General features: G+C 35.4%; 1 protein-coding gene across 3 annotated transcripts; it reads right to left on the bottom strand.

The window, feature by feature from the left end:
- Positions 1-16,109: 16,109 nt before the first annotated feature.
- On the bottom strand, positions 16,110-48,716 carry LOC122577150 (4-coumarate--CoA ligase 1-like). Of its 3 annotated transcripts, XM_043748301.1 has the most exons (8): positions 48,591-48,716; positions 39,573-39,871; positions 25,290-25,423; positions 20,246-20,453; positions 19,145-19,478; positions 18,602-18,896; positions 17,247-17,787; positions 16,110-16,334 (listed from the first exon to the last, which is right to left on the bottom strand). In XM_043748301.1, exons 3-8 carry the CDS (start codon positions 25,401-25,403, stop codon positions 16,216-16,218), a joined length of 1,611 nt encoding a protein of 536 aa, XP_043604236.1. In that variant the 5' UTR covers positions 25,404-25,423; positions 39,573-39,871; positions 48,591-48,716; the 3' UTR covers positions 16,110-16,215. The 3 variants fall into 3 exon arrangements, with proteins under 3 accessions (XP_043604236.1, XP_043604235.1, XP_043604237.1); XM_043748300.1 differs by lacking the exon at positions 39,573-39,871; XM_043748302.1 differs by lacking the exons at positions 25,290-25,423; positions 39,573-39,871; positions 48,591-48,716 and adding an exon at positions 20,656-20,946.
- Positions 48,717-72,089: the final 23,373 nt, after the last annotated feature.

The raw sequence follows: 72,089 nt of genomic DNA, 5'->3' as shown, positions 1-72,089 counted from the left end.
CATTTGAAATCGTTGTCAAACATTGATAACGTCGATACGACTGATAAAGAATCATCGAGGATAATGACTTTGTTTGAATAAGAATGATGAAATTGCTGTCGCTGAAGCTTTACGTGACAGTTAAGCTTAATTATAAGCTTAAAACGCAGAGATTGAAAGCGAAACCAAATTGGAAGAGGGCCAATTCGGGTTCAAAAAAGGAAGAGGAGTAATCGACCCAGTGTTTGTGATAAATCACATCATTGACAAACAGCTGACTAGAGAAAGAGGGAAGCTGTTTGCCTGCTTTGCGGACTTAAAAGCGGCGTTCGACAGGCTAAACAGAGAGAAACTGGAGGAGAGAATGAAAAAGATGGGGATTAGCGAAAATCTAACCAGAAGGATTAAAGAACTATACACAGAAACGAAGAATGTGGTGAGGATCAAGAACCACAATACAAAAGAATTTTGGACTGTGAGGGGAGTTAGACAAGGGTGCCCGCTGATCCCGACGTTATTTAACATCTACGTGGCAGAGCTGGAAGAAGATCTAAGGAAAGGACAAGCCGGGGGCATAGCGATAGGAGGAAAAAAGCTATGGTCACTGACGTACGCAGATGATATTGTGTTGATGGCGGATAGAGAAGAGGAGCTAAAGGAGATGCTAGGGAGGCTCGAGAAATTTTTAAAAGAAGCCGAATTGGAACTGAGCACGGAAAAGACAAAAATAGTAGTGTTCGAAAAAAGAAGGAATAAAAGGAGACAAAGAAGATGAAAATGGGGAGAGCAAGAATTAGAAGAAGTGGACGAGATAAGATATTTAGGGTACATACTACAGAAAAACGGCAGCGATGAGAAGCACATAGAAGACAGGAAAAGGAGAGCAACGATAGCAATGAAGAAAACATGGAGCGTGGGAGAAAGAATATTCAAACAGGACTACAAGAGGAGAATGAAGATGTTTGGAGCATTGGTGGAGAGCTGTTCGGAGCAGAGGTATGGGGCTGGAACATGGAAGAAAGGCTAGATAGGATAAAAAGATGATACGTGAAATGGATCTTAGGTTTAGATAGGACAACACCAAACTACATACTGATAGAAGAGTGCAAGCTAGAAGAAATCAAGGAAAAAGCATTAAAAAGAGCAGCAAGGTACGAGGAGAGAACCCTAGAATCGAAAAAGGAGCTGGTAAAAGAGTGCATAAAGGAAAGAGAGAGAAACTGGCGAAATGGCCAGGAAGGGAAAAGAGCAATAAAGAGAAAGAAGGGACTAGAAGAGGTGAAGAATGGAGGGACACAGAGGGAAGCAGGAGAAGAGCAAGAAAGGTTGACAGTAGATCAAATTATAGAAGAAAGAAGGAAGAGAAAAAGGAGAGAAGAGAGGAGGAAAAGGATCCAAATATAACAGATACTACAGAAATATAACCAAAGATGAGATTCCAAAGTACTTGGAAGGGAAGATGAAGTGGAAGGACAGGAAAGTTATAGCCAGATTCAGGTGTGGAAACGAGACCAAAGCGAGGGAATGAATACTGGAAAGAAGAGGACCTGAGACATGTAATAGAAGAATGTGAGATAACGGGAGGACCAAAAGACATGGAAGAAACACTGAATGAGACTGGAGAAGGACTAATGAAATTAAAAGCAATAATAGAGAAGAGAAGGGCAAGGGCGACAGCAAGGAGGCAAAAGACCAAAGTGACAATAACGTGTAGTCATAAGTTGCAATAGTTTGTAGTCATTAGTTTTACAGGCTAGAGATAAGAATGTGTTAAAAAGTTCGTCCAAAGCCGAAAGGCACGGACTAAAAACAAATAATAATAAATAATATAAGCTTAAAACGAAAAGTATTCAAACGGATGAAATTAAACTTGTAAATTTAACTAATTATATTCATTTAGTTGTAAGATTTGTTTTGTCTCTTTGTGGTTTCGTTGCATACTTGTAATTCTCGTCAATTATATTTGTATTTCTGCTATAAATATATTACATCCTTTGTATGACGCTGTTCACTAAACGTAATATTCACCAATCGTAATTGCCCGGTCATTTAACGGCTTGAGGTTGCCGCTTATTTAACAGCAGAGCATAAGCTCAACCAAGCTCAGTTACCCACGATGCTATTTGTCGCATACCTAACATATCGACGACCATAACATAACATCGGCACTACATTAGCAATATACCGGCACACTCTACGAAGAGAATAGGAGAGCAGAATCAGAATTTGATATTGAAGAAACGAGTGTACGTTTGTATATATTTAGGAAAATGAAGATGATCGTAAAACCAAATTATTTGGTGGAATAAAAGAGATATTGAATATACATAAAAATCTGCAATGGAGAGCGATTGAATATGAATTTCACATATACAGTCAATCATATCACGATGAACAAATGTTTTATCGATATCATTATATAAAAATAAATATTGACGGATAAACTCCATTAATTTTTTCATTATTTATCATGCGGCAGACAAACATCGATTATTATCGATTATCTGTGAATAACCATCCGTTTGCCGTCGTACGAGTAACATACAACCGACATGTGATCGTCACCTGATTGGCAAAATATTCAAGACGAAAATTTCGCATCTGTCGAGGGGACGCGGTATAAGACTAGGCGGAAATTGTGTCATAGTTTTAAGCATAAGATTCGAGCCATCGAGATATGTCAGTGACACGAAAGAGAACTTTTTAAACGGCTGATGTCGAATTATATGTTAAATTGCAGTTCTTGCGCAAAAGAATCCAGAGGATCGAAGAAAATCGCAGTTTTCGCAAGAGTACGTGTAAAATATCAGTGAACAGAGCAAACAAGTGTGCAAAGTTCATTGAAATTGTGAGTTTCTTCGCAAGAAACGCGAAATACGAAAGTTTCTTAATCAATTCGGATATTGTTTCCAAAACATGTATACATACATGCAATTATTTCCTCTCCTCTTTTGTTGTAATCTGTACCTTTACAACTCTGTATTTCATGATTCCTCAGAGCAGTGAAAAATACAGATACTTATATTTACGAATTAATAAAATCTATTATGTATTTCAATTAAATTTAGAATGGCTTCTTTCGATATACGAAAGTAGGATGTAGATAGTATGATAGTATAGCAGCATCGATATTTACTACGTAAAATCACAGGTGATGGCCAAAATCCACAGCTATTTCTTGCGATGACTATCTATACCTATTGCTATTCCAAATAATTATTAAGCAGTGATTGTGACAAAATGCTGGCGCTAATAACTAAAGGGGGTAAAAGGGTGAACCCGAAAACCGGCCAATAATTATTACACGACTCTACGAAGCGGTTATTGTCCTAAATTGGGGGTCGCTTTGCGGATAATGGCTGTGCTCGAGAGGTCATGTGAGCCTGACATTCCAGCATGTCAACAGCAACTATGCATCATCGGATGTCTGGCGCACGTAAACGCCTGTTCCCTTCCTACCTTGTTTCTCTCTCCTTCCTTTTCTCCAGCTTCTCTCTCGCCAACGGTTATGCTTTATCTTCCGTCATCTATCTATTTCCCTCACTAGCTTTGCATCCCATTTTATTTCATCTTCGATCTTCCAGCCCCATTGCGGAAATCCTAAACCGAATCTCCTCTTTCCCTAGTATTATTTTTCTTGCTTTCTCTCGTTCCTAACAACTAACTCCTTCTCCGTTACTCGTCCTTCTTTATCTCTCACTGCTTTACCTCTCTATTTTCCATTTTTCCTTTTGGTCCTTCTTTCCGCGTTATCTGTGCAATTCTATTTTTTTTTTTTTTTTTTTTTAATACAAGTAGTAAATCTTACGGATCCTGATAATGGCTTGTGGTGACATTTTATAGTACTTTGTATTCATCTCCGCTACTTTCTGGTCCATGCACGATTTGACACCTTTTCAATGCCAAAGAAAAAGTTTTGAGTGGATAATAAATTCACGAAGAAAGAGGTTTGTTTTGAGTTGCGCAATTAGTTTTAAATTACCTAATAATAAATAAATAATACCGGACAATAATAAATTGTATATCGTAGATCGCAGATGTATGTTTATTAGCTTTTTGTAATGCAAATACAACGCGGAATTTGCAAATCTGTTGAGTACTTTTCGATCTAATTTTGTATGCAAATATTCTTCATACGTTATAAGGACAAGTATAATATCGTAGCTAAAGGATATTCTATAGTAAACGGTATCGAGGATTTCAATTTAGAATGTAACTCTATGCAGTTAGTTATGGTGCAAAAATTATGTGACCTGGCAAAAAAATATGAGACTCATAAATATTTCAAGAATCTGTCCGCCTGCACGTTTATAATTTTACACCTCTAAATCGTTTTCTGCGAAGAAAATAGAAAAATATTAAAGAACTCGTTAGAATCGCATCTATTGATATTGGTCAATAAATTATAAACAGGGCTACAATATTGTTCTACAATGTAATGTAATTAAATTAATTACAATTAAATTTTATCATTTGCTCATTCTATTAAAAAAAATGGTAAGTATCGCCTTTAACGATTTATGCGTGTGTATGCGTGACTTTCTCTAGTACAATCTTGTAAGAAAAAGTTTTGACACTTATCCTTTCTATTTTAATGATAGCTGATATCAATAATCACGAAATAATATCAAAAATGCAACTGTATATAACGTAATTATGAATATAAACCTTAGGGCACAAAACTTTAATTTTAAAAAATTATAACGGAAAGTTTAATATCAGATTGTTTAATATTGTACTCATATTAATGCTGTATATAAATGTTACGAATGTTATTAACCAGAAAATTTACTATCATTTTTATGAATATAGCATCACTTAATCCAAGAAATTTTAGGATACCGTGCACAGTATACAGTTTAGTCACGTGCTGACACGGAAGGAAATCACGTCATGAATGAAAATGCATTAGTATTCAGCGACAACGTAATATCTGTCTAAAGTAAATATCTATACAGACAAGTCTCACAATCCTGTATTTTAAATACATCGAGTAAACAACAACTAGTCTGAACCGCGATGACATCCAACAGAATTTAGTAATCCTTTGCAACACGATGTTTACGAAATCGGTTATTCTATTAAATTTAATATGTAACAGATAACGTAAGAGCGAATGAAGATAGAGAATTGATTAAACTTTGATTTTGTTTGGAAATGATATAAGATTTGTTTTAGTACTAGAATTTTATCGATTATTCACTTATGGGCTTATGGGGTCCCAAGGTTTCCGATTACCTTTCTTACAAACGACGCCAAACGATAACTTGTAGCAACCTATGCTCACTTAAACTAACTTGAACCGAAATTTATTTTAGTAACGTTTTACATTTCTTTACCCTCGTAAAATGTATTCAAACGCTCGTACGTACTAGATTTTTAATTACCGATTTCTTTATTTTTTCATCTTGCGTTAGAAAAATATATAGCGCTCCATCATAATCTCAACTGCTATTTTTAACATGTTCACCAATGTGAGATATTAACGATTACTTGCAAATAGATACTATTGTAGATAGATAGATGGACGATATTCATCGTTCCTTTTCAATCAGGTGATCATTTATATGGTCACCCTTGTCTTCAATACACATGTATCATACAAAATCCCTTTTAATTTTCAGCGGATGGTACGTTCATAGATATAATCACGTGCAAATCTGATCGAAAACCAAATATCGATAACGTCATAGCATTTTAACATATGCCGAAAACTACTTTCTTAATTATTATATATTTGCACTCGCGGAAAAAATATTATCGTGAATATGTAGTTTACTTGGCATTATTCATCCTTTTCCTTCTTCACTTTTTTCTGATACTTGTCGTTTGCGAGAAGAACGCTGGAAACTAATAGCTGATGACTAATAATAATCACCCTGGATGTATTTCATTTACTTTCGCTACTTCCGTTCCTGCAAAATGTTAACATTTGCTATTGAATTCAAACGTATAATATGCACGCATGCTCTATGTATCTTTGAAACAGATATGTACGTGCATAAGCAATTTAGGACAAAGTAGATAGACATTTCTTCTTTGAAGCCAAATCGCAAGAGGAGTAACGAAAAGGTAATTACCATTTTATTTTTTATTAATTAAATAACGGAAATGAAATATATCCTCAAGTAATATTGCCAAATGTTTTTATTAATTTTACTGGGTTTATAGATTCTTTGGAAATCCTGAAATAAGCAGTCTGCATCTAAATATTATGCGATAGGTGTGTAATTGTTTGGAACAGGATACATAAGATATCGTCACAACGCAGAATATAAACGTGTAAATGTTTGTTTGTAAATTAAATTTTAAAGTTCTAAAAGTTCTGTAATTTTCTGGTTCTGTTATAGATTAAACGCGTATTTGTAGGAGCCTGATATCGTATGTAAAGATTGCGTAAGAAAGATATTTAATTTTTTTTAATCTATCTTTAATCTAAGAGTAGTACTCTATTGAATGAAAAAAATGTAAGTAAAACATTGCATAACATAAACCAACATGTATAACTCGATATATTTATATCGGCGGTTTTACAAATTATGTCAAAGACACGAATTAGCATGCCGGCAAACGGCAAATAGTTTCTTTATTTTCTATTGATACAACGTACAACCGCTGATTTTACAACCATTAATTTTACAACCACCAAATGCGTACAGGATGTGCATAAACGTTGGAGGGAAACTTTGGGAACGTATAGTAAACATCGAAACAAGCAAAGATCTTGATAAACATGGATTAAAAATCATTAGTTTCTGAGTTACGAGAGTCAGTGCGCAATATGTCCTCCGTTCATTTAATCACACGCTTTGGCTCATTTTCTCATAGAAGCACGCGCATGTTGAAAGATTCCCGGCGTTTCTGTTATCTCTTGGCAACAATTTTCGATTCTTTGTATCTTTATACAGTATTATGCACTAAACGTCTCGTAACTCCGAAAGTGGCTTTTTAATGGTGTTTGGACGCTTGATATTATGAAGACATTTTTGCTTGATTCGACGATATTTTTATTACATTCTGTCAAAGTTCGGCTATATCCAGGGTTGCCGGAGCAATTCCTCAATCTATCAACTGCGGAGTTTGGCTTCAAAAATCCCTTACGGGGTGCGTAGTTGAAATCAAGCAATGACGAGTATACACGTCGGACGCAGGGCAATTTATTATAAATTTTACGAAAAAGGTAAAGCAAAACGAGGAAGGATTACATTTTGTTCGATAAAAAATTAACAATTCACTGTTGAAAAAGGTATGGCTATTAAAAACTCAAAAATTGCCAAGAAACAATAAGGTAAAATGCATGAAACAATTCGTAAAATAGCCGATATACGCGGGAAAGTTCAGAAATAGGGAGATACACGAGGAAAAATAATCAAGTCAGTTTATAAAAAGCAATAAATTGTACGAAGCATAACCGATAGATCAAAGAGAATAATCAAATGATCATACTATTTTTTATAGAATGCATTATAAGTTTACTGGAAGTATAAGGGAGTTTATATTACTTTTTACTAAAATTTTGGGTTTTTATAGTAAATGGTAATTTTTTACCTCGCACGACGAGTATGCGCGTCAAACGCACCGAAATATAGTTTTGGATTGACGTGTTGGATACAGATCGAACGCAGTTAACTGGTTAAGCGAGGAGAGGTTACTCCTATTGCCAGTGTCACTCACGATACAATCATAAAGATAAGCTGGCGTATTGGCCGAAAAATCACATATGCAAATAAGACGATATTCTATATATATATATATATATATATATATATATATATATATATGATATGATGTGATATGACCCTAGTTATACTCATACAGTTGGATATATATTCGCATATATTGCCTGTACCTATTCCTTTTCGTACTACTGTCATACTAGTTATAGGTATAGTCATCTACTTATCAGTACACTACAGATTGGTAGTTTTAGCTTTAAGGAAGCTATTTCTGTGCAGTCGATGAATTCGAATTATAAAACGTGTCATTTGCCAGGCTACAATGTCAAATAATCTCTTCATTCGTTGCACTTTGAACTCGTTCGTATCCTTGCGGAAGTCGTACTATAGACACACTGGTAGGTATGTGTAACGTTCCAATAGATGTATGCAGCGTGCGCAGCAAGTGCAGGATCGAGCTAGCTGCATATCTCCAGCCTAGGAATTGGAGTGGATGGCGAACGTGGGTACAATAGTTCGCATTGTATTGGATCTCTCCGAGTGATAGGCACTGCCCCTCTGTGTTCCCCGGCGTCTATCTATTTCTGTCTGTCCCGTTCACTCTGTTTCGCTCTTCCACGTGGTTCCCTGCCGTCTCCTTCCCACGCCTCGTTGCCTACTGTCGTATCTCATTTTACGAAGGCCTCGAGCGCGCGTTATTATGCGCGTTATGCCAGAGCCTCACTATTCTATCGCCATTGCGGCCAACTGCATCGCATCTGCCCGTTTTGTGCTCTTCCGGTTTCAGCTACGGCATCTGGCCCGCGCACTCTACGACCCACCAACTTTCGAAACCGTACAGACTCGTCGAACGAATCGATCCTTCCTATCCATTTCGATTATTATACGATGCAACTTTATCGTAAAACTTTCTTTGTTTCGTTCGTCGATAACTGCCTGTGAAACAACTAAACATATTTCTCTGTCTATACATCTCGCGACAGAGAGGTTTGCGATCAGTATGAAATCTCCGATTCTCCAACAAATGCTATCTTTCCTATTACACAAGCGTGTAAACATTTTTGAAACATAAATGTGTCGATATTTCTGAAGCAGTTGATGAATTTCAAGTAACCTTATACTTTTGAAAATATTGAAATTATTATTACTTTGATCTTCATAGTTTACTTCACCCATGAAATTATTTCCCAAAGTATTCGTTACTCGAGAAAACGTGTTCGGCGGAGACGTGTTATGATAAGCACAAATTTTATCCAATTTTATCCAAATTTATCCAGTTGAACTATATGTTTTCGTTTAGCCAGATATATAGCCCAAAATGTTCTTGAAATTGTCCCTCATCTCCTGTATTTCGTACGTAATGAGGGGATGAGCTTGCGCATCGATACAGTGATTTATTCTATCTGTAAACGATAGTGCCAATCTTTCCTTGACCAAGATTAACCAGACTCGACATCTTTACGCTTTTTCTCGTGGGACATTATAAAAGAGACGGTTTATCGGGAAAAATCCGCCACTGCTGACATTTGACGAGTACTATTCGCGGGAAACAGATGTTTAGGAATACGATAATTGTGTATTTTTAATTAGTTCATTTCAATTCTTGTTTGTAGGCGAGTATAATTTATGTAGACAAAGTATGTACGTACCTTAAAAATCTGCAAATTAAGAAAGACAGAAAATATACATAGTTGTAGGATTCGTTAGTAATCCTAGAGGCACATTGACGCATCGTGGTTTAAATTCAGGGTAGCACGCTTCGCATTACAAAATACAGTTGGTGTGTTTCAGTTTCTCGTAGTTTTCAGTCTCGCAAGGTATATAAAGTAGATGGTTCTGCTCCAGTAACGACGCTTCTCAATGTTTAACGAAATACCGTGTCATAATAGATATTTTGATTAGGAAAGAAAATTAAAATTAAGGTGTGAAACTGAATCGGCTGTATTAAGAACAATTTGACTAATTGTAAGTGGTATTAGCTGGAAACTAGATGGTATTCTATTTCATCTGTTGCTATTCACCATGTACAACTTGGCAATCTGTGTGCAGCGCGGGAGTGCTTAGTCTGGAAGTTTAATGCATTCCTAGGACATATTATACTTTAGTGCGTGGTATACGTAACACGCTCTAATTTAATAAAAGATTTTAATGGGAGGCCTGCAATGTGTAATCGTTGCGCGTGTAAAACTCGCGTCACCGATATCCGAAACCAGATACCGAATTATACGTAAGGAAGGTGAGCTTGAATTCTTTTTCCAAATATTGCTACGGTTGATATTGTTTTGTTCTGGATTAAATCATTGTCCCAAAAAATTTCAAAAGTACTTCATTTTTTTCTTAGTTCTTAATAATGATAAATAGAAAATACGTACTATTTTATAATATAAGACGGAAACGTGTGATCAGAAACATACAAGTTAGATAATTGTGAACATTATAAATATTAGATATCGTGTAATTATGATGCTTGACTTTTAATTCCACCTGCGATAATGTAAGGACGGTTCAAGGAAGGATTTGTTCGATGACGTTTATCCTGGCTCCGTATCTGCCAGAAACATCTTCAGACGCATCTCTTGGCATTTATTGCTCCCTTCTCAGGGAGATGTCTGTTGGTCGCGTGCCTTGTTGCTATAATAATAGCCGTAACGATATGTACACGAGTCAAAGACCAATTGGTAGAAACCAAACCTATAGGTTCTGGTGGTCTCGAGTAAACGGTTTCGAGAGCGAACGGCACATCGCTCGGGTTTTGTTTCGACGATTGAACGACTACTGTAAACCTAGATGAACTTTATGAGCACACATAAACACATATACGAGATATGTAGGTACAAATACACATATACAGGGTGTTCCATGTAACGCTTACCGCGAATTTTCAAACACTTCCGGTGATTTAACGAAAAAGTGCTTCGAGCAAAAGTTGATCGATACTTAGTTGGCTATAACTTGCAATAGAAAGGTTTTCAAAAATTGTTTTCCCGTAAATAGTTTGTCTTCTTTTTTTTCCAGTAGCATTACATATTTCTGATTTTATAGCTCGTCTCGAGAAGAGTTCGATTACTTGGTGGACTGTGGGAAAATTTAAACGTGTAACAATCTTATTTAGAATATATCGAAATAGCTCATACATATACGCGCAAACGAAGAGCAGCCGTTTTCCGAGTCAGCCGAGACCAATAAAATAGACAGAACGAATGACAAAGAGCAAGAGAACAAAGCTATCGCCACCGTCACTCGAAGCTGAGTCATCTAAACATTCGAAAACGATGAGTCGTGCAACTAGCAGAAATTGGAATCTTTATATTTTAAAAAATGTTACGACACTGTTATTATGACAAATGGAAGGGCTCATTTACCAATGGAGAAATTAGTGATTATGTTGAGTAAATTTCAACTTAAATACTCTTCGTCAGTCTTAGGAATAACGAGATGAAATTCCTCGGCTGATGTGCTGCGACAGTTATTATTTAACATAAAGTAGACCGATGGAGTTCGCGGTTGAATCCATCCATTAATCAAAAAGATTTCAGCGCTGTGTCGCGTTTCTCCTTATTAGAAAAAGGTAAACGGGATGTAATTTAATTTCTTGTCAACCAATCGTTCATCGGCTCCCAGAAATGGCTTTAGTTTCATGCTCATTCGTACTCGTTACTTATTTTACCAATTCGAGTTGAATTCGGGAAAATTCAATTAGAACTTGTCACGAATTCGTTAATATCGATTTCACGGACTTGAAAGGTTCGATATTAACGGGGCTTTACCGTACTAACTTTCTGATTTAAACATAAATTTCATTTTCTATTAAAGCGTTTACTATTACGTATTTTATACAAACTGCGATAGCATGCGTTAAATTAACGTTGCATGACCGATACTGGTTTTTAGTCTTTCTACGTGAAATCATGTCAACGGAAATACCGAATATTTTATTTGACTTGTACCACGGTGAGAGTTGGACGACGATTCAAGTGGCTCGTACGACTTATACGGTGGCTTTAGATGGATTCTTCCGCCTACCTATTAGTTGTAAAGGAAAGTTAATTAGTAATTGTGAAAAATATATGGTCCCTTTGTAGAGAGAAAAATCTTCCAAGGTATGAGAACTTTTATCATAGTTATCATTGGTTGCACATTGAATGTAATTTCCTCATTAATTACTTTTTTAATCTAGGAGGAGTTAGTACAGAGAGAAGATGGAGAAAAGTTTGTCAATACTTTCTTAATTCTCTCGCGAAGCTTTACTAAAGATGTTTACAATTTACTGTAAATTTTCTATTATTATTATTATTCGAAAAGATGTTCTTAGGTAATACGATATCCAAGATTGAAAAAGAGAAAAAATGCCCGACAAATGTTGTCAGTTAAATAAATGGAACTAAGGAAACTTTAATAGAAATAGATTCTAGCTGCAAGAGAATTCGGAAATATGTAACGCTATATTGTTTTATAGGCAGCTTTTTACGTTCAGAGTATAAAATTTGGCTTCAAATTAGATGTAGCATTATTAATTTGAATGCGTAATTCGACAATAAATTGACGTAAAATTTCTGTTAAAAAACACGTACATCGTGTCAGTATAATTAAAGAGGACATATTTTTTCGAAACATTTTTTTATATATCATAAATGTAATTGGAACGGGAGAATCAATTAATTCTTGCTCTTTCATGACTTTTAAAGTATGGTAACTTATCTGATTTTTGTTCTCGTAAAGCTAGTACATGCCTTGAATATATTAAGATAGTTTAATTAAAATTATTAAAACAGTAAGAATTTATAAAAATTAATGACAGAAAATTGTCCTTACTTTATCGTAATAACTTCCTTTGCATGATACTTTTTATGAAGTAATCGAAGAAACTATTTCTAGATACTTTTACATAAAAATAAAGATTTTGAACGACAATGATCACGAATAGTATATATTTTACAAATTTTCTACTCTTCTAAATATACTTTCTGACAAACGCTGCAGGTTTTATTGCAATATCTGTTTTCGAACTTACGTATTTTTACGTCCGCGATAAATTCGAAATTAAGAATAAAATGCAAGATAAAATTTGAATTCTAAAGAGAGTTATTATACTAGAAAATGATAAAAACTACAAAATGTGTAATTACTGGACATGTTCGTTGTAGAAATTTGTATTTGAAGATATTAATATCGATAAGTGTAGTTTTTACTGGTGGCCTCGTGCGAACTATCAGTTCACTAGGGAATTAGAAAGCATGACCGACATAACTCCATGATAGTGAAATTCTATCGGTAGAAGGTATCGTGAAAAATGGAATTATCCGGAAACCATGCTAGCTGGCAAATGGAAAGGGAGTTAAGCGGCCTTCGTCCAGCAAATAATTGATGCACGTCAATTAGATTTGTCAGGGTGATCGTTGCAATGAAATTAACAGGAACACCAGCCATAGACACGTACATGTACAATGTACATAGTGGCGATAGATATATACATGCAGACTGTTTTACGTACAAGGTGTATTTCGAATCAGTTGATACTGAATTCGATATGTTTGTTAGACAAGCTTCTAATAAGCTTTTAGGATATACAATATACTTATTTCCATGTGGAGTAATACCTCTTCCATTCTTTTCATATATCTTCAATATATTGGAAAGGGCTACTTAAATAAGCAAACTATCGGAAAAAGTGTCGCAAATAATTCCAAGTACTTTCAATTCTACCCTAAAACCACCAAAACCTAACGTTAATCTAGCATGAAATTATTAGAGATTAATAGAAATTAAACTAGAAATAAATCTAACTCTGAACCAAACATCATGATGAATTCTTTTTTTTTCTTTGCTATTTGACTATTTTATTAATAAACGTTAAATTAAATTTCTCTTTTTACTTGTTACTACGTACCTTCTACTTAATTTACGTCTATATAATTATTTTTAGGCTTGGTTTAGGTTTAATAATAGTATTAATAATATGGAAATTGAATTAAATAGTCCTTATCTATACTTTTATACCAACTTGTAAATCTTGCACTAAATTTGAAGTTTTGGCACGGTTGACTATTAGAGGTAAGTGAATAAAATTTCATCAAACGAGTCACATGTTTCAATTGTGGAGTTAAGAGAAAAGAACTAGTCGGTTGTCTTGATATTTATGGGGAAAAATTGTAAATATTATACGATAACAGTAAATGTAAAATATAACTATAATAATATAACGATTAAAATACAAATATAGATTATACGTTTTTGTTATTGGAAACATAGTTGTATATTTCTTAAAAAACAATTTCACTTTTTCGTTTTATAAACCAACAAATAATAGCGATCTTTTACGAGTTCGTATTCAGTGCAGAAATTTTACATATTTTTCTGTTTCGGCAATATTTCCTATTCATTCCTGCTTCAATACTCTTACACGCAATTAGTAATCAAAACCTGCATCGTGTTTCCTACTATGTATATATTTAACATTGGAAATTGAAACGGCTAGATATATGTTTGTTTTCCTATTAATAATAAAATTTCGAAATTCGTTTGGGCATAGAATCGACGACATAGAATCCATCTCAATTACAAATAAATAAATTAGGGTAGTAGTATTATAGAACCGAATACGCAGTAACAAAATGCGTAATAATACAAAGATAAATATGCGTCTATTACAGAGCTATATAGGGTGTCATCAGATAAAATGGAACAAAGACATTGAAATTCATACGTTTAGCGAGAGAACTTCTAAAAATTGTTGAGATATTTAAATAGGTCAACGAAAATTTATGGAACACCCTGTGTAGACGTACACACATAGCCATGTAGATAGGTAGTCTCGCTGTAGAGTCGGTGGCGTGAAATTTAAATTTTTCCAATACCGGATACCACTAATTCCGTTGATCCGGTAAAACTGCTAGAAATTCCTATCGCACTTTCTCGTTAACGAAGATAACGCGATCGTTCTGACTGCTCCGCTAAGAGAACGGCCAATTATCGGTCTACTTATCGATGATAGCCTTCACATCGCGTTAATCCTCTTCTTCTTTTTAGTTCTCAATCCCTTTCATTCATCAAAGAATCGAAAGACTTTGTTCTGTTACTGTTCGTTGAAACTATAGCGCAAAGAAACTAAAAGTACTCTTGTGAAGTTGAACTCGCGTGAAATATCACTGAAGCAGATTATTTTTTTTACTTTACTTTAAAACGCAAAGATTCGTTAAATGATAGACGAATGGGCTACAGGAGTCTGAATAATCAAGAGTTACGTTACAAAATATCATGTATATACATGCTGTTAGAACAATTTCATCGGTTAAACAGTCTTTGATTTAGCAGTAGGAATTAGTAAAGTAACTTGATTCGTTGCTTGGTGACAAAATGAAAAAGCATGTCATGTTCTATCCTTCTCTGTACAACAATATTAATGTTTCGCTTTATTTCGGTTTGTGTTTCTGTAATTTGGAAGCAACGCTTTAATACCCAAATTAGGATAAGAGTGGCTAATAGCGTGTTACAGATAGGAAATATCTTTCTCCACTTCCGTTTCTTGAAACTTCTCCAGAAAACACTGAGGAAGCAAAAGAGTCTCTTAGTTTAAACACCCCTCATCAAAAGCGATGTAGGAGACGCAGCTGCGATTGAGTCGACCGATGAGGACCGTTCGCCAGAAATTTTCAAGGAATTCACTTTCTTCTATAGGTAAACGCACGTGGTAAAAGATAAACTGATCTAGGCCGTCATAAAATTTTCGGACCTTCACGGTGTATAGGCAACCGAGGAATCGCGACTATGTAACTTGGTCGCGTTCGTTAAGAAACGGTATAGTGAGATCGGGTTGAAGTTTCCCTCCTAGTCAATAATTAACTTTACGGGATAATCCGCGGTCGGCTTCAATTCTGTTCGGCATTGCTTCCACACTGGTCTTAGCCCCGGCCCACTGACAGAACATCAAAATCGACCTTTTCATTACAATATATTGCTTTATATAAATTCGAGTTGAATTATTTAAACGCTAACATTCAAGCCTATCGTGCTCGTTCCGCGTCTCAGTATCCGAAAGAAATCTTCGCAACCAAGTGGCTGTTCGATTCTGTATCGGGTTCGTCCATGGAAACCAAACCCCTTCTGCGGGTCTCTGATTTCGCGTCAGCTTCGTTTCTTTCTGCTTCAAACTCCTGACAGCTTGCCGACTTCGCTTCGGGTCCGTTCATGAAGTTTTAACCTCCTGCGGCTTCCTGACCTAACGCCAGGTTCACCCGCATGACTATCTATCCTAGAGGTTATCTGACTTCGTATCAGATCCGTTCTCGTAAACAATAATCTCCGCCGTCCTCTCACGCTGCTCGAACGCTGTTGCCGTTACAACATTACTAAAGTGCACACGTATGTCTGATGCATCCGGATTGGTAAGCAAAATGGTCTATAATTTATTCACGGATTATGTGGGACAGGTATATTTTATATATTCAAACAGGCGAATAAATAAAACACTTTCACAAAGTATATTTATAGATAGTTGAATGTGCGTGCGTATACAGAAGTTGTGTATCTAGTACGTATATTTCCAGTCATTAGAAAAATTGATTCATAGTTTAGCTGTCATATTAACCAATTCTTTTCGTATAATTTTTCCCGATGGTGTTTTGGGTATATGCTCGACAAATTTTACACCGCCTCTCAGCCATTTTTGCGGTGACAGATTTTCTGCAAGGTTCATAACAAAAAAAAAATTAATTTAAATACATAATTAATCGATAAATGAAAGAAACTACAACTAATATATACATAATTAATTTGACAGTTTCGGCAGTTTGTCATATATTTATAAAACGTATGTACACTGAATTTCTCTCCTTTGAATTTTATCTGTTCTACATTATTCTATTTAAAGCTCATAGTAGTTATTTCACAAAAAGGGAGAGAACAATCTGCAAAGGTGTGTTCTATTATTTGGATCATGTCACTGCCACTGTTTACAAATAGCAAGTTGGATAGAAACCACCCTCGGCAATTATCGTCGGCAAACGTAACGTTAATACGATCAAGTCGTACTCGAAGCTTAGTGTCTTTTACGTATGTGACTAATTTCGAAATTGATCCCCTCGAAACGGCAGTCTCGGACGAAAAAATTGTATCGCAACATTTATCTTACTCTTCCACATAGAATCAGCTTAAGCGTCTAATTCAAATTGTCATCTATTAACTTATTTCATTTTATTATTTGTTAGTTAATTCATTTAATTGTTACATATATAAGCACGACGATAAAACTTTAATGTAAATGTGTGAATACCTTATGAAAGTTGAAAATTTCGTTATACAAAAATTATTACGTGCAGAATAATTGTTTCCGGTTAATTAGTTGACCGATTTTTGATCGTTATATCTTTTAAGTAATATCATTACGTATGGATCGTAATACAACGTTTTGAAAATGCTATGATAAAATGCGAGATTCTATTGACAAAACTATTTATCTCGTTAAAATTTCTCTTAAATTACATGTAGAACCGTAAAATCGGTAAAATTAACGGTTGTTGTTTACGGCATGTGCTTTGTGCGCTTAATGATAACGACGAGTCTATACATAAACAATAAGAAGAAAAACAATCTCACCGTTAGCGAAATCCACGATTTCTTTCGCCGATACAGTTTTATCTGGTTGTCTGACTACCAGAGCCATGGGTATCTCTCCGCTGAGTTTATCCGGTTTACCCACGACTGCTACATCCAAAACGCTTGGATGCGACAATATTACTGCTTCGATCTCAGATGGTGAAACTTGGAAACCTTTATATTTAATAACTTCTTTTATACGTCCTGTAATGTATAGCGATCCTTCTTCGTCAAAATATCCTAGATCGCCAGTGTGTAGCCAATGCTCCTTATCGATTGTTTCTGCAGTGGTTTTAGGGTTTTTAAAATATCCCAACATTACTTGATCACCTGTGAGACAAACTTCGCCAATTTCTCTCGCAACCAGCGTCTCGCCCGTTTCTACATTTACCACTTTGCACTTAAAGCCAGGCAATATTGGACCTATGGAGTTATCATTGCTCGTCCTATCGCTCATGTTTGATACTATTGATAATTCCGTCATACCATAACCATTTCGAATAGCTTTCAGTTTTGTACGTCGCTTCACTTCGTCTGCTACCTGAAAGAGATACGTATCGAATATATTTTCCTCTATGAAGGGTGCTTTTATCGAAACTTGTTGACACATTTGTCGTTAACTATCACGTTAGATTAAATTAATATATTGTCGCGACGAATCCAATATCCTTTCAAATTTTGTTAGTAACCGATATCTCATCCACCTCGCGCGACCGACTTTCATGATTTTTGAATATGCTGTGGAAATTAACGTTTCAAGTCGCTTTTTCCTACACGTGTAACCGCCGCTCGTTCTTACTTTTCGAGATATTAGCAAAGAGCTATCGACGAGACACGCATATATGTCGAATTGTGCGTCTAGGTTGATCGCTGAAACCAACCCTAATTCTTAGACTTTTCTAATATATAATTTACATGCAGAGAAGAATTTGATCTGGGTTTGGCTTCGTTTAAATCCGATCGCCGCGCTGTAGCTCGACCGGTAAACAAAACTGACGAATATTCTGCCACGGACGCACAACTGACATAGACGAAATTCAATGGGTCGGTAGATTTTCGCGAATATCTCGCGAACAAGGCGAGACAGGCAGTTATACGTAGAGGAAAAATTTGTAATTTCTACAAGGTATCTAAAAATCATTGAAATCGGCGATGAGGTAACACATCGATTGTTTCGTCAATTATAAATAGGAACGTCGATCTGTATCGTTAATGTTTTTGATTAATTCTGCGCATAGAGAGACGGAAGACGTACAAAGAGGAATTTACTCTTGTACTTTAATATCGAGCGCACAGGCTTCTGCATGTTGCGAGTAAGCTTCTCAATTTGAATAAGTTTGGACGAAAAAACTTACGTCCAGTGGAAGCGGTGCCGCACCGGAAATGATCTCTCTCACGCTGCTGAAATCGCAATTTGGCACCATTGGATGTTTCGCAAGACCTACTAAAACTGGAGGGACCAACGGTATATGCGTAATTCTGTATTTTTCTACGGAACTGAGTAACGTTTCTAACTTGAAATTTTGCATTATATAGACAGCTGCACCGCAACTTATTGTCACATTCATCATTCCGAACGCATAACCGTGAAATAATGGCAAGAAAACTAGTATTCGGTCTCCACGTCGAACGTCCATTAATCCTGGGATACTTTGATTAAGAACAAAATGCGATTGAATCGAATATTTATAATTTCAAATAGAATGATAAAAGTTAAGAAGCACAACAATAGAAAAAATATTTGAATCGATTGTCGATTTGAATGAAGAATGGCTTGTTAATCATATCAAACGAATAATATATATTTAAATTTAGCATAAATAAAAAATAAATCACGAAATATATGTGCTGTTCGAGATCAACCGGATACACTGTCTATATTAATTTAATATCTTTACCTTATAGTTTGGATGAAAAGTAACAAATTTCGATGAGACAACGTTACTCCTTTTGGAAAGCCTGTTGTACCGCTAGAACATAAAATAGCTGCCATTCTTTTCCTGTTATTATCTATCTGCACCGGTGAAAACGTACAGGGATCCGTGATACTTTGATATTTTTCCAAAATCTTGTCTAAGGTTATTATATTTCCATCAAGAGGCTTATCATCCAATTCGATTAATTTCATATTCCAGCTTACAGTAGATGCAATTTTCGCCAAAATGTTTTCAGTGCGTCGCGATACAAACAACAGCCGTGGCTGATAAATTTCCAGCATGTGCCTAAATTCTCCTACGTTAAAAATTGCATTAGATATGATTAAATGACGTATATGCTGCATCGCGTTACTTAACTACTCCGAGTAACAGAGTAACAGGGTAACAGTTTTACAAAAGATTTAGAAATATTCGAAAAGCCTTACAAAAGCTTTTTCCGATATCCGTCTCCGCAAGGAGAGGCTGAAACAACTTTCTTTGAAATAACATATTTTTCGTAGAATGTTTACTCTCAGAAGATATTCGGAGTAGTTAAATACAATTTAATCGTATACGATTAAAAATTAGTATTGTTTATATTTCTAAAAGGTGACGGAGTAACGAATATTGAGAATATGAGTAATTATTAATTTCCGCGCCTATATACACAATATTAAACAATTTAATATTAACAATTATCGTTTACACTACGTTATAAAAATTAGCGTTAGAGTAAGTAGTAGAACTTTATTGTTAATTCTGCAAACGTAACGTAAATAAATTTAGTCTTTAGTTAAAGTATCTAATTTGCGATCTCTGTTTCTGGTAGTTGTAAAATTTTATAATAAACTCGAGGTAAACAATAAAGTCGAGGCTCGATTTCATTACTTATATATGGCATAATCAGCGGAGTTATCAGAAACGTGCAACTTTCCAAAAAAGAAGAGCAATTTTTTCTTTCTACCTTTTACGTTTTGCCTTCGTTAAACTTTTATAATATTAAACGCGCACATACTTTTAATTAAATTAATTTCTTTGCTGTCACAAAATAATTCGTAAAACCTGCTTGGGAAAATATCTTACTTTCTGTATATGCTGGATTCAACGGTGCAAATGTAGCTCCGATAAATAACGTGCCACATATCGATACCATGTAATGTGGATGGTTTTCAGCTGCAACGGAGATTCTGTCTTCCACGTTGATTCCATAATTTCTCAAAGCAACAGATAATATCGTGCTCTTTTCAAGAATATCTTTGCATGTGTAGTGTTTACCAGTTTGAATATCAACCTGATATAGTAACGTTCAAGTATTACAATATAAAACATATAGTAATCAAAATGAATCATTGGTAGTGTCGTTTCTTGCTCTGTTTATATAAAAAAAATCTGTCTTGTTTAAATTGAGACTGTTGATTATTCTGACAATGTACATGCTAATACAGCCATCTGTAATCGCAATATGCGGGTCGCTTATCTAGAACGAAACGTACCAGGTCGTTAATTGTTCGTTAATTGTTGTTGCAACGTCAGTGTCAAATATTCCATCCTTGAGAAAAGCTTATTTTCTGACAAAAATTACACGGGCTGTGTCTAATTCAAAGTCAGTATAATCACGGGTCTACCTCAGCTTTAATTTTTGAATAAAATCTCTAATATAGACGTCAGGAAATGATAGAACGAATGACCTGCGACTGATTTGCCTCACTGCATCTTATATCTATTTATATTTTGTCTCTTTTATATTATGCGGCAATTGTTCTTGTTTCTCGCAGCTCAGCCATTCTGTAACAACAACCGTTCTAACATTCGCAATTTTTCAGTGTAAACTGTTTGATCGTTGCGAATTAAAATGATGGACCTGTAAAGGAACATATCCGGCATTGCTTCCTCTTTGGTTTTAATTTCGAAGGAGGCGGCAGTAAAAACTAAACGGTTTATCGAAGCTCATGGTGAGGGTGTTGTATCGAATACCCGGATGGAATATAATTAAACGATATACCCGATAAACTTCAGAGTCAAAATGAAATATACCTTTTAAGCGGTGCTATAGGTTATACGCCTGGACGGTTTATAGCTTATTGTCGTGATACAGCAGGAATGTGGACGATACATGACGATGTTAGCCGAAAATTGCGTGTAATTAAAAATCCCTAGGCGGTTAAAGTACACTCAAGCACACTAACATTTATAGAAATATAAAAATTGTATTGAAAATACAATTAGATGGCGTATTTATGAGATAATAATAATAAGGTAGCACACATATCGAGCAGTACGTGTTATGCATTTTATGTTACATGCCATGTTTTTATGTTTGTTGTAAAGGAACGAGTATTATTATTTTTTATCGTGTGTTGGCTGAATCAAATGCTGCAAGAATTTCCAAGTTTTTCTGTATTATTCCGTTTATATTCCTTTAGCTTGATCAACGTGACGTTGCTCGGCCTTCTTGTATCTAAATATGTAGTGTGATATACGCTATACTGAAATTACCACGTTATTGAACATTTGGCGATAATATTTCCTAAAGGGTAGGCTGTTGAGATTATTCGATGTATAATGAGAGAGACGCGTGGATAAATTATAAGGTAGAAAAATATATTTGAAATACGGAAGTGAAAAGTACCCAAAAATTGAAATAATAATATGAGCTGGTCCAGATAGGCACGCTAGCAGTGTTACTCTATAACTGAAAAACCCCGAAGCCAACGTCGCCTGTCGACTGTTTATGGTCTGCCTTCGTCGCAGGCTTTTGTCCATGCGCTGTCGATGGCTTCAGTGCTTTAGAAAGCTAAAAAGACCAGATGTAGAGTTTTCTTAAAAGCGGTGACCTTCAACATAGGCAAATGAAAATTGTAGCTGGGCAAACGTGGACAAGATGCGAATAAACGGTTTCGCTCAGATTTCCTGTTTCTCTCCTAATCGAGATTCTACTGTATACGTACAACTTAGGGTACACGTAACATGACTCGATTAACAGCGTTTTAGCGTATTATTGTCGCGATCACATTTTATTTTTTTATTTCAAAGCTTGCGATTCCGAACATTGTTTTCTCCGTAATCGTTTCAAGTGTGACAGCTAACTGACGTATACAGGTTGTGCAAAAAGGCGTCCGATACTTAAAGAGCTTATAGTACCGACCGGGAGAAATAAATATCAACATAGTTCTAAAAGTAGCCCTTTCGATGGAAAGTCAATTTTTATTATTTTTTAGCGTTCGATATCTTGAGTGAGCCTCCTCGCGATATATCGAATACCGTCGGTGGCAGCGAAATAGCATAATCGCGAATTTAGTCAAGAATGAAAAAAATGCGTTTCGTAGGTCAAATTCGAAGGGTGCTGTATATTTGTTACTTCCACTTTAGAATAGTAAAGGGACATTGTCAACCACACAAATAATCTTTGTTGATATTAGTAATAACTTTTTTGGGTGGAGGATAGTTCACCCAGGCTTTAGAGATAAGCTTGTGATAATAAACATACATCGTTATCGTACAAGGATCGCGCATGTCATTTCTCGCATCATTCCCACCTCCCATTCGCGCTCAACAACTGGCGCTAACTGGATTTAATCTACGGATTCCGATCAAACTCTAGGGGAAAGGGAAAATACGCACGAAAACACGACCGACGCTAGAAAAATCACCGCGACCCTCGCTAAAACTATCAACGCGCTTCTCATATGCAGTATGCGCGATAGTTTGGTTAACCCCAAAAAAATAATTAGAAAAAGTTCCACAGGTATCGGCTGGTCGTCGGAATGGACAGGACGATCTTAACCAAGCTTGCTGGTGCCCGAATAGTAAAAAGAACTAAATTTTCATTTTCAAGTATTACAATCGTATTTGATGTATCGTGTATGTGTATCGTGCATATGCCCTAACATAACATACCTGGAGAATTTTCAACAATAATCCGTTAGAATTTTGGATGAGCTCTAGTTATTGCTATTAACAGCATAATTAATATTATAAAGTATTTGTTGCTTTTAATATATTCTATGTTGTACGACTGTTCGCTAGTAACGAGACACGTGTCTTTCTTGCGTTTTAAAGTCGAATCATCTCTAAATCGACGAGAGGACTGAATTTTAGTAGGTAAGTGGGTAGTTGTAAACATTTCTCTTCTTCTAAACACTCGCATCTAAATTTAAGTGGATTTTGCAACAAAATTATAATAAATTCAACGTTTTCATTGTCTTATTTATTACAATACATTCTTTATAATTCAAGTTGACAGCAGACAAAGCCCTGAATACATACAGATTCAATGAACTAGTAATAAACGGTCATTGTATCTTTCGACATCGATGTCGATCAAGATTCAAACCGAAAGTCGAAGAGCGAAAACGGAAGAGACAGAAATGTAAATGTACGTGTTCATGATATAAATTTTAAGGCTCTGAACGTTAACCCATCATAACGCACTTATTGTCTACAGCAATGTGAAACAAGGGACATTTCAACTGGCGATCAATGTCTTTTAACAATATTTTGATCCCTGCGCCTATTATCGGCAGATGATCCTCGATCGATTCGGAACTCGATAAAGTAACCGGCAGGTGGGCGAGGAGGATCGCAAAGAGAACACCGCTGACAAATGTCGCACTTATCAACCGGTTCTTCATGGCGCTTTTTAAAAGTTGATTTATCTGTTGGAAGTAATTCTTTGTTTTCTTTAGCATTAACTATATTCGAATCGATAATTACAACAGATTTTATCCTACTAGAATGTATCTATAAAATTAGGAAGTAATATAAACAAGTTAATTTCAATCAGATTTCAGTCCTTAGATATCCAAGTGTAATACTATTTGCTACTTAAAAAAAGAAAAAAAGAACAAAACAAAACGATATTTTGGAAAATAGGAGTTCTATAAATACAGAAAGTACAGATTTCACAATGATTCGACTATTGAGCAAGAATAAATTCTGTGCATCTGTTCGAATTTATTTGAATAATGACAGAATTAAAAGCAATGATATTAATGACCAAATTTGTACCTACCGACTACCGAGAGAAGCGGATATTCCGCGTATACTCATATTCGTATTCAGTTGATATTGAAACTTGCAATTTGGAGTAACTGCGCGACTGTACACGAATCTCTATATATAGCCGGCTGTCGAACACGTTAAATCCAAACTACGCGATACAATGGCTGATAAACAATTTTTCAATTACGAACGAGAGTTATGAATTCGCGGTGACCTTAATCGTTTCCTTGCAATAAGCAGCTGCTCGCACGTTAATATTCGCACTTCCTTTAAAACGGAACAACTTTTCGTTAACGGTTAACAGCGCTGACAGAGCTACAAATTATTGAAAACGGTAAAAATTGTAGTTTTTCACAACTTTTCCAAAGCTGTAATAAATCTAAAAGATTCTTGCATCCTTCGATGCCTGTCTTTTCCTTCCGCATCAAACCAATCTCGATTAAATTTTTAGCACGCATACGTGTAACTGACATAAACCCACAGAGCGCATTGTTCAAACTTTCATTACAGTCAGATAAAAAATTATAAAGTGCGACCTTCGCTATTCTTTTTGCGATTCCAATCAGCTGCAATTTGTCCACGCGTGTTTTTACGCGTCATCAAGTAAATTAATTTGTCTTATTTCTCAAAGAAACTCAAGTAGCTTAGTTTCATTTTCAAAAAGTTATTCCGCTATAAAGAGTATTCGAATATTAATGCGAGCCACTGTATGTTTGCGCAATTTGTCACGTTTCCTCCGGACGAAGAAGTCGTAAATTCTGAAAATTCATGGCGCTCTCTGGAATTTGATTTAACTGCAAATCTGTGTATCATTATGCGCATAGAGAAAAATTATTCACCGGCCCTGACAACATCTTTCAACCTTGTCGTTCAAAATCGGTCGAGCGTCCCCTATTCTAAATGGTTATCAAAGAAGCTATTGCAGATATTGAGATTTATCTATAACATAAGATAAAGAGATGCCTGCTTTATACGCATGTAACATTTGGCAAAGCTCCGTTTATCATTTTCCTTCAACATAATATGTACTATATAGCATTCGCTATAATTGTAATTTTATACGCACGCACGAACGCAAACGCTCGTATAATTAAACGGTGTTCTGTAAAAACAATTTTTATCTTACTTGCACTATCTGATCGGCATTAGAATGTAGACAATTGAACAAATGTTGTCCCAGAGATATGTTTGGTACTTCTGTTGTCGGCGGACCGTGAAGTATATTATCTTGTATCTTCATTTTTTTTCAGATGAAGCTACCTGTAACGATAAAAATGCAAATGAATAACGGCAATTACTAAATTCCAGTTGCTGCTAAATGGAATGGCGCAGATATTGCTTATTTCGTCATGAAGTGATTTCATTTTATTTTCGTATTTTTACTTTTACTAGGGAGAAAAAGCCTACAATATTTTAGTTAGTTTAGCAAGAAAAACGTGAATTGTATACCTTATTAAGACGATTGATCGGTAAAGTACATATTATTTATTGCACGATATATAATGTTTATACATCGCCTCAAACGATAAATGAGGTTTTTCTTTAAAATTTTCCATAACAGTTTTAAATGCACATCTTGTTATAGATTTGACTAAGGCACCTACATACGTACATATACATATGTATACAGGATGGTCGACACAATTGTTTCAGATTATAACTCCATTACCGGTGCGGTTAGAGAAAAATGTCAAAGGAGAAAGATGAATGGTTCAAAGCGTACTACGTCCGTAAAGCCATGTTTCCTCAGAAGTGTAATGACGTACGTGCTATCCACAACTGCATTATTTTTTTAAATGTAAGTGCATACGTTTTCACATCGATAGATTCCTCATAGATTCGTCATTCTACGTAAAAGAGTATTGGTATAATCGTAAAAACTATCGCAATGAATGAAATTAAAATGATCGTAGAAGAGATATTTGAAACAAATATCTTCATCGAAGACGATGCTCAAAAATTTCGTAATTGTCGATATTGATGCGTGTACTCCTATCGAAAAGCAGATACGCATTTCTTTGTTCAAAAGATAGGATTTCGATAAATCCTGTAAATTCTGGAGAGAATCTGAAAGAACGGATAATACTGCAAGGCATTAGGTGCAACAGGTCGGAGATCGTCTTGACATTGATCGTCTTAATTGTTTATTTTGACAAGAACTGAAATAATTTTTATACAACGTAATAGAGAAGCGTTTAAGCATTTTCTTCAATACAAGTATTTTTTCTTTAATATCTCGAAAACTAATAACTTTTCATCATTATACCCTCCATACTTTTCGCAAAAAAGCATGTATTACTATTTCAGAAAATAATGCAATTGTTGATTGCACATATATCATTCCACTTCTAAAAAAAAAAACCTTAATTTTACAAATGTAGTACTTTTCAAATCATTCATCTTTCTCCTTTGACATTTTTTCTGTAACTGTACAGGTAACGGATTTATGGAACATCATGTGAATCTTTTTGCGTCTGAATAGAGAAAACGATTTATTGCGGTCGTGGTGGAATGTCTTTGACTAGGATTTTCGGAAATATGAGGAGCATGTATATGAACATAGTTTGAAATTATCTCATATAAGTTTGAGACTACCTCAAAGTATTATCTTTTTCGTCTTTCTCGAAAAATTCACGAGAAATTTGAATTTGCAATCTAATTGATTATTGAGTCGATGCCAAGTCACGAAATGAAATTTTACATTACATAATTAGTGGACTAAAATACCGTTTACCATTTTCCATTTTTTATTAACGTTCATGCTTTTAGCATCAACCTAAAACGAACTATGTTTAATCTCTCCTTTTTCAAATAGAACATAAGCGATTTAAATCTCAAATAACTTTATCGAAGATTGGAGAAGTTTGAATTGCGTTAGGAGAGAATTTATTAAAATTTCATTGCCGAAGACTTATTAACAACATGGAAGCAAGTATTTCAATAAATTAACCGTGATAAAGTAGTAACTGAACGTTGCATATTATATGCATTGTAATTACTTATTAAATAAATTAGTTCTTTAAATTGATTTATACCTTAAACAAATAGCAGTTCCTAGAAAGAGTATAATCGTTGAGATTAACTATTTTACGTAGCTTGGGATTGGTTGTGCATCGAATCATTTCTTTTCTTTTTTTCTTTTTTTTTTTTTCGTTTCGTGTCAGCCTTAAAAGATAGTTCTTAGGTGAACTTGAAAATTCAAGATTTCAAATTTCAAAGAAAACTAATTTAAAGTAGAGAAAATCTATCGTGTAAGACATAGTTGTAGAGAAATTGTCGATAAAAGATGCACTTTAACGCTGTGAAGCATGGCGGATCCGAAGAAAGAAGGATTTAGTTTTATTTTTCCCTCTGAAATAGGAATTTATTAATTTCTGTAAAATTGTCCACGTAGTTTTTTCTACTTGGCTAATGAAAAAATAGATTTACGTGCAAATTTTCAGAAGCTACGCAGACCAACAGACGTAACAACGTCACGCACTAAGTACGTTACGACATTTCAACAGGAATGATTCATTGAAATACACCAGTTTCTTTAATTAAAGCTAAGCTTGTTACGAAAAGTATAATGTATGATTGTTTCAAATTCACAGTATTAAATTCAAGTGGTATTAATTATCCGAAAGATATTGAAGATAAGATATGAAATAATATAATAATATTAAATAATAATAGTCTCGTGTATGTGACCGTTGCCCACCGTAATAATCGATCTGATAAATTACAGTAATCGTTTCCATCATCGAAGACTTCACCGAACTTCACCAAGACGGCTGATTGGTTCGGCGACGGTATTAACTTGAACTTCTACAACTGATTTCACGATAGTACGATAGAACCCAACGTATATTGGAACTGTGGGAGGATTTGTGAATTTTGAATAGTAATGATCGCATTTGCTGAAATCGATTATTCCAGAAGATAGTTGACAGGTTGATCTGTTAAGTATAATTCATCGTTCACTTAAACACATTCACACAAAAGATCCTGTCTAGTTTTGTTGATATCACTAAAGAATAGTTATGTTTCGATTCTTATTTTCAACGAATTACCTATGAGGAAATTATTTCTACGGATCAAGCAATTTTTTCAATTAATTATGCTACTTTATCTATTCATGGCAACTATTATTCCATATGATTAGATCCTAAATTTATATGTATTATTTATAACAGCAAATTAACAACAAATTTAAGGCTTATTGAACTTTTCGCAATATATAATAGCGAAAAGATTTCAAATTATGTATCTAAGGGATTATATACGTTAAGTAAATAAGATACATCCATTATTCATTACATAAATAAAAATTATTTAAAGAAGAAGTACTGAAACTATCAGGTGTTGTCAGGTGAATTACTGCATATTTTACAAAACGTTGAAAATGTCGATTTCTTCGTAATGTCACAAGCATATATGCAGCACACGCTGTTGCAACGAATGTTATTTAGCTAAGAGTAAAATACAAAACTGCGGCGCTTATAATATTAAGTTATCACGCAGCTGAGCAACGGCGAAAAGTCGGATAAATTGGAAGGAAAGCTCGATATCACGAGGGAAACGTCTCATTGACAAATTGTTTTCCTTCGGTATCGACTTGGCGTGGCCTATAGGGAACACGAGCGAAAGGCGGAAAAATATTTTTGTTTTCACATCGTAGAAATGGAACGATACGATTTTACTTTGACACAAGCGGCAGAATCGACTCACTCTACGGAACAGAGACTAATAGAACTTAATTACTTTCATGATTAACGGTTATAAACCGTATATTTACGATTGAGTCAAGTTATGCAGAAATCTACCAACCTTTAAAATTACAAAAAATTAGTTTAACTCAACTATAAATTAAAAATATATAATAGCTAAATAAATAGAATTGAACATAGTACGGATGCCACAATTTTGTGATCTTTATTTCAATAATCTCGAGACTCAAGCTCAAACTCTTTTTATCGCATATTCTACTCATCACGAGGATCAAAAGTCTGCAATCTCGCTGTAAATTTTCTACATATATATGAAACTGACTTTATTTATAATACATTTACACCTCGCAGTCAGATGCAGGGTAAATAGTATCGATCGGCGTCCGTAGATACCACAGATACGCCATTCGATATTCCATATTCCATATTCCATATTCCATATTTTCCTTTCTTTCTTTCCTTTTGCTTAAGCAACATAGGGCTTGCGTTTCTACATATTCCAACCTCGTACTGTTATGCCGCGGCAAGAGGAAAGGTCCAAGATTCCGGCGAAAGGTAAGCGCTCGAGTTATTTTTCACAAGATCATAAAGGCGTTTACCGGTCAGCAGCACGGGGAGAACAGCCCCGAGGCACCGCGATATACCATTTTTTACCACATCGCAAAAGGAACCGGTTGAATCAGCTCCTCCTCGAACCCTTATCGATCTGTCAGTGCTAGCCGTCAATTCGAAGAATCGTCAGTTCAAGAAGCGGATGTACTTAACACTGTGTTTTGGCTCCGCCGGTGTATCTATCGCCCATTCGCGTAGCAATACGGTTACGCGTTATTTTACACGATAGACATTTAACTGTTCAATGGAGATAATCCGTCCAGCCGAATCCGATGAATAACATGATCCTCTGAATTGTTTAAAACTAACCGTAAACTCGATGATAATTGAAATGAATGTCAATGTCGTAACGATAACAGCTATTTAAATAACAAAAAATTCAAAAGTTGCATCTAACCCCTATTCTAAAACCATGCCTGTATACAGGATCCGGCTGAATAACGTGTAAAAGCAGCTACAATGTGATACATTGTGGAAAAATATGGAATCAATATATGAGATATAAAATAAAAATGTAAGTAATGTAAAGTAAAATTTGTTTATTCTCGGCTTAGTTTTTGAGAATATCGAGTTTGAAGATTTATCAAGTATACTTGAACGTTAATTCCGGACTGGACATGTGAAAATAAATAGAAAATGCGTGAAAGGAATAAAATCTTGTGAACAAGTCTTGTGAACAAATTTTAGTCTACATTTTCGATTTATTTGCACAAGTAGATCGACCTTCTGTCGCTTATTTAGCTTCTGTCTATGCCAGAATTATCCGCGTTCAAGCGTATTTGATAAATTTGCAAACTCGATTTTCTCGAAGACTAAGGGAGGAATAACAAAACATTATTCTGTATTTTTTTATCTTTACATGTTATTCGGCTGGAACCTTACGTATGTACGCAATGTTGAACCCTTGTTACACAATATGCATCGAAGATTTTATAAACTATTCTGTCCGACAATGACTAGTAAGGAGTACAGAAAATTCTAAAGGAATACAAGAATTTGAAACGGCCAGACTATCTCACGATGACCTTTTAATTTTTAATCATTTTGTGACATTCCAGTTCATCCGCATAGAGTATCTAGCGTCGTTAATAACAAAATTTACGTTTCTTCAATTCAATTTAGCTTCATAGTAATTAACGAAATGCTGTCAGACTGAATACATAAGGTTTGATCCCTATTAACATTTAAGAATGTTTTAATATACGTTTAATTTAACGACAAGGAGCTCGCACGTCAGTCTTTCTCGATACCTCTTATAACTTTGCGAATATTTCTAATATCGTATAATATGAATGGACTATCGATTATTCCTCTCCCGAATAAAGCATAGACAATCTATACAAAATATTAATTATACTCGCTTATAGCTAACTAATGTTAATGCGGATTAACTGTGTCACAGAATCAATCTCTGCAACAGCAGTTAATCTTTAAATCGACATCTTCAGATTCAGAGAATTCCAATTTACATGATCGGTGCAGGATCTACAATTCAAATTGCAGAGTTTCGGTTTAAAACAAGAATGGAGGAGGAACTTGTGAATATTGATAGAAAGTGACGAAACATCTGCATAATTAGTTAATTATCAAGGTAATGGCAATTGATGATGGATGCGATCAAATAACCGTAAAAACATTGCTTCTCTGTATTCTCATTTTCCATTGTCGTTAACGTGATCCGTAGGTGCTTGCATTTGAAAGAAATTCCACAGCGTATTCGAAGTAAGGAGAACTTTTACACAATGTTCAATACCGTAAATTGTTGTTACCTGTGTCGAAGGAATTAGTATAACGTTCGTTGTTCGATATTAATTGGTAAAGTGTAAATTAATTTACTAAAGTTGTCAAAGTATTTTAGGAATAACCGTGTGTTAAAATTACTGAACAATTTCAAAACTGTCGCTACTATGTAGCACAGCAGAGTGCTCCTTATCCGAACACCCATTAGCCGAATACTCGGATAGTCCAATGTTCTATTATACGAACATAATATTTCCTACCAACGGATGCCTTTTTCCGTTTCAAATATGTACAGGGTGTCTAGAATTTATATGACCCGACTACCATAGCCTGATTCTCCGCACTCTCGGTTTGGTGAAGGTTGACCTAGACCTTGAAAATCTGGGTCAAAAGGTCAAACTTTTTTATCCTTTTATGTGTTTATTTTATAAATTAATTTACTTGTTAATATTTGTATTAGATTTGCAAGAAGGACCATGCCAGTTGAACCTTCCTCTCGGAGAATGATATTAAAGTTCCGCATTGGTTGCGGTTTAGGTGTATGTTGATGATAAAGTTAAATCATTCGTGCGTTATTTCGCGCCTGTTAAACATATTAGTAGTCCTTGACAATATACAGGATGCTGCATTTCTCTCTGATACCTTATTGAAAATCCTTCAAATATTCCATCAGTAAAATGATGAAACGCGAAGGAGGAATCCGTTCTTGGAAGTCGGAATGCTGAGAAATCGCTGTTTAGGTTCAGTCGGAGTGGATGCGAGATTGGATTGAAGATCTGTGCACGATATACAGGAAACGCGATCCCCAAATAGTGTGGTCAGAACGGCGTGTAAATTTTTTAACAAAAATTTGCTTATTGTCCAGTTCAACGATAAATATGAATGATTATACGTAAGGCGCATGTAAAATTATTTTCTGATTTTGTACATTTATAGCCGTATCCGGATGTCACGGGAATTACTTTTTAAGATACGAGAAGATACGAGAAGTAAAGATAAGAAATATTGCCCGTTTCTTCTCTTTTTTTTTTTAATAGAAAAAGACTAAAATTCTGAATGAATGAAAATGTAAAAATTGTTTATTCTTTTAAATGGCAGAGATATATATTGACTTTCCAGAAATAAATAAATTATGCATTCTACGGTGATTATCACACTTGCGTGGTTTTAAAGTCTTTGCGTTGTCCTGTCTATCGCTGCTATTTCCAGTATCACAACTTTTTGACGTTTGAATAAATATGTGTATTTATACCTATGGTTTTAAGGTAGTTGGAAAATTTTGTTGTCGTGATATCTGCGACGTATATGACTATGAGTACTATTATCATTCTTTTTTCTTGGATAGAATGCATTTTGTGATTTTTTCCTTCTTCTTCTTATGTGATGTTTGCAACATTTGGTATTACAACGTCGATTAGGTGGGTTTTCTTCTCCTTTTTATTTACAAATATGGTGCCTGGTCTGTTACATGCACTTGTTTTAACATTGTTTTACACGTAACTGGTGCGTATTGTTTTGTCACGGCATAATTTGTAGCTTTCGCTTTCAAATAAGTTTTCGGGTTTGTACTTATAGTACGTAGTGTATGTTTGTGTTAAGTGATATTCTATTGCGAGTTCTTGACCTAAGATTCTTGCCGTTCTATTAATATTACTATTACGCGTTATATTGTCGTTAGCTTGAAATTTAAAATTACATTATCTTTTCTCACGGTTTCTGTTACTTCTCTTATGGTTACCTTTCAGACATTTCTAACAAAAGCAACAAATATTTCTATCGACGAATTACTGTAATTCTCTTTTAATATAAATTTATCGTAAAGTAGGTAGCAAGTATTTAACAAAATTCCAGAGACAAACAATTTACCGAACAAGAAAATGATAAAACGTAAAAGGTTTCAACTATAATATTTCATTCCTATTTATAATTTCTCCATTATTGTTAAATAATTTATGTATTTTTTTTCTTTTGTTCCCTATCAGGCATCTATCGCACAGTCTATTCTTTCATAGAGTTTCAGCATTGGCCATTGCAGAAAATCTAATGTCCTTTGCTATGCAAAACATCTGTTTAACAGTCACTAACTTTTCCTGTAAATTACGAGCAAAGGGAGTCAAGTTTTATCGACACAGTAATCAAATCAAAACTTAAAAGCTGATTAATTTAACTCTAAAACTTTCTTTATCCAATTATGACTAGTTTAAGCTAAGAATGTTGGACTAAGTGCCACTAATATGTTAGTATCAAACGATCCATACGGTGTCCGACAAAAATGATGTCTGTTAAGGGAAACTCGACTCCTTTTCATTATGGAGAGCGTAACGCAATCTTTTTCTCTTCTCTCCATTTTTCTGCCATTTGCGGCCATGTAACGAAAAATGTTTTGAAAACAGTAGTGGAAATAATAATATTTCACTCTTTGATACGGAAAGAGAGAATTACCGCGGCATGTAGAATCATATATTCAGGCACTCTAACAAGTAGATGATTCAAACTTCTACAAAAAAAAGAAATGGTGTGCAATTTGAACAAGTGTTAAAATAATGCACTTTTTGAATTTGTCGTAAAATCTTCCGCAATTTTATATAAAAAAAACCATATGGACTATTTATGTTACTCAAGCAGTGCTTGGTTTCGCTATGAGAATAAAGTGTATTCAGAATCTTTTTATCATCATTCGCAGTACACTGGACACACCTTTTTTATTACGTGGCCCCAAATGGTAGAAAAATTCTAAGTCGCGTTACGCGGAGCAACCTGTGTTTCTTACATATGGTTAATTGAAATGTAAATTTAGGGACTTTATTTTGATCAAAACAGAGTTTGATTCAATTTTTAGAAAGTTATTCTGCTTTAAAGAATGTGCGAATATAAATACGATCCGATTATTAAACCGATAATAAGGATATATTGCGAGTTGGTGAACACTTTATGTCAAGTTTGCTTGCTTAAATCAAATTTGTCGAATATTTATAACATGCTTATTATTATCTACTTATTCTAAACAGAAACAGTACGTCTAGTAATCAGGTAGAAATTCAATTATTGGTGAGCACAAATACTAATTTACATAATCAACAGCAAGAATAACGCGTATATTGAAATGAATATTGCGTTAAAGGTGATGTTAAATTTTGTTGTATGTAAGTGGAATTTTTGAATAGCAAGTGAAGAGATAGACGCGAGATTCCTGCAGGTACATGTTATTGAGTAATTAAAGCGTGTGTCACGATGATCTTACTAGCAATGTTTCGAATATTCACGCACAGTAACACAGTGACCAGAGGAATAGGTGAGAATGTGTTCTCGGAAATCACTGAACTGCCTGACTAGGAGTCGGTGTTCAGGGTTAGTTGCCGGAGGTAGGTTCGCTGCTAGGAGTAGATGGACCGGGGTATGAGAGCGCGTGCCACTCTGATTGTGGCGGCCATACTGGGACGCACGAGCCACATACCGACGATTCTTGGTTTCATGCGGCGTGCCTAGACACCCTGAGAATACTTATGACTTGCTGAAGCGGTGCGGCTTCCCGTCTAACTAAGGACGTCGTTAAAAAAACTGCTTACCTTTATGTAAAAAGGTATTTACTAGCTTTAAACCTAACAATTAACGAACAGTCTCGCCTTGTTCGTCAAAAGTAGTTGTGCTTCACGTAATATGTAATATCAAGTTGAAGATTCAATATCGTCAAAGATTTATATGCTGTCCTGCAGCTTACGTATACGTAGCAAGGAAAATGCAAGACAGGCAATTTCCCAAACGATGGATTGATCGCGGTGGAGAATTTCTATGGCCACCACGCTCATCAGACCTAAAGCTGCTAGGCTTCTTTCCGTGGTAGACGTTAAAGAACATAGTGTACCGAGGACAACACAAATTGCATCTTTGTAGTGTAGCAATGTCAATGGATAATGACAGCAACGTGAATGGAGACAACAGAGTGCGATAAAAAAAAAAAAAAAAGAAATGAAAAATATCGAGTATAGTAGCAGGAATATTTGTCATTTCTTCGGTGGAGTAATTTCGACGAACGGCACGAGTAAAAGGCTCAGATCGAATAATATTAAGCATCGGCTTTTCGTGTGCCGAGATACGAGCACAAAGAAATAATTTTTCCATGCGTGCATTACAGCGGAAAAATTCAATTTCACTTTTAAAAATTCATCTCGAGACTTCTGTTCGATGCCAGGTTTTTAAAATCTGGTGCGGGTGCGCGGTTCGTGTGCATTAATTTGCGCAACAAAGAGCTTTTATAACATGTTGGGGTGAGTTTAAAGGTTGGAAGAGATCGCATGCAAAAAGCTTCCGTTCTTGTTACATAAGCCGGTTTTAACTAACTTCTCGGTACACTAACTATGCCCTATGTATAAATTTCAGTTCAATCAGAGAGGCGCACACTTCTTCACGTAGCAAACTTTCATTTCAGAAAATGTTTACAGGCGGTTAAATATAAATTTAAATACAAGAAAATCTCGCCGAGCTTCAGCCTGAATGAAATTTGCACAGACAGAAAGGAGGACTCGCAGTTCCGTTTGCTCGAAATTTTTAATTTTCTTTGCGCTAACGATTCCAGTGAATTGCGTGAAATTTACTAAATATAACTTGCCTACTTGGACACATTTTATCTTCCTTTGCGTAGAAAAATCCCGAGTATATTTCTATATAAAATTCTACATAAAATCAAAATTTTTCCTCGTGTGATAAGAAATGCTGAATAAATATCGATCAAAGAATCATTTGTTCCAAAGTTACAGGCGAACGAGCATTATTCGCTTCTACCGCAAATGTTTCAAATTGCTATCATATATTTCAGTACGATACAACGTATTCGAATACTATAATATGGATTTCTTGGAGACCGCCGTATATGTACATTCGTAAAATTCACCATTGTATTCTATTTCTCAACGGAGAAAGTTTTCTATTTATTGCTTCAATCTGTGTATCGTGCACCGGTAAATTGTAAATCCGTAAATGTATAGATAAATAAGTACTCGTGTAAATATAAGCAAAAATTTATAAATAAGCTTTAAAACTTACAATGGAAACAAGGGATTTCTTGGTTTATGTCCGTAGAACATGAACTTTTCGTTTATTCGAGTAATTAATTAAATTAATTAATTAATTAATTAATTAAATTGGAACGTGATACAATCTTTTCCGAGCACTATATTTTCAACAATGCAATTTCTTCTGCTTGTAATAAATTATATACGACTATATTGTTTTCCACTCCAATACCCTGTTAACGTTGAAATCGCCACGTTCGCGGAATCCACATTATCCAATTAACGGGAAGATAATTTATAAAGATTTATAAGTTGTAAATCGTTACATGAATTTACAAGAAGAGAAATTGTTGCAATCTTTTCTTAATAAAGATTTAACTGTTGTTGGGATCTCCTTGATTAAAGATAGTCCAAACTTGGAATTAACGCGAAAGTTAAATTATTTTTAATGAAAAAAAAATGTGTGTCGTTTCCAAGTTATTATTTGCTTATTCCATCTTACACAGTCGCTATTAACGATCTTTTCAATCGGTATTATTCCATCATAAGTTAAAATGAAAAGAAAATTTGTCATTAAATATCATAAAAAGTTTGATAATATTACAGTCGTATAATATCGTTAAATACCGTGTGTACTATGCTTTAATTTTGGAAACAGTTTAATAATGATAAAATAACATGAAAGGTGCCACTCATTCTCTTCTTGACACGTTTCCAAGATTTTGCACGCTCCCTGTATCTTGAGGTTAAGCGATCCATGAAAGAGAATTATACAGGACTAAGAGTCGTTAGAAATAAATTATATGGAACGTAACGTAATACGTAATAACGTAAAAGTAAACAGATCATAAAATGTGTATATTTTTGTATCTAAACAACTGAGAAAATGATTAGAAATAGGTAGACGGATACGTTCGTAAATACAAGTAGAAAAGCGAAATTACATGACTGGAATATTGTTTATCTCGAGTATTTGTTCCAAATGATTTCGCGTCTTTCGTTTATGGCCTAATAAAATTAACGAAGGGTGACATCTTTCCCCGAACAACGTTTTCATGGAAGTCGCGAAGGGTGCGACAGAAGACAAGGGAATTACGATACGATAGTAATAGCATCTGACATTCACGGATGTGAAATTTGATTCTCAGAATAGCGGTATTTAGCTTGTTCTTGACGACTTCACGAGGGTTAAACGGGTAAGGAAAGCGACTTACATAGCATGTTACTGGCAAACTCTGTAATTTGCCTATCCAGGCAAACTGTGCAATTTCGCCGAGAATAATGGCTTATCTGTTGTGTTGCTTTTGCGTATGCGACGATACACTACTTAATTTGCTTCTCAGTAAAGATGACGCGTGCGACGCGATATGCGTCACATCAATAACGTACAGTTACGTTTCAACGTACTGGAAAATAATAATTAATAATTAAGTGATATAAGTGCATACTGGAAAGAGGAGGAAGAAAGAAGTGATTTATGTGCGGATAGATTTGGGAACCTAGAACACTTAACAAGAGGCTGCAGGGAAACCGAAAGAGGTGTCAGGTTGGAAGATGTAGCGAGCGGAAGACAGGATAGAGGGATTGCGGGATAGCTGGAGAAGCTGGAAAAGGGAAAAAAGGAGAAGGAAGGATATAAGCAGACCAAAGGGAGTCTTCGCGAGCATAAAAGGACGCAATAAGTAGGATAATTATTAGTCGGAGTAAATCGGAGTGTGCAAGGAAGGCAGAGTGAACGATTCGAGATGCGCGGACAAGATCGCTTTGTAAATATAGATATTTGTAAATCAAGTTCAGTCGTTGGTTGTGAGGCCAAATAAATATATAAATATAGAATTATTATATTTATATTTGTATTTAAAAAATGTGCCGCTATATACCAAAATATATGCTAGTATAATCAATAATCTGAAACGGTTTCGCAATAGCTATCGAATGTCTAATTATACTGTCTAAATCTAAACTTTACTTATTGGGAGAAAGCCTGAGGGACAATCGGTATTTTGATCTTACAATCGCCAGTGACGAAGAGGTCGTTTTGCGATAGATACGCCATTTTAGAAATTGCTGGAAATTCTGCCCTAATTCGAATCGTGTTTTACAAGTAAGTTGATTAATAACTCGGCGAATTGTTCTTGGTGCTTTGACGACAGACGACTGACATTTTTCATTTCACTGGTGCGCGAGTTGGGGAAATTTGCAATTCTGTCAGGCGATCCATAGTTTGAGAAGCCCTGCTGTAAGCGAACAGAGCTGCCATTACGGCCGATGTTGTACGCGTACTTCTGGGACAGTATGTTTCCGGGATGAAAAATTACCGGCGACATTGAAACGTCTCTGGCAATCGGGCTCAATTGTTCCATCTTCCGGTTCGTATTAACGTAAGGCCGCGACTTAACGGAATTAACGAGATCGTGTCTAGCTCGTAAAGGGCGGCAGAACGCGGCAAAACGCGGCAGAACGCGGCAGAACGCGGGGCGGAAGTGGCGGCGGTACGATGCAAACGCAGCGGCCCGCTCGAAGCACCGTCAGGATTTTGATAACATGTGACTTTATCTGGAATTCCCGAGCGCACAGGTAGCCTGTTTACTTAAGATAATAGCAAAGCGGAGTGGCTGGCTGAACGTAGATGGAAGGCTGGCGAGGGGAAGGCGAAAGGAAATTTCAGCAGGCAATGTCGAGTCTCTGGGAGGAGGGCAGACGAAGAGAAACGAGGAAAGAACGCGGCGAGTCGAATGCTCGGGGAGGGATAGGATCTCGGGCGAGCGGCGATAGAGGAGCAGAGCAGCCGAAGAAGGGAATCCCGAAGAGGAGAGGAACAGTAGCTGGAGGGTTGCTTTGCCGCAGAGACGCAAGCGGCTAAGGATAAAAGCGGAAGAGTGAAATAGAGGGGGTGAGATTCTCTCTCAGCCGGGCTACAAGAACTTCATTTTCCGAGCCATTACGCCCCGTCCCACTGCGCTACCCTGCAAACCCCTTTACCCCCTTAAATTAATTTATATCGAAATTTTAAATGACATTCATCGGGTCGAACAATAAATAACACTACCAGCCGAGGAAACGTAGTAACGTAGAGCCACCTTCTACAACCTGCCTTTTTCACACTTTCCACTCTCTCCTTTCCAAAAGTTCTTAGGAAAATTTTCTCAGCCACTTTTTCCGTACAGTACGCGAGCCGATGATAAACTCTACGAATGTAATTCATCGATGAAATGCGATCTGACGATACAGCAAGTTGTATGCTCCAATTATGTAATATACTGCTATTAATATGAATATTAAATGCGAATATAAAACGTGATTTATCTTTGCTCGTGTTTCCTTTTCTTTTCTATTTACCTCCCTCCTTAGTTGCATTTTGCCCACAGTTGCATCGTTATCCACAGTAAAAATTATTTATAGCTTGTTGCACTATGCACACACTTTCATTTATTCGCTCATTTAGCTTTCCATTGGAGCTAGCTATTCGGTTTTTATTGGTCTGTCGTTGTAACGAGGATGTCCACCGTGTGTTTTCCTTTTAAGCTACTTGGCCCTGTTCTGTATCTTCTTTGTAACGTTTTAGCGCGTTATTTGAATAAGAGTCTATCGTCAACCTTTGTTCGTAATTGAGAAAGTGGGATCTCTATGCATGAATTCTGTAAAGTACAACGTACGATTAATCGATTGAAATGTTTATAACGTAAAAGCGAAAGAGGTAATTAACATTTATCTAGAATTATATCCTTGAAATTGAATCCTGTAGAAATCACATGGAAAAATGAACGACATTTTTCATGGCATGAAACATTATTAAGTTGTAGGTTTTGGCTATAACGTTAAGTAAAATAATGGAAAGAAACGTCTGTGTTCATTCAGTCGGAAGATCGGTAACAGAAACGTATCGCAAATGCAGATACGGTTGAGTAAAATTTTAACAACCTGGCACGGTAATGGTCGCTTTTATAATAATCATCGCGATATTCCACGGAATTGGTCCTTTTCCTCGTGGCTGTCGGTTTCCACTTTTAGCTTGAATGAATTCCATCTCTTTCTCTATACCGCTTCTATGTTTCAGTCAAGCAAATTTGCACGATTTGCTGTTTCAATAAACTCGAAATGGAGACCAGTAAAGTTGCACGCGATAGAAATCTTCAATGTTTCTCTCCCGGTTACTTTAAATATGTTATTTCAGATATTAATTAAAAGAATACTTTTGCTTATTGGCCAAAAAATGTGCACGTAATTATGCGTTTATTTAAAGGCAAATCGTTGTTTAAAGCAAAGTCTGCCATTTCTATATATCATAATCGTAAATTTATATATATTTATATAGGATGTCTCATTTTGATCGATCCGCGCAAATATCTTTCAAACTGTAGCTTCTTCAAAAATTCTAATCAAGATGCATTGACACCATTCGATGCACTTTTTAATTCTCTACAAAAAAAAAAAGAGTATTAAAGTACTTGTGTCGAAAAATGATTAGCTTAAAAGATATTTTAACTTTAATCTTGTAAAACTTATCGGATGAAAGACAGGGAAAGACAACGCAGTGCTGTTATGATTACGTTTCCCGTGTCTCGTATCCACTGAATTTTAATCAAATTCATATTGAAATATCTTTGAAATTGAGCAGCTTCAGATACAAGTGCTTAATATCCTTTTGCAGAAAATTAAGAAGCGCACCTTAAAATTAGGCTGGCTTTGAGATCAGTTAGACTTTTGGTTTTGGAACAGAACATTTTTCTTCCCACTTTGGAAGAAACCTGATCGATCACTTTCTGAGGATCGCCCTGTATATACGATACGTGTATATCGCAATACGCTTATAATAGATACTGAATATACATGTGTAGTAACGCATACCAATGGAAGCGTTCGCACGACGATTCTCGACAGATATAGTATCCCGAGATCCTCGGCCGCTAGCTATACTTTTCCTATGAAATTTCCTATGAAATCGGCGGATGAAACATTGGAACAAATCGTGTCATTCACACGGCAAATACATGGTACGGTAAAACTCGGTTTATATAAACCTGTCGGGGTTAGGTTGATCCATATGATCGGGTCGTTCACTTAATGCGAGTCCGCCTATGATTTGCGTTCGGTTAGTAGGAATCCATGTTCGTGCAAGGGGAATCCAGGAGACATTTGCCCTCAAATACGTACGTTGGAAATTTGTATCGACTGCGAAGATGAGAATGCGTCACATAACGCGTGCCAGTACTGTTCGCATCTTACCGCGAGACATTCGTACAAATGGATCGACGCTGAGCGGCAGTTCAAATAATAGGAACTCGGCTAAAGTTCAGTTAATCAGGCACTACTAAAATTTCGTTTGCTCAAACAGAGCTCGTATAAATGGAGTTTCATTGTATCGTATCCATTCTTCGGCATCGTTTGTTTCATAAATTCCATGATTTTGTAATTTTTTGTAATTTTTGTAATTTTGATAGGTGATAAGTTTTGGTGCATAGTTGAATTTGTTACTATAAAAAGTTGAACAACAGAAATAGCAAACTATTGAATGCCAGCAAGAAATTATGATGTATGTATGTAAAGTAATGACTTAATATTTTAGGCTTCCTTCTTTGCTCTGTATAATTGTCAACGTACGGTTTGAGAAAGATATATTTTGCGCCTTAATATAACTTCAACGAAATTTTACCTACTTTTCTTACGCACATACGACTTTATAACCCTGTGACACTTTCAAATTGTCTTTATTTTTTCCATAAACATCTTTTACTAATTCTACTCGATTATTTTCAATTATAATGACATTCAATGAACTCTTTAGCAATTCTAAAGTACTTATTCCTTTCTCAATCTAGTCTCTTACGTGTTTTCTTGCATAAACCTGTTGCGTTATCCTGTTGAAACGTTAAATTTTCACGCGTGATTGTATGTCTTAATAATAATGTCATAATAATGTTCCCTTTTTACTCGTTTTTCCCTTTAGCTCTTTCGTATAACGTCCAAATGGACAAAACTTTAAACTTGTTCATTCCTCAAAGATTAGACTTTCATCCAAAACGGATGCTTGAGAGGAGAAGTTACTCTCAACTGAAAAATGATCGAAACAAATGATCTCATATTCCACTGCTTCACACGACGATACACGTATCGTGGAACCGTTATATTTAAACGAGTTCCTATATGTTCGTATGTAATAGAAGGAATAATTGCTTAATTATGCGAATGGATAATCGATGTCGTGTTACATCTGCCAGAATGTACATTTTAACTTTACATTTACTGAAAAACAATATTTTCTTCTTACAATGTTGGACTTGTTGCACATATGGATAAAATGGCAGTCACTTTAAAAGCTCCGTTATTTTAGAGCTATGAGAAATCTTTGTTAGCAAAATGTTCCGTATAGAAAGGTTTTTGATACGGCGGTAATAATTGTTTTTAAATGCACATGCATTTATTTCAGTGCAATCATATATCATAGAGAATCGAGACCCAGTGTATTAAAAAATATATAATAAATGTTATTACTGTCACATTATAAACCTCTTTATACTATATAATCTTTGCTAACAAAGTTTCTTCATAGCTCTTATTGGATATTTCTTTTCTGCAGAGTACGATATTGATCTGATATTAATCCAAGATACTCATTTGATATTGAAATCTTAATTTATAATTATAGTCATCGTTCCTCGTAGCGAAACATGTTTAAAGTAACGGTTGAATGATTTAGAGAAGAGTACATTGTGGTGTTATCTTTCGATTGAAATATTGTAATTTACACAATTGAATATTAAGAAATCGAAATTTTCCTGCACAAATGTTAACTACGTTTAGCAGAATTGGCGCTTAAAACGATTGTGTTCTACGGTTCCATGAAATGTAAACAGTTGAGAAGTATTCAACCATCGACCTAATGTCAATATTTAGCTGCTGCAGATATTTATCCGCGTCATTTTTCTAGTATTATACATATTTAGTTAGTGTAGAGTATCGCTGCGATATTAAACACACAAAAGAAGAAAAAGTAGATATGTTATCGGTTTATTCTGAAGTTAGAGTAATAGCAGCACGCGTCAAACGACGGTATACGGTGAGATTTCCTCATAAAAAAACTAACCGTCTTTCGCTTTATTTTCACTACTTTCACGTAAAAAACCGATTCGAAGTAAAACAATGACGAACAATGGAAACGAAATTACAGTTTTGATCGCAGCTACATTGATCCGTCAGTATGCTATCGCGAAATTGAAAGGCAATATGGAATTAGTCGGGCAAGCGTCGTATAGTCGCGCATACTCCAAAGGCACAAAATTCATCCACACCGTTGATCAAAAGTTTTAAAGTTCACCGACGATGCTTTTTATCGTCATTTAAAATTTTGCGAATGTTGATTTAGATAAATCGATCGTCAACATCGGCGAAGCAAAGTGTTAACGTACGGTTTGGTATACTCGGAAATTGTATTATTGGGCCATATTTTACGAATGTAGCACTGGTCGGAACAAAGTATACAGGTTTCCTGAGAGAAATTTTATGTGCATTATTGGAAGATTTTCTCGTTAAATATTCGTCGAAAAATGTGGATCCAACAAGATGCATATCCTGCACATTGTGCATTAATGGGAGAAAATACATTGAATGGATTATTTCCAAATCATTGGATAGGAAGAGGCGATCCTACTAATTTTCCAGCTGAAGTCTGCAATAACCGCTAAATATTGCAAAATGTAACCCGGAATATTATACACGATTATAGGGTAAAATGTTGCGTTGTTCGTCAAGCTTTATCATCGTGCAGTGCGATTTTTTGCAAAAGTGGATCGGTGCAGTTTTTCTTTCAATGGAACCCTATTACCTCTCGGCATTAATTGGTATCTCGTATCGTTCTTAACGAGGAAGTATCAAAGAATTGTTAGTTCGCGAAGAACTCGATACTTTTCGACAGCTCTGACTATTTTCGAACGTTTACAACAAATACTCAAACATTTGACCGCTACGGTCTAAGCATTTTTCTTAAATTTCTCATTACACTGTTCATTTGTTCAGCACTCATACTCAAACAGCTCCTTTCAATTCGTTCTTTCGTGTCATCTGTTAGAATACAGGTTTCTGTTCACAGTCCATTTCTGAAAAAAGCCCTCAAGAAAATGTGGAAGGGATTTAAGTCAGGTTTTAAAACCCTAACCGATTTTTCTTCGTAAGTTGATGTTAAATATGTGTATCTCCGTATGGCGCGTGCGTTGCAAGCTGGTGCTCCATCCTGCTGATAGTACTCGTATTTCAGATGGTTTCGCGTCTCTGATGGAACATCACGTAGCAAATCGGGTAATGTGAATTCCAGGAAATACGGATATCGTTTAGCATTTAAAGTATTGTGGGGAAAGAAATACGGATCCATAAGGCACGTATTAAGAATTCCGCACCACACGTTGATGCATCTTACTTGATTGTTCGTATTTCTTGTAGGACGTGGATTTTCTGTAGCACGTCTACTTTAGGGCAGACGTGCTCGTTGTGTCGATTAAAAATCCCATTACTAGCAAAAGTATTGATAAAAGTACATTCGTTTGTCCATGGAATTGTTTGCAAAAAAGGTTCACTTTGTCACTATTTTGAGAAAAATCGGCAGAACTATATTCTACGAAACTCATCTCCCGCATATACAGTATGCTGCATGGAGCAATGATATTGGTCACAAATATCTTATAGATACCTACGTATTCCATTTTTGCTGCGAAATATTTTTATTAAAATACCTACGCAAGCATCCTAAATTAAACAGTGAACAGCTGAAAATTTCATTCGGATGACTTTATATTTTGAATGCAAACAAATTCATTATCGTGAAATATTTCGTAATATTGCCAGTTGGTACATTACTTTCATGCGTAAAGCAATTATCATATCGTGTATTATCAACAGACTTCTGTCGCTATATCGTACCGACAGTACTTTGCTTCGTCACGTACTTAGATTATACTCACAAATAACAAAATACAATGTCGAACAAGTAACGACATTTCGTGACAATATCATTATGACAGTTGATAATTCATTTCATTCTACATATGTATTTAGTTTATTTTCCATCGTTCTATTATATTTTATGTATTTCATATGTTTCTTTCCAATTGCTTAAGTAAACTTGTCTGCTGTTCCACATTAAAACACTTTTCAATCCCTCTACTAACATTCTTTTGTTTCATCAACGTGTTCAAAGCACCTAATTTGTTTTCTTATTGTTTGGACTTTCACCTTTAATTTAGTAAAAAAAATTGTATCGATTAGTTATTTAGTTTCGTTTTTATCCCAGTTTCAAAATGGAAGAACAAGACGCGCATTTCAGACGTATTTTATTGTATTATTTGCGAAAAGGCAGGAACGCATCGCAAGCGCACAAGAAGTTATGTGCCGTATATGGGAATGAAGCCTTGAAAGAAAGGCAGTGTCAAAATTGGTTTGCCAAATTTCGTTTTGGTAATTTTTAGCCATTATCGATTCAGATCGTCATAGCAAAACGCGTGAGATTGCAGAAAAGCTCAATGTATCTCATACACGTATTGAAAAGATCTTAAGATAGCTTGGCTATGCGAAGAAACTCGATTTATGGGTCCCTCATCGGCTTAAGGAAATTCATTTGACGCAACGTATTAGCATCTGCGATTCGCTTCTGAAGCGCAATGAAATTGATTCATTTCCGAAACGACTGATCACTGGCCACCAAGAGTGGATAGTTTATAACAACGTTAATCGGGAAAAAATCATGGGTGATGCAAGATGAAGCAGTCCAGACGACGCCAAAAGTTGAGATTCACCAAAAAAGATTATTAATACAACGTCAGTTTGGTGGGATTATACAGGAATTCTGTACTTTGAACTTTTACCAGGAAACCAAACGATTAATTCAAACGTGTAAGTTCAACAACTCGCCAAACTGAGCGATGCAGTTTAAGAAAAGCGGCCAGAGTTGGCAAATCGTAAAGGTGTTGTTTTCCAGCATGATAATGCAAAGCCCCACACCTCTTTGGTCACTCGCCAAAAATTCTTGGAACTAGGTTCGGATGTGTTGTCTCATCCACCGTATATCCCTGACCTTGCGCCTTCAGATTACCATTTATTTCGTTCCATGCAGAGCCCCTTAAATGATAAAATTTTTAATGACGCTGATGATGTAAGATCACATCTAATTCAGTCTTTTGCTAGCAAAAATCAGAAGTTTTACGAACATGGAATTACAAAACTGCCCGAAAGATGGGAAAAGGTCATCGACAAAACGAACAATACCTAATTGAATAAAATTATATTTTTAAGCAAAAATTTTGAACTTTCCTTCTTATTTAAAATACGCAATCACTTAGTTGCCAACCCAATATTTCCATATTATTACATTTTTTAATCGTCAACCTCGCCATAAAATATAGGTTCGAAATGCATAGAACAACTCTGCTCGCATAGTGAAACACGACATCTGCATTCCTTATTACTGGTTGTGCAAAAACAGTATGACACAAAACATTACGCATTCGCATCGTGTATTTGAATACTATATGAAACCATAAAATAATGAATATAGATAATACGTAATAATATTATAAGAACGAGTATGACCTATTTATTGAGGTCTGTATACTAAACGGGTATATTTTATTAAATGATCTTAAACTACAAAAAATAAGCATGTAGTCTAGCTAATCTAATCGAAACGCGATATGTTTAAAAGTGTTAAAGATGATGCTTGCTGTTTCAAGAAACGCAAATAAAAACTGCCATTACTTCTTACGTAATTGCTTCATAATATATATATATATGTTGGAGATGAAAGGACACCGGAGCCTTTTCTTTGGAATTTTAGGAAAATCCCCTAATACTTTAGCCTAGATTCTATCATAGCCGTAATTAAGCAATTGTTGTCATTCAATCCGATTGTAATTGTTCGAGATTTGTGATAGTGAGATTGTATGTTTGTGATAGTGACATGGTTGTATGGTTCTCCTTGGAAACGTGGTTGTGGCGGCATACGGCCTCGAGTACGGGCCTAGCCACGTGTGATTTTGCCTCGGAGGTGTCGATATAATGGGACACACGTTGTATTAATAATCAAACTCCAGGCAGAAACTGCCTAGCAACGGCGATTGGAACTTTCTCGATGCTTCCAACCAGTATATAACAAACGAATGCAATCGTAAAGAGAGGAAAGTTTTCATCGGTCTATTATTCGTGCGATCGGCTTGGAAAGTTACACATCGACCAGTATATACCGAGCGTCCCAGCAAACGTATTTTTTGCTTCAAAGTATTCCATGTTTAGTAAAGAGTTATCCCGTTGACTGTGGATTCGTTATCGAACCCAAGAACATTGTCAATAGCATCTCGCGTGTCTAAACATCAATATGTTATTTGTCAAACTTTGCAAACAGTCACATTTATACCTGTAAATATAATTTCTGTTGTAGAAAACGATGGCTAATTCAAATGAAGAATTGTTACGCGACCTAAATTCTAACGATAACCCGATAATTAATATCCTCTACAATTACCGTAGTTTTGATTATTGCAAAGTTTTCATTTATTCTGTTAATTATCACGTCTAATTTGTTATGTTATGCCTAGTAACATATCTGATAAGAGATGTGATAAAAAATTCGTATAGAAGGTTAGTTGTTATTGATCATTGTTGCGAAGCAGGTCAAAGATCATTGATATATGAATTTTTTTGGGAACATTATCGCTTTTTGATAATATTTCCCTTTAAATAATTGTACAAAATCGTTAAAATTAATATAATATGAGTTAAAAATGATTGGACATTGGAATATTATCTCAAACTTATTGTCAGTTTAAATAAATCTCATGTCACGTAACCGTTATTTTGAAAATTGAACAATTAATTAACCGACTAGTTAAATATATTTTACACGGACAAAATAACATATTTAATATAGGATGATGTATCTGCTTTTGAAAGTTTAAGATTGTGAAGTAGTAATATGTACTATGAACTATACTTCATTAATATAAATTAATTTATAGTTTATGAATTAATATAATAAAAGTAATAATGTACTAGTTGTATATATTTAATTGTTATCTTTGTTCATTACAAAATCACTAATAATAACTGATAAGTTTGCAAAGATTTGATTTTCCGTCACACATTGTTATTTTATTTTTACAATATTAAATTCTAACAACACGTTCTACATCTTATTTTAATTAAATGCCATTTATATTGAAACCAGAATAATTATAATTAACGATATCGCAATTAACATTGATCGTTACTTGATCACGGACTCTAAGGTTTCTATTTCACTAGCATTTAATATGTGACACATTCTAATTCTGTTATAATTTACACAAAGTTGTACAAATTTATTAAAAACATAATTACCACAAATATTTTGTAACAGACGCACTTAATTTTGTTCTTGCTCTTCTTATTATCATGTAAAACGTATGACACTCGTTAACTTGGATACAATTTGATGAATGAAAAGCTTGGATGCGTATCCACTGAGTTTACAACGAGAACTAAACAGTTGGCTCAACGAAAGGCAAAGATAAGTTTACGTGATAGATCTCGTTGACTCGTTACGACCACAAAACTTTTTTTCTTCGTTGTAAATATACAATGCTATCAGCCTCAAGCAAATACCTAAATGCGTATATCTTTTGTTTTGAACGATGTTGAATGATGTTTTTGACGTAATTCTCAATACAGTGGAAGAAAGGTAATAAATTATTTTTAATAAATTAGTTTTTATTTACTCGTTGTTCCAGTTTCGATAAATTATACAACCAATCACAGAAGTGTATATACCCCTTAAATATAAAGTATCGTATAAATGTATCCAAAAATATAAAATACAATGTTACAAAGTTACACACACCTGTTATATCTGCATAAAATGACAAAGGTACTAGGATTAATGTTATAACCCCCACACATTAATTATTAGATATTAATAATGTCTTGCTACTTGCTTGCAGTTGAAAAAATCAAGGTTACAATAGAGTCTCCCTTATCCGAATTAATAGAGAGATTTACTTTAAAAAAAAGTTTATAACCTATTTAAATTCCATATCTTTTTTTTGGCTGCAAAGTCACACAACTTTTTCAATATAAGTAACTGCATTTTTGTACTTGGAGACACGGAAACCCTTTATTTTTTTCTTTCTTTTAATGCCTTCAGCATAAGGAAGCACCTCTCGGTTATTACTTTCGTTTGCTGCTTTCATTTGTATAAAATTATCATTATTATCGCCTTTATTGCGATTAAACCGTTTCATTACATCAGCATGTTTAAGATTTTTCTACTGTTGCAGCAACCGAAGAATCTGCGAGCTTTAGATCATTTTCAGTATCACATCTTCATTTTTTAATGTCTGTGAATGTGGCTTCGCACTACTTTCCAACTTTTTAATCGCATCGTATCTTGTTCCGATATTCAAAACCCTATTTAGTTTCATACCAAATTCTTACAATCAAAATTCACTTAATTGAGTGAAAAAAATACATTGTATATGAACGCTAACAAAATATGTTGAATTCTTTTTGATTGAAATCTCTGACACAGATTTCACCGATATCAGACTTGACCGACAACAGGCTTGACCGATAGATATTATCACACGGAAATAAGAGAGGTGTAATAAGTAAGATTATGTCGGTTTAATATTTGATGGTCGATCGCGGCACGGCAACGATTAAGACTAATCCAAAGCCAATACCGAGCAGCGACTGATTAGCAATTAAATAAGTTTCGCTTTGATTTCAACTAATTTACGATAGATTTGAGCGTAATTTTAACACAAATCGGTATCAAATTCATGAGCTGTGCTAGGTTTGGGGCAGTAATTTCATCCGGTGATCGTAAAACGGCCGGCCACCGATTATCGACAACAATGAACTAAATAAAAAATAAATAAAAATCCTCTCTTATTTCTCTGTACTAATACTACTAGTCAGTTAAAGCTGTTGTTGGTTGGGGAGTCGGTGAAGTGTGGTGTCGGTGATGTCTGTGATTTCAATGGGACCCTGCATAAACCTGTTTTTCTTTGTATCATGAGCGTAACATATTGGGTTATGACCTTAATGTATAATAAAAATGAAGCTACTGTATTCGTATAAAATTTTATATTCATTTGCCACTATTTTCCTAATGATGATTTTTAATCATAAAGTTTCTTTCAATTAACATTCAGCGCTAATCTAATTGTTATAAGAGGATTAATTCTTGTCTGTATGCTGCACCCATAGGACAAAATCACTTTGCATTTCAGTGATTTCGGAAAAGAAAATATTATTTAGTTTCTGTGCTCTGCTGTGCTGTGCTGTGCTGTGATGTGATGTGCTGTACTGTACTGTAGCTGTGCTTCATTTATTTGAAATATGTACAATGACAAAGTGTGGCGGCTTACAATAATTTTGTAAACGTGTTACGCAGTTCTCGGACTTTATACTTTAGTTAACTTTGAATTTACGAACGAATATATCGAGATTCTACGAAACGAATATAACGAATCCTACGGGAAAGAGATGAAAATTTATGGAATATAATCTTGTAAAAGATATTCGACATAACCTACCTTCATATGAATTTCTACATATAAATTACAGAAAAGTGTACAAAGGCTGTGGATAAATTTAAATTTTTGCTTTTGATATTGTAACAGAAATTATAATACCCTCAAGTTTATATTCAACGCAAGATCTGATGATCTAATATGAAACATGTTCGTGGCTATAAAATGATAAAAGGCGCAACAATTTATAATGTTTTATGCAATTGAAATGTACTACGTTACGTGTTCCTCAGTCGCCAAATTTATATTACAACGTCGAATGTCGGCAATGTGCAGAAAATTTAAAAGTACCGACGCCGTCCATTTCACATAGTTGGATTGTTATCATAAAAGTCGCTTTAAGTTGTATGAACATTTCCATTCTAGCCATTTAATCCCAACTGGTGTCTATGGCGTAAATAATACTTGGACTGTAGTCTGTGCCGCGTTACGCGATATCGTCGATTGATTCATAATTCATATAATCGTAAATCATATGTAGAGTCTATCTGATTTTCGTTCTAACGCGCATATTACGCTGGATCTTACCTCTCGATCATCGAATTTCTTTCGCGACATCTTCAATGAAACACGAAGCCTAAATCTTTTCTTTTACCAAGTTTTCATAATTTCGCTGATATTCGCTACAACGTTTCGTTAAATCTAGTCGAAACTTTAAGACTCGTTGAATGTTTGCACTTTTAGGAAGATATATTTACGTTGTTACGTATGTAATGCTATAATTATGTTATAATTTTCGTGATAAATTTAATTTCTATGCAATGAAATATCGTAAATAGTTTTAATGTTTGCGACGCGAAAAATAATGTAAAATAACGATTAACTGATATTTGTCGATTATCGTATTCGCGTAAAAGTGTGTAAAAGTTCATGAATAAAATCTTGACATAGCTGTACAAATAATCTGCCACGGTGTATTACTAGCTCGTCGGAGGAGAAATAAAATTTCATGGTGTACCCGTGTTCCAATTCCTCGAACGCAAATAGCCGTTTATGAGGAAGTTTTCAGGAGTCCTGCAGCATTCAGGCTGTCGTCGTCGTTTGGCGGTAAATGCCAGGGCTGTATGTACATTCGGTGCCCGGAGGGCCTGCTTTGTTACAGCCCACAAACCTCTGATACCATGGCATACTTCATCCTGGACCGCGGAGTATTTCAAATACTCTTGGCATGAAGTAGTTGCACACTGGTCCGGGTGTGCAGGAAGATCGCATTCCCAGTTCCGGTCGAGCTTAGTTCCAGACGGCCGACGAGTTTGAAAACGTTCGAGGCGCTGAACGTGACATGTCGCAACCTTTACTACGCAATTTTGCTTCCAAGGACACTGTTTTTTTTTTCTTCTTTTTTAATAGCTACTATATCAACATTCCGCAAGCCGTATCGCGCCCATCAAACGAGATACTAAACAGAGGTATTTCTAATTTATCGCACGATGAAACGTTTGCTTTACTTCCTACGTGAATATCGATTGCTACATACCTGTATCGGAAACCGATCGTGAGCTATCACGAATGGTGTATTCCTATATATTGATTTGTAAAACATTCAATAAAAATTTATATTGTTGTACATCCTATTGATTTTAGTTAAGTTTTATAATTAGTAAGTTAACGAAGGAATAATAATTAATAACCTTTAATAGGAGGAACTTTTTCTTCATTATCTCGATACCATTGGATCAGAGAATAATCATTCGGCGTATTTCGAGAAGACTTTAAAAGTTATTAAAGAAGAGTTTGAAAGTTATAGTTCACTTAATAAAAATAATATTAAATTCGTAATATAATTATGTTTCTATTTGTACTTGCATAATAATAAATGTTGTATAGTAAACGTTGATTATGTAATGAACATTTTTGTAGTAACATTTTGAGTATATAACAATGAATAATTAGGAGAGAGAGAGAGAGAGAGAGAGTTGAAAGCTTCGAGGAGTTGAAAATACAAATCTTTTCTTCGAAAAGATTTTTTCAGCTTAGACTTGTAAAACGACGTGTAATTACTAAAATGATAAAAGAAAAAATACGTTACATAATAATATGATTGGTCTAGTAGTAGTATTTTAAAACACCTTCTTTGTATGGTAGACAGTAAAAACGTAATTACAATCGATTTAGCTTCCAGCGAAACAACAAAAGACGCGTTATGTCCGAGATGACTTATTTCGCCCAAAGATATTTCCCTCGATAGAATACAAAATTTCACTCATATATTAATAATAAAGTTAATAATTTAAAAAATATGACAGGCTCGTCTAAAAGAAATTGTAACATCTTTGAGAACAACGATGGGAATTCTCTAAGCATAACGAAGGATACAAACAGACCTAAACATATGTACATAAACGATGGTGCTATGACCTCGTCCCTTCATCCCTAAAGCGTCTTCTAAACTAAAGCAACAACGAGAAACTTTTTATCGTTGTCCCATGTTTCTTGTAAAAGCGGCCGCTCGTTATTGACTTTTTCTCCGAGTTTCTTCGTGTTTCTGTCGCCTCCAACAGATATCGCCGGTTGTTACTTGTTTAATCCTGTTAGGTGGGGGTCTCCAATGAAGCAACAACGAGGAATATCTTATTGTTGTTCCATGTTCCTTGAAAAAATTGTCGCCTGTTGAGGAATGCTTCTCCAAGTTTCTTAACGACTCTTGTACTGCCCTTCGGCCTCGCAATACTCAATACTTTGTCACTAATGGATACCACGTGCTACGAGGATGAAGGGCTGTACAGGAGAGCGAAGTACACTGGTCGAACGATAGCGGCGCTACGTACTAGAGCCACGATACGTCAAAGTTCGATCAAGTTGCTTCACGCGGCTTCGCGGCATCTCGTACCCCGAGTATACGTATGAGCGTCGCAGACCACAGGCAACAAGCAGATGAGCAGACGAGCAGAGTAGTAATCTTAAGAAAGAAGGGTAGATGTAGATACCAACTTGGTACTGTCAATGGGTATGACAGTGGAGCCTTATTTGAACAGGAAATACAATGTCACTGTATATGTACAGTCTATCATTAATTTGAAGCGTCCTTGTCTGTTAATTTTTGACGATTACGCTGCTAAGAATCCCATCGATATATGTCTGGAAATTATCGAAACTTAGTAACGGATAGTGCTGACCCAAGCGAGAAAACTGCATTTTTGCCGAAATCGAACAGATTTTATTTCTCGTACCAATTTCACGTACATACGTTCTGGCAGCTAAGCTACATCGCAGCTAATTTTTTCGTGACCTTTTGCGGGATATGCATATTTTTAGCAAATATTATAAAGTAGCTTTGAGCAGTAGTTTTTAAAACCTTAATTAAAGTCAACAAAACCGAGTTTACTAATTTCGCTTTTAAAAGATGGAAAGAAAGAAACAAAAAGCTATCGAAATAAAGAGCACTTGTCTTTTAACAACAGATTCCACTGGAAATAATAAAAAAATGCAGGCACACTAACTCAGCCGAAAGAGAAGGTGAACTTGGGCTGAAAATTCTGACTCACAAACGATGTATCCAGACATGGTGGACGCTCGTTTGTTTGTTTTAAAAACACTTTTAATCTTACTAATACACACCCAGAAATGCTCCTATGAGGCGGCTTTCAATTGGCGACGTAAAAGTTGATTTTTTGATTTTTGTCCAATGGTCAACGCACTGTGAATCACTGGGAATCCGACGCAAAGTCGGGAAGCTGTTGGTAGGAGGTTGGAGAAAATTGCAGACAAACCTGAGGCAAAATTAGTCGACCACAGGATACGAACAAACCTAATAGGGAATCCGAAGGGGTTTAATTTTCGTGCGACCAATGCGAAATCGGGGAACTACCGAGTTGAGTAGATTGAAACGTGCGAATGAGTCTGATGCGAAATCAGGGAGCTGCAGGAAATCTTAATGGAGGTCTCGTAACTCGATTGATAAAAATCGACACAACTCGAGCGGTAAAGTCGCATTGATAGCTCAGCTGTGTTGCACAGGATTATGGGCTTGAATATTATGTTTGAATCAGGGAACCAACAGTTATCCGAACTTTTTAAGAAGAAGATCAGTAACATTTGTTTATTATTTAAGCTGAGAGTATTAACCACAAAATACGAAGACAAGTTTTCAAAGAATCGTGATTAGAAGATTTCAGTTTTTAAACCTTCTGATTAGAAATAATGATTATAAGTGACTGAGAATTTTTGTCGTTTTCCATAGCCGTTATTGACGAGGGGAATTATATTTCCATCGCATATACAATAGTATAATAGTTTAGGGAAGAGAGAAATTTATTTCGATTGCTCAAAACAGTTACCGGCCAGAGAAATTGTATCCTTGTTGCTCGTAACTGTGTAAAGCATTGTTTTGTACTCGATCAAAACAATTCTTTGCTTCCGAACGAAAACAGTGTTTTTGTCACTCTGAAAGAAAAAGACGTGAAAAGGGACCTCTGCAAAACTTGGAGAATCTTATGTTTGTTACATTGAATTTTAATTTATAATTTTAATAATAAATTTAAAAATCAATAAATATAATTCTCTACCGAGGGAAAAATTTTTTTGAAAACTTGCATTATTGTAATTTATTAATTTGAATTTGATATTAATTGTTGGCCATTTGAACCGAACGTGTACTATTCATAGCGGTGAAACACAAACTTCAAAACCGAAAACCTGATCCAAGCCAAGATAATATTTTCCTCGTTCATAACTACCATGATCGAAATCCGATTTCTTCGATCGATAACTATCACGCGCAATCCGAAACAAACTTCCATCATCTATGATTATTATGAGCCACCGAAATAGATTTTCCATCGCCGATAGCTACTACGAGCTATCGAAATAAATTTCCTTCGTCGATCATGGTTATCGGGAAAGAAGAAACGTTTTTCGGTCGCCTGTAATTACATAATTCTAACGAAAACCATTTTAATCGAAAGAACAATTGTTATCCTATGACCCTTTTCCATTTTTGTCGTAACAGCTGTGATTCCGAGTTTGAATAATTATACTCGAATTTATGTGAGAGAGAGTGAGTTGGTCGAAAAGGAACTTTAGCTGGATCTCGCTATACTCGCTTTTAACGGACGCAACGCAAATTCACACTGTTCGCAATGTTCTGTCTAACGAAATTTTTCGTTAATATCGAATTACCAAATAGATAATACGCAAAGTATATTTTCGTACAAGGAACGATGTCAAATTACTCGTTAATTATTAGGTTTGAGCTAATACAGATCAATTTTCTCTTTACTCAGAGTTCAACGATCTTCGATATTTTGGCATAAAAGATATAGCATCCCATTTATGATAATGCAGCTAACCCCGATATCTTCGTAACGTTTCCATGTATAAAAAAAAGTTGACGACCATACAATTTGTTTAGGGACAAGTAATATCTTTCTCAAATATTATTCAAAGCCAAACACTTTTTCTATTATCAAAGAAAAAAAAAAAAAAAAAGAAACTAAAAGAGAAATATTTAAGATGCTCGAATCAATCGAATCAATCGAGAATAGGTATCTAACATATTAAAAATGGTTTCATATATCTATATGTCTGTAAATTATATATCTGTAATTTATATTATTATGCATAATATATAAATAATATATTTTACATAATTATATTTAAATTGTATATTTTTTAAAATTGTATTAGAAACAATAAGGTTGAACAGCCAAAAGCGACGCAACAGCCGCGTTAAGTTGGACAATAAAGTTGATTTTTTATATACTAATACTAATATAGAGTAGCTGGTCTTTTATAATTAACTGCGGCTACTTTTAGCTTAGGCGGAAACTGATCTCGACTGATCGGATCGGGATCTTAGAAGTTTCTTGTCACATAGGATTATTTGGATATTCCAAGTTAAGTTCGAGAGAGGTATTAGAATTCTGAGAAGTTAGTTGAACATACATATAATCGCAAGAGTATGACTTTGTAGGGGAAGATGGCTACATATCACTTCGAAATTGTCTTACATAGTACCTAGTCTTACAGTAATGTATTTAGGATTACACAAATTAAATTATACTTTATTCTAAAAACGAAAGAAGATACATATTACTATATTATACACTCGAGGATACTAAACTTTTCATTTAAGAAAGAAGCGAGGGATTCGAAGCTTGTTTGTTACGTATGCCAATGATCACGAATATTAGTATTTTAGTAAATACGTAATTTTTTTTTTTTTTTTTTCGTTCCGTTGAACCAATAGAAAGATATTTAAATTGCGATATAACTGGCGCGCAAAATTTAAGGATCGCTTTTCGATGAAAAATTGTCGACGTTTAAATTGTTATAACGTTTGCAAAATACCTACAGTTAACCCATAATCACATAAGGAAATGTCAAATTTTCAAATTGCTTAATCCTGCGAAAGTCACTCTGCTTGTGTAATTGATGTATTTGTAACCCTCTCGTTGCCTCATCATAAAACGTTTGATAAGTCGATGAAATATAGCGATAAAACTAAATTGGAGATCGCCAAACCGTCGGACAGTGTTCCATTGAAATTATATAAAAAAAGTGCTTGCTCGAATCTCGGGAAATGGCCGAATCGTGATATCTGATTTGCACGATGAAACACAACACAGTATTCAAAGAATTGTAATTTTCATTCTTAATTTAACGCATACCGAAATAAGAGTTCATCGAATAGTCTTTTAACGATAGCGTTTGTTTGGAGGTACGGAGTTTATGATCCTTGAAGCTGTTTCCAATATTGGTATTATCGATAGCGATATTCACGTAGTGACGTGTGCACACTGTGAAGGCATTGCCGCGTTTCTGTCCAACTAGTTTTAGACTTTGAACCGGAAAGCTGTTTGAATGCAAGTGCTGCTGCACTCTACCATACCTGTTGGTTCGAGCACAACAAATTGACGTTACGGCGCTACACACCGAGAAATCAATTCCAAGTTGCAAAGTAGATCTGAGAGGAAAGTGCCTCTATATTAGTCAACAAAAATCACGTCGCTATACGATTAACCGTTGACGGTTTTGTCCAACAAAGTGTTAATATGTATCAGAACTTGGAATTTATAATTTTATGAAGTCACTATCGGCTTTAATTGAAATGTCATTGCTAGTTACACGAGTTATTCGCATAAATGGCAATTATGCGTATATCGAACGTAATAACGCTGATTAGTCTTCAATATATAAAGGTGCAGAGAAGAGTCGTGCGTTACCGACTGGCATAAAATTAGTTCCGTTTTTCTTTTTCAATAATTTTATATAACATATTTCGACGTCATATTATTTATTTCAAGGTTTTAAACGTATACGTTGATATTCCCAATGTAGAAAGCTATCTTTTAGAGCTGATGATTTGTTTTCCAACTAAGTAAACGATCTCCTTTCGTTCTATATGCTGTATCTAGCTTATTAAGAGTAATTGCCAGACCCAATTTTGTATCTTTTCTTATGTTCTATTCACATTATCAATCGTCTAAAATGTTTCCACGTGTTTGTCGTGCATTATTGATAAATGAGCCGTCCACCAATGCAGACCAAATTTCTCTCATTTGTAAGTTCAATCTGAATGGCATTTATGCCAGTCTGAATTGAAATTTAAAGATGTTCGTTTCGTCATTATTATTTCAAAAATTGTAAAAAGAGTATTTTTCAAACTTTGGTATAATAACTTGACATAACGTTGGTATTCTGTCTTGCTAACAATATGTCGAAATTTGTACTTTCGATATTCAAAAATTGAACTCTATAAATATCTCTACTTGGTATATTCTAAATTTCAACGTACGAAATTATTAATAATAAATTGTTTCGTCGGTCTAATGTTGTATTGCGACGGGATGATTATTCATATGCCATGATATTAGATGTCATGATCGTTGTACTCTTAAATCTTTAAACCACTGATCTTAATAATTATTCTTGAGTCGATCTTGATAATGATTTCTTGAGTTTAATCTTCCTAATATGTTTGTTATTTAATATGTACGTATGTATAGATCTAATTGTGTTTGAAGAAATAGACAAATCAGTAGAATTTCGTTCATTAAGTAAACACAAAGTAAATTACATCTGAGTATCTCTGAAACTCAGTTACGCTATATCCTTCAAACAAATCTTTGTTGCGAAAGCAATTGCTCGCGTGTGCGCTGGTTTCGTCTTAAAGTATGTACGTCTCGCTTTTACTACTAATTGTTATTACACTGGTTTCGCTAACATCTACGAGGCATGTAACTGAAGAAGCTGCATTTCAGCTGTAGGGATAACGTATTTGCCATTAGAAGGCTTTCTAGGATATTCTCGTCTAGTAACTGATTTCTATACCTAAATTCTACGTTCCCGCGTTAAGTGTCTCCGCATTTCATGAAACCTTTGAACGTGGATTTTCTTTCTTGGCTATGCCATTCTATGTATTTCCACTGTATTTTGAGATATACTATACGGTATACGAGATAATTTTATAGAGATGTGAAACGACGAGCAAGACGTTATTTGTAATAAAAGTAATGTACAGTATGATTTGTAAGAAACATTATTATAATGTTATATATGAAACTGTAGTATAGGTATATATAGTATAGAAAAGTAGATATATACTCTAGGATTAATCGTTTGAAACGTTAATATAACGAAATAAGAAGTAAATTTTAGTTATTTATTTGCCATAGATGTAACGAGTAGACGAAAAATACCGCGAGGGGGATAAGCACGTTTAAATTTTAAAGGTGACAATGCACGTGGCTATACTCTTGCGTGTACATACATACATTCGTACATACGTATATACATACATATATATACATACATATATCTTAAAGGGAGGTGGAATTCTTTCAGTGGCGGCGTTCGCGGAGGTCGCAGTTGTACTGTAAATCTCGAAGTTCGTCGTCGGCGCTAATTCGAAGTTTGGCGCAGTTGCTGCAGAGCTGCTCTATGGCCTCGCGGACGTATACATGCACGGTTTTCTAATATATACGCGACTATCGAATACATAGAAACGAAAGTACGAGTCGTGCATCGCACGTACCGACCCTGTGTTCCCCATAGAAGCCTGCTGGATGTAAAGAGAGCCCTAGGAGGGGGCCAGCAATATCTTTGAACAGAGTTCGGCAGGGATCGGCATACGCGTTTCCCTTCGGCTGCGAATAATTGCTCAGAATGATGGCGACGAAGGGGAAGCGGTGATCTCGAGAGGGTGAGTCCAGCTATAAACACAGCTAACCTCCTCTGTAACGTTGAATTTTCCGATCAACCGCAATGACGAAGCACTTTCCTCGCATTATATATTCATCGAGTGTTTGGCTATTGATCTTGTTTACATTTTTCCTATCGTTCTCTTTGTAAACGTATTATCTGTACAGTCATGGAGAAAATTACGCGGGTAAGTTGCACAGCTGCCTATCCTTATCTTTAATTACAACAATGTTGTTAGTTCATTTAAACTGCTTGATTTAAAGAAATAAATATTTAACTCGGTAATAGGTTATTTATCAATTTTCTAACGTAGTCTTTGCTGACATTTTCATACAATAATTTTTCTTATATTATATCGCTTATCTTTACTTTTATTAATAAATCAACAAATTGGATCTACAGGATATGACGAACCACCTAAGGCGAACCACATTGACAGTATTTTCAATTTCGAAGTTAGGGAGAAATAAATCTCGTTTCGAATAAAAGATGTGAAGGTCACAAATTTTTTTAACGATTTTTAACGATTAACGAAGATTTACCATCTCATTTCGAGGCATTTACGGGTTTGGGAACAAAACTTGTACAGTTTGAAGACCAAAAGGAACGGGATTTAGCTGTCAACAAAATTTAGGTTTCATTTCTTTATTTCTTTGAATTCGTTAAAAAGAAGAAGGGTCGAAGAGTATCGTCTTTTTGATTTTGTATTCTACGTATAAATCAAATTGAGTGCTAACCGCTTGTCCTTCTGTAATGTGAGAATTCTCTTATGCGAACACTTTTCTCTCCCAATTAGTTCATATTACGGAGGTTCTACTGTAATTTGTGTAACTGAGGATTAACTTAGCGAACTGATTACCATCTAAAGTAATTGATTAATTGCTTTAGCTCTGGGAAGAATGGAAACACATTTGTATAGTCTTGCAAAGAAGACAAAATTTCAGCGAGTTTAAGTTTCACCAAGAGTAAGTACATTTATGTTTAGTTAATTAACGACCTATGGAAGTACAGTGTTGCATATTTATCTCGTTTGTATGCTTCGTTTACAGTGAACTAATAAGCTTCTGGAGAACCTCTGTTTAGTAGGATAATCTACTTACGCTTGGTATTTCTTTACAATCTGTAGTTTTCCATGCTAGGGTGTTACTCGACTGTTTACGTGATTTTATTCTGTTTTAACAATTTTCATCGTCAAACACGACTTGTCAGTACTGTAATTTTTGGTTAAACAGTCTCAAGCACAAATTATTAAAAATATAACTATATTGTAGGGACGAAACGGATTAATGGTAACTTTTTTTTACAAATTTCCAGAGGTGTAGAGTCACGCTACGGTGGTTTTTACACTTACTGTTTATACACGCTGTGTATAAATTTGAACAAAGGAATGAAATGATTATCAGGATATGTAATGAAATGTTTTTATCAGAATATTATGAAATGAGCGAATACAATTTAGTAATCACTATTTCTAGACTTTATCTCACACGCCGTTATAGTACAGAACTAGGGGAAGCAGATTTACCACTCTATTAACTGAAAGACCGATCACCATTTTCCCTGGCATCGCTTTAGGTACTTTTATGTACGTAGAACGCTATATGTATAGCAATCTGATGGCTCAGGGTGAACATATGTGGCTCGATATATTCACGATTCATTTGGGCAATATGATTCTGTCGATAACGCGCCGCCTGTAATTCCTGTTTCAAACATACATATAATTAGATAAGAATTATTTATATAACACATGGATGCCCTGATATTTTATTCGAATAACGATAATTAATCCTTTAAAGGGATTAATTACAAAATACAATTTATAAAATATATACATGTAAATACCGTATTTATGATATCATTCCTATTTTCAATTGTATTTCTTGAGATAAAGGAAAAATAATTACTCACAATCGTAATAAACATTTAGTACTCTACTTTACTTTATTAATCACCGTTTATTACAACGCGCGAAAATTTCTTCCTTTTTATTTTCCTCGAGATAATTTACGATTTGTTCATGCGAACATTCGATAAATTGGTATAACGAGTTGGAATAACAGCTTATAGGCAAGGCCGTAGACATACAAACGAATATAGCGAGCTTTCTATGTAAACGAGGATGAGGGTGATATTCGTGAAAAAATCACAATTTTTGGAATTGTGTTAATTTATATTGTCAGCTTGAGATTTAAAAGATACAAAGTGAAAATAAACGACCAACATTAAATTATTTTAAGCAATTACAAAGTTTTGTTTCCCAATTTTAACATTTGTAAGCTTATTAATGATATCCTCGTAACAAAGAGTTTTTGGAGTATCCATTTTCATGTACGGTATTGCCAGTGCGTTAAGCCTTTATTCCGGAAAAGTACTGCGTAAATAATGTTTTAATCACGGATTTTTTAAATTCGATTATAAAATTGGATTTTTCGGAAGCGATGACTATATTCTCAAGCTTTCTTCGCTATAATCACGCATGTGTACATATATGTAAATTTATCGCTTATATCTTTATATATCGGCTCTTTTACACGAATAAGTAACTGTTCTATCACAAACGGTTTCAAATATTCTGTCTAGAAGCTTCACCTCCTTTTAATCGTACGTTGTTCTCATTGCTATCATCGAAAAATACTTTGTTTTTGAAATTCAGCACCTTTTTATATTTAATTGGAGTAATATCCCCAAACTTCTCGAAATCGTTAGGCATATTTTTAATAAAATTGTTTATGCTACGTATAACGATACCACTGTAGATATTGGACGTGTGGACGATCTGCTAACAGCAATCACTTCATCTAAAATCTTTCCCCAAGCACACGTTAATAAAATACCAGTTTATTAAATAATGTAGCCGCTTGTACTCGAGCAACTGGCTTTTCAATTTCATTTATGAATAGTTTGTTTAATGCTATTTAATGTTAACGTGATTCTCTTTTAAGCCACTTATTACATCAGCTTGCGCGGACCAACTTGTATTTGGCAAAGGTTTCGCAATAAGTATTATTATCTGTATATATGTTTTCATTAAATATAGAAGTTAAAGTAAGTGGATTTGTTTATTTCACGCAGTAATGACAAATATCCTAATACTTAATATCTAATTTGCCTACTGGTAAACGCAACTTTGCAGGCGTATTCGCCTTAAGTTAAATAAGTTAAGTTAAATACATTTGATCGTACGTTATTAAGTGTCCTAGCTAATCAGATCATTGGGATGCTCAGTCTTGTTTGCTAGTAAATTTAGGTGGTCTTTTAATATCTTTTTATATCTCGCAGCAAGACACGTCATGGCATTGTCAACTAATTCCGTCTCGAGATTTTTTCCGACATCTTCGTTTCTAACGTACTACGGAGCATTAACTGGTGTACTTGAAGCTTCCGTTTTTTAAACGTTGCTTATAAAAACTGTACCCACGCCAGAGTTCGATCCGAAAGGTTTAGGTAGATTCAATAATAGTTTCGAACAATACAATTTTATTCATATTCATATTCATACAGTTGGATTCAGTTTTGAGTGTCTTCGCTCTGCATAGCCCGTGTTTCTTCTTCTTACTTGAATCTTACTTTAATCTTTATCTCAATCCATTCTTGTCTGGATGTGATGGTAAAGCGTCCTTTTATTTTCCATTTAAAGAACCAAGCTTGTGGAGTTAGCAGAGATTGCCGCAGAAGCTAAGGAAGCAATGTCAGCGTCATCGTGCATTGTTGAAATAGCGGTGTCATCGGCAAGAGTTGAAGGAGAAGCGGTATCCTGTGATATATACGGGGAAATGGACGTAACTCGTGCATTTGCTTTTAATTGGGCAAAATAGCATCTGTCTTTTCTCTCTTTCTTAATTCCCTGTTACGATTGTAAATATAATTTCTATGGAATTTATAAAATATTATTATTTATAATAATAGATATAGTAGTATTAAGAAAAATATAACGTTCAGTTGGTGTACAAATGACGGAATACGATTGCAAAAGGATAAGAAAACAAGAAACGGTAAAGAAGTTTAAATGGATTTCGATTAGCTACTCAAATTGACCTTGAGTTAATCGAACGTACAGCGATACATCGTTGGAAGTTGTCCGAAACAGGGACACGAGATGTAACGTTAGAGAAACGAACGGCGGACAGAAAGGCAAACAACAACAGAGATGGAAAACGAAAATGAGAAAAAGAAAAAAAACTTTCTTGCAAGACACTGTGTAGATGGCTGGGGTTAACAGGGGGACGGAAAGGAGGGATAATTGAATACAACTTGATCGAGCCGCGCGTTTCCACCCCATTAAATCGGGCTTAAGTTCGTAAGAGAGAGAAAAGGAGTTAGGGGCGGAATTGAGCAGGAAGCAAGAGGTCAGAGAAGGACGAGAGGGAAGAGAGCGCAGACGGTGGCAGGAGGAGGTAAGAAGAAAATGGAAGCAGGAGAGCGAGAGGAGGAGAGAGCGAAGAGGACTAGAGGAAAGGGGCTAGTGGTGGGCTCTGGTAGCACGACGGAAAGGCGAGAGAATGTTTACTGCTACCCCAGCTGGGGGCCAATCAGTATAGCCCCTTACACCCTTCCAGGCGAAGACTCTTAACCCCTGCCTCTCTCGCCACGGCAGTCTTCCAGGACGTTGTACAGTCGTACAATAGAAACGCGCCGGCAATAGCTAAGCCGATGTCGTTATACAGCCGGATTATTCCTCAGCCCAGTAAAGCTCCGTTATGGCGATAATCAAATTAACTCGCTTCGAATTTTAAAGACAGCGCGCGCCACCGCCCCTTTGCCGGTAGAGCCACTGCCAATTTGGCGCAGCTGGTCTCACATCGGATTACTCGGTCACCCAGTTACTGATACCGTCTTTGTCTTTCAACCCCGCTGACAGCGGCCCATAAATTTGGACAACCTAATCTAACGTATCGAAAGACATTGGTCATTTCAAGGAAGATGGAGCACAGGACATGTACCTCGTTTTATCGATACAGCTTATCCAAGGTGCCCAAAACGATCGGTTATCTTATCGCTTGTCAGCGGCAATTTTCAATCAACCGACCAAAACTAATTGCAAACCAAAGTTTCGAATAAACAATATTGATAAGTTTATGTTACTATGTTACGTTCAATCGGATCCGTACAAATGGTGCTGGATATTGCGCTATTTAACAAAGCTTTAGAATCGGTACTGAAACGGAGTAGCATTTTTTAAGTAAAAGTCATGTAGCGATAAAACGTTTTATAATCGTTAAGAAGGATATTGCAAGAGAGTTCCAGTGCATACGTATAGTTAAGTATGGATCGTTTATTTTAAAGGCGGCGTAATTCCATTTTCTGAAAAAGTTGACAAAACAACAAATTCAGATACGCTCTGGTGCGGTTTCATTTACAAACAATTTATAGTTTGCGTCTGAAAATATGTTTTAAAAAATCATTTACTTTGAAAGCGATGCAAGTCCATATAACCCGTAGCCTGCCCAAACAGTCGACGTAATATTAGCAATGAAACAAAAAAAAAAATTATTGCGAATGTCTATATCTCTATATCTGACGTAATATTGTTGTTACATTTAAAGTATTATTAAATTAATAATAGCTTTACATTGATATCGGGTTGATCAACGCGATAAACATTTATTTTATATTCAGAAATTTGACTTATTTATTTATTCGCTTTAACGCGAATCTAAACTTTGTAATAAAGTTTGATGAAACCTGTGGATATTTCGAATGTCTTTCTCTAGCTCATTATATACAGAAGGAATTACGTTGATAACAAATTACAGAATAAAAATGACAAATAGAACATAAATATATATGTAGAATACGGTAAAATATAAAGATACGATGCAATTAAGACGCTTCCACATAACATAACATTACAAGCACACTGTCACAGTAGATAAATAAATACTGAAACGGAACAATAGTACGTTGTTTTTTCTGCTCTTATTCATAGATAAAAGTGGATTAAAGTATAAAATATAAATGTTAAATAATTAAAATTTGATGAATTGTGCAACGCGCTAATTTCGATAGTGGCGCAAGACCATTGATGAGCCCGAAAAGAGGTGTCAGTCTAGTTAATTCTCAAAAAAATTATTTATATAACGAATTTACATCTGTTTAAACATATAGAGACATATAGATGGAAATGCAAACTTGGACATTTCGAAACAAAGGAGAATAAATTTAGACCACTTTTAAAATATACGGTCCAACATGTACAACAAACAAAATACGTGGTGGAAAATTGTTTGATGTATGTACGATCATTCATATAACATAAAAACATTTATATTCATTAGTTTTGCATGTTCGTGTATTGAAATGAAATACGGAACGTTCAATAATTGGTTGTAACTGCTAATTCAATTAGACTCATACGACTGTGTTTAATTTCAACTTTGCATAGATTTTCATAGACTTTCTAGATTAATGACAAGGATTACTTTACAAGCTGCATAGCGTACTTATGTTGTTCGTACTTATGTAATATATTGTAGTGTGCGTGTGTTTGTATATTCATGATATTTGTGGTTCGCGGTTTACCACTAAATCTAGGTTTTACCTTCAAATACGTTGTAACTTGATTTATAAGGTAACAGTGCATCGACAAAACGTTTTATTAAAAAAGACCAGATGATACGCATATGCATGTAATATAATTTACGCGCATTCGCTGTTTCTGCTCATTGAATATTTGCAATTGCGATTTCATAGAAAACCGTTGCATGGTAGGAAAAACGAACAAGTCTCGTGCCTTATAATATCTAACGTTGGGTAAAGTAACGCAGTTTGACCCGATTCTTCTCAAAGTTAAATCCGCACAAGTTCTTGCCCTGTGCTCTTCCGTATAATGCTGCAAAGCGCAACGGCTTGCGTTTAGAAGCATTGTTCCCAACAACTAAAATTCGCCAGACGCGCATAGCATTACAAAATGATCGGATAGCTGGTGAAAAGTAATTGGGTCGCGATGAGTGTCTGCATCTTGAGGTAGTCGTCATATTTGAAAGAGATTCGTCGCGTAATCCGCCTAGAATCGAGTGTAATGACTTTTCCACGACAAGAAAGCCAGAACTCACGTCAAATCGATGTATTTGCCTGCCTAGACGATCCTTCCACGAAATGCATCATGAAATGTATGCTAAAAAGACTGCAACCACTCGTAATAATAGACTGCTGAATGAGATTACCAATTCGGAGCCATTACGGATAAGAGTATCGCGTTCTCTCTGTCACCTGTTTAACGTCGCGCTTCTTTTCTTTCCATGTACGCTCAATTTGATTTATCGAATTGTCTCGTTTTTTGAATACACGCGGAACATTGGAGGAAATGTAAATTTTTCAATTTTACTTCTTTCAAATTCAATATCTACATACGGTGAAATAAAATATCGTCAAACCATCGATTTTTCACAAAACGTAATTCCAAAATTTATCGCTTTGTTAAAACAAATTGATATTTCAACCGATACCGTATAATTGAATTACGAGCTTTTAGCAATTATGATATTCACTTTGAAATTTCCATACAATTTTAAATATTCGTTATTATCCTAATGGCACTGCTCATTCGTCAGCAAAAGCACAGCATCTAATAGTTCCGTTTAAAAGGTTCTGTTGAACGATACTTTGCGCGAACTTTATGTATTCGGATATAACTGAAAAGCACAAATATCAAAATATAGGGAATTTAGAAGAATTTAGTTTATTTCTATAACATTTTCTCGCATGTCGAATCGTTTGAAAGCTATAATCTAATCTATTCGCGCGGACTGCGGATCACTTTAGCTAATCCCTAATTGAAATACATTCGATACCATAAGCTGCATATTATCGTAACAATACATTAATAATATACAACCATTACGATATGTATTCCGCGCCTGGTCTTCTCTAACGAATTTCATTTAAAAAAGTTGTTTCATTCTCGTAATATGAAACGATGGATATAAAAATATGAACGAAATATTAGCTTTCGGTATCCGTTACTTTAGCGCGAGAGATATACTTTTGCACTTTCGCATAATAATTTGATACGAGGTGTACAATATTAGGATACATATTGCACATCATTTAATTGAAATAATCTGATTGCATCGATCAGTCGGCTCGTATCTCTTAAATACCTACGTTCCATCTGCAGCTAACAACATTACCAAATGCGTAACATCCGGTGCGGATATGATTATAGAACATTAATGCGGTTATTAGATAACCATATACGGACCGTAATATCGATTTGGTTATTATTCGACTGGTATTTCGAAGAAGAGAGAACGAAGGCGAAGAAAGTTGCTGGTAATAGAAATAGCCGATCTGAAATCTGTCGTTTCCTGCAGAAGCTAGTCAGAAGCGGCACGACAATCAGTGCAGGAACGCAACTTGCATGCAAGGGAATCTGCGATTTCACGGAGATTCTATTTTGCAAGGTAGCGATCCGTATCACCAATCAAGTTCTTTCAATCCTCGACGATCCAATCGAAGCGCTCTTGTCTCTGTTCTCTCCTTTCTACCACCATCTTTCCTTCTTCCGCGTGTACCGCGCTTTCTCCGATTTACCTTCGAATCACGACATCTATATCCTTCTCAATAAACGCCCTTACGCATACGTTTCAGAACGAAAGCCGTAACTTTCCTGCCAAATTAAAAGAATATTTTTACCATTTTTAGCTTGTTTCAGAATCGCCACGTTTCCGTAGAAACTGGAAAGGCGTTTCAGCAACGGTTGAAGAGAAGAAAAGATAATCGATATGAAAATATTGAATTAGCATACGAGATACAAGTTTGTCTTGCAGAAGTAAAATTCTTCCGTGGATACGGACCAGCAGTGAAAGTGCTCGCAGTAGCTGTGCATCGTAAAATTGTACATAGCGACATTTAGAAGAAGAAAAAATACAGGGAATCTCATTAGCTCTAGCTGGATGATGGTGAAAACTGCGAATTATTCTTATGTTTATCGGTTGAGAAGACTCGATGAGGGTAGACGGTCTTGTCGCAGGAAAAAATCAGAACGACAAAATTGGTAGTAAAAATGGTCTTTCGCTAACTCGGGCGAGAGGATCGAGGACTTTGCCTTGGCCGATCTTCTAGCCAACCGAGGTGGAAGCTATGTATATCCAGAAGGGACTCGAGGTAAGGATTCGAGTATATATAAGCTCGAGGGAGTGGATTAGAAGAGGTCTGGAGGCTTTGGCGGATCGGTCGGACTCGTGTTTAAGTAGCCCACGTTGTGGGATAGTCCGACTTCTTGGTTGGGATTAGCTTAGTTACAGATAACTAAGTCGAGATTTGGAGAAGCTGAAGATACAGATGGAAGAAAGTAGGCAGAGAGATGAAGAAAACGGCGGGGGACAAAGGAAACGCAGATGGGACGATAGAAGGAGAAAATCAGGGAGAATCCTCGGAAGCCGAGAAAAGCGACAGTCCTGAAATCGGTTTACCTCTACAGAGAATTACCGGCATGTATGCGTACACGACTACAAATAACCGTAAATTGTCGGTGAGGAGTTTGATTATCTTTCCGGCCTCTCTAGGACGCGAAGTGACATCAGCCGGATATTTCTGAAACGGATAGAAGGATATTGTGATCCCTACGGTGAAACAGCCGCTGGCTGAGCAGCCCTTTGCGCAGACCAATGTCTCGCGATATTACACGGCTCCAGTTGCTATACAGCGAGAGAAAGAGAGAGAGAGAGGGAGAGAGAGAGAGAGAGAGAGAGAGGGAGAGACTAGCTCGGCGAGCAGAGACAACCAAACAAGATCTCTATTCTTGCTCGGAGTTAATTGTCTTGCCAATGTAGGATTAGCAGACTGAAGAGCAGGACTTACTGCCTTCTGTGCGATCGCTTACTCCCTTAACCGACATCACGAAGTTCGCCACCTCGATCTTCCCCTTGACCTTGTCATTTCAAACTTTCTTTCGTTCCTCGCGTCGTAACGTATCGTTATTCCTATCCACGTTATCGTTTCTTGCCCGGTTTATTTTTATTTTTATTTTTATCGTTGTTTGCCTTTTTCTTCTTTCTTGCATCCTCTTCCAACGGGTCGGTTCTTCGTTTTCCACCGTCCCGATTTTTCCTTTACCAGGCAACAATTTCGCTGTCGATCTCGATCTCTATGGATCTTTTCGATTCTGTTACGATTCAAACCACGTCAAAATCTTGATTTCAGCGATCTCGGTTACTGTTGCCTGTGATGAATGACATCCCTAGCTCCTTCAGTATACCCTACATGGTATACCAACTATTGTACGAACAATGGAATACAACTATACCAATGACAGTCGAGTTATAAATCTACCGAATATCGTAGCTGAGAAATTCTAATTAGAATTTTAATTATTAATACGTTGTTTGCACATTATCAAAGTTACAATCAAGTGTACTCTTTCTTTATCATTTGTAGTTTCTTCAAGTAGTTGTATTTGGATGATTTGCTATCTTATCGCGCTAAATTCAATTAAATGACTGGAACTATTTGTAATAATTCGTACTTTCAAACTTAATCGATTGAAAAGTTAATTAGAAAATTGATTTTATGCAATTTAATAATTATTGTATTCGTGTATTAAATTAAATAAAAGACAACAGACATAATGCCGATCATTGTTGCCTTTCACCGGCTTTTGCACTTTAATCTCTTGGTTCTTTTTCTGCAGTGTAAGACGTATGCACTTCAATTTCATACGAACGTTACAGCATAGTTACATTTAAGGCTAAAGGCTCTTTGTGGTTGACATTTGGATATCGACATTGAAACTCAGCTGGCTTATTTCAAGAATGAAGATTAACGTAGTTCGATAAGCCCCTTATCATCCAAGCGCATAACTTTCTCTATTTAAATGCTAATAGATTTGAAACGGGTCACTTTAGTTTCTAACTTGTAACAAATATTTTATCCAAAATATATAACATTCGTTCCCTTGATTTACTCCTTTTGTTTCGTGCTTTACATAGCACATATTTCAATTTAAAAATAAGGTACATATTACAACGCATTCCAGACGAATGTGAATAAAAATGACAAAGTATTACAAGTATCGGAAATTACGATAAGCCTGAATCATCGATATCAAACTATTTAGTTAATTTAAAAATGGGCATTATATGTAATAACGTATAAATGGGCTTGGACGTTGTTCTTTATTTGAAATGTTTAAAACGAGCAACGAGAAACTCTAATCTTCAAGCTATTGGCAAAGGCAATTAATCATATCGAAACAAGCTGCGGTTAATCAGACGGAAATAGCGGATCGATTAGAGAACCACATAAACTGTGTATCTATTGTTCATCTTTAAGAGCAATATCGAGAATCTAGGGATCAGCTTTACTTAGCCCTGTTGCAATCTCCAGTGTGTTGTTTCGCGTACCAGTTTTAGTTAAAGCAGATTGAAGGGAAGGGCAAGAGAATGGTCGAGAGTAGGCTGTGTTGACGTTGAAAGATGGTGGTGCTCCTTCTCTCTGGCCGCTACTTTCAGCATGATATAGCACCATCCAAATGCGCTGATAGATCCAATTTACAGAACGCCTTTAACACACCATACCGACTCATACCCAAAACTTCCACCACAAATTCGTTCACAGTGTTAAAGACAATTTTTAACTTTTTAAATCTCCTGCCTGGCTTAACCCTTTGAGCAATAGCGAGTGATATAGCTATTTCTTTGTTTTGTTCAATTTAATCGAAACTACTTCTTCAGGAAGAATTAAATAACATATTTTCCACGAGGTAGAAGAAACACTTTGAATAATTTCTCTGAAACTGCTAGCTAAAATAGTACGAATAATACATCGGTAATTAAAGTTACACATATTGAATGACATTAAGGTATAATAGTTTTTAGCCAACAGTGTTACAACAGTGTTACAAAATGGAGCGCGTTAATCAACGACAAATATAACCGTAGTATGATACTACGAAAATAATAATAATAATTTCTAACATCAGTCATATTTATTTTAAAACGTTAAATGTTAATATAAGTAACCGCAATACGAAAATAAAGTATTACATTGATTAGCACGGTTAAGTGAAACAGCAGACTTGACAACCTCGCTGCCATTCGTGTTTGTAGGTAGAATTTGTTTAATGGAAATTATAAAGCGGAAGATATCAGTAAAAACGAAATGGACATTATTTTTGTTAGAAATGTCGTTGAAAAATTGAGTAAAGTTGCTACATTTTATC

The sequence above is a fragment of the Bombus pyrosoma genome, linkage group LG17 (genome assembly GCF_014825855.1).
Source record: "Bombus pyrosoma isolate SC7728 linkage group LG17, ASM1482585v1, whole genome shotgun sequence".
Lineage (NCBI taxonomy): Eukaryota > Metazoa > Arthropoda > Insecta > Hymenoptera > Apidae > Bombus > Bombus pyrosoma.
This window is presented reverse-complemented; position numbering and strand designations above follow the sequence as displayed.

Coding starts and splice junctions, on each gene's coding strand:
- LOC122577150 (XM_043748301.1), bottom strand. CDS start 25,403: ATGAAGATACAAGATAATATACTTCACGGTCCGCCGACAACAGAAGTA. Junction 18,897..19,144: donor CTTTTCATCCAAACTATAAG/GTAAAGATATTA, acceptor TCTTAATCAAAG/TATCCCAGGATTAATGGACG. Junction 16,335..17,246: donor AATCGTGGATTTCGCTAACG/GTGAGATTGTTT, acceptor TGAACCTTGCAG/AAAATCTGTCACCGCAAAAA.